Source organism: Ischnura elegans, chromosome 12 (genome assembly GCF_921293095.1).
Source record: "Ischnura elegans chromosome 12, ioIscEleg1.1, whole genome shotgun sequence".
Lineage (NCBI taxonomy): Eukaryota > Metazoa > Arthropoda > Insecta > Odonata > Coenagrionidae > Ischnura > Ischnura elegans.
In genome coordinates, this window is record NC_060257.1 from 15,486,158 (window position 1) to 15,558,246 (window position 72,089).

The 72,089-nt window shown below is 37.5% G+C and overlaps 1 non-coding gene across 1 annotated transcript; it reads left to right on the top strand.

Moving 5' to 3' along the window:
- Positions 1-24,466: 24,466 nt before the first annotated feature.
- Trnas-gga lies at positions 24,467-24,539 on the top strand. The gene has a single exon. It is a non-coding gene; the product is annotated as a tRNA-Ser (tRNA).
- The last annotated feature ends 47,550 nt before the right edge of the window (positions 24,540-72,089 follow it).

Genomic DNA, 72,089 nt, shown 5'->3' on the forward strand with positions numbered 1-72,089 from the left:
CTTCAGCCAGCTTACGTTATTTTTACGACGCATCTTATAATGTTAAACATTGTAAACAACACTTAAAATGGTGAACATTAATTAATTAACTAGTTGAAAAAAACTTCTCCAATAAATCTCGTAGCAAATAAGATAATAATGATTATCGGGGGTCATTCAAAATCTCTTGCGTGGCTGATGCGCAGTTTTGAGCTAATATTATGTTTTTAAAAACATAATTGCCTTTATTTTCATGTACAACATGGTCCTTCTCAGCCTTAAGGCTTTTCAGAAGGTTCCATTCGTATTAAATGGCGGCATACTACAAGCATATTTAATATTCTGAACAAAAATTACGCAAATACGATGTAATTGATGGACTAAGATTATATTGATGGAACTTTTTTGCAGGATCATACGGTCAACATACTCCAAGTTATGCTGATATAAACGGGTCTGAAGGATTTGAAAATTAATTCATGAGAGGGGGCGATGAATCTTTATCAGGCATCCGATCGCATTAGGCTCGCCATTTCTGCCGACGTTTCAATGGAACAATGTCCCATCATCTTCAGGGCTGGTCTAGGAATCTATTGATTGAATTTGTATTCAATGGAAATATTTCATTGAAACATAGGCAGAAATTGATGACAATTCTCGAAAAATTTGACTAAATCAGTTCACAGGAAAAAAGATCAAATCCTTCTTGACGTAAAAGAGGAATAGGAATTTAGGAATGACATTTTATAATATTTCCTAGAGTTTAGGTCATCGTATTTTATGAAAACAAGTTATAACCAACGTTTCGATTTATTTAAATCATCATCAGGGCTATGAAAGAAAAAACATAAGAACATATTAAAACAAAGAAAACAACGATTAAACGAGGTCAAGATAAGAAGAGAAAAAAATAATAATTATCTAATCAACCATTTAGGAATGACGTAATTTAGTAAAAGAGGCTTTACATTGAGATGTGAGTACATACAGAAATTGTACTCAAGATTCATTCGAGATTATGGCTTAAGAAACTGGTAGTATCTTGGTTTTAATTTGTGACGAAATGTCTGAGGATAATAAGCGTTAATTATGATCCTCTAATTCATTTTCTAATCATCATAAAATGTGGTACTAATCCTTTTATCACCAAAATATTCAACGAGTGATAGCGCAAGCCCATAGAAAAAGGGTTGGAAGTGATGAGTTAGCATCAACCTGCTGTAAAATAATTTGATCTGCTCAAAGCATCGTCAGCCTTATCTCAATCCTCTTTAAGTCGTGATCTTCCGTTTTTATTCTATTTTCAGGGGTTTCCCCGTTTCCCTCTGTCCAACCTTGAAGAGATTACCCTTCCGAGGGCTTATTCCCTTAAATCTGAACCCTCAATATCGTTCTTTTTTCACCTACACCGTCCGTATCCTTTCCCACGCAACCTTTCCCATTTTTTTAATATATTCGCACAGGTTCTCTGTTTCGCTGACTCAGTCTAGTCTACTCGCGGAATCTGCTAGATCAGAAAGGAAGCGAAGTATCTCTTTTTTTAAAAAAAAAAACGTTCCTATTTCTCGCTAAAATCACCTAATTCAGATTTTTAGGGGCACATAAAATTTTTAAAAAATTGAAAGAATAAAAGTAGTACTATTTTGATTTTTTTCTCACATCTCTCAAGCAACGAAGGAATTAATAAAGCCGCTATCGCATATGTGACTTTATGGAATCGATTTAAAAAACCGATTCCATGAAGCCACACAAGAGAATCGATTGAAATGTGGAGAACCTTGCAATTCCACATAATTTTAACACTCTAACACCTAAGTTTCAGCGCAATATCAGATAATGACGTTCCGCTTCGAAGCCTAGGTCGTGCAGTATTAAATGTATGTGTAACTAGCAGGCCACCCTTCGTTGCACGGGAAGGATAATACCCAGAGAAATGGGAAACTTGGAACTTGGACTTGATAATCACATGAAAGGATTTTTAGGTGAAGGAAAAAATTACGTATGACGATGGTATACATACGTGACAAAAAACAACTGAAAAAATTTCTGATTTAAATTATTAACTATTACTGAAAAGATTACTGACTAATGGGGGATTACTGTTGGTACTTCACCGAGAAGTTCAGCAAGCGATTCATCGCAGAAAAAGCTACACAAGAAGCTTCAAGGAAAAAAGGGAAAGAAAATAAAGACCAATTCCAGATGACAATTGAACCCTGTATTATCATGCTACATTACTATTGTAAGTAATTTAGCCGTAAATACAAACAATTTTATGATGTAACACAGTGTTACATTGATTTCCCTATATACCGTATAGGGGTATTAGACTAAATATTAAAATACATTTTGCTTGGAAACTATGAGTGATACAAAAAACTAAGGCCAGGTTTGGCTTCGGGATATAAACATCTATGAAGATCAGCTATTAAAATAAAAAAAGTGTTCAAACAAATTTTTTGTTGGCCTGTTATTAGTTGAGTGTAGCTTCCTTTGAGTTATGGTATCCTCCTGATGGCATATACTCCTCGCCTGAGGATGAAGCGGAGCATCGAAACCATGGTAGTGTACTAATAGAAATATTCTGTGGAAAAGCAAAGTTTAATTTTTCATTCACTACGGTATTCTTTTAAGCATGTCAAGAGGTGTGCATAACCGGCAGGATGTCCAACCGCAAACGTTGTACGATGCGTCACACAACTTCTGCGGTTTGTTCTACCGTTTGTTACGTCACGTCATGTGATCATTATGGGTGAGTGTTTGTTATGTGATGTCATGACGTTACGTAACAAACGGTGATGAGGAAACAACGCTAAGGACGCGTAGGGCACTACTAGAAGTAGCACTTAGGGCGACCTTGGGAGCATGAGATGTAACGTTTAACTGCAGTTCTGTATTAAATATGTAGATTTTTCCGCGTACAATAAGGAATCAAAACCTGTGACAGTTTTCCTTTATGATAGCTTCACTCGGACTGGGTAAAAAAGGCTCTGCATGTGTAGTTAATAGCTTACTATATTTTCAAGTCCTAGCTATCTGCATGCATTTCTTTGCATGTTATAAACTCATGCATGGATCACTTTCTATAACTTTACAGTTTATACTACTACTACCTAATAGTTTTTCTTGCATAGTAGCATCTTCGTGTCCTTAGCACTCTCCTAGTTTCTGGTCTGACCGAATTTCGCTGTACTGAGTGTACTTGGTCTGTAGCTACTGAACTACATGGCCTGTGTGTGGCAAGTGAGCGCGTGTCTGATTAAGGCTAAGATGAGTGCTGCATTAAGCCGGAGCTTATTTTTTCAAAATTATCCGATTTAAGAATTCGTTGTCTAAAAATGTGCGAAATTGTGAGAAAAGATCATTAAAAAGTCTCATATTCTTGTATAGCCGTCCATGAGGCTTAAAGGCGCTTATAGGGTGATTTTGCATGATTACAATATTGCAGTAATTTTGAATGATGAGTTTTTCGACCCGAATAAAACGTTTTTTTTTTTAAACATGATATTACAGCAGGGGTGCAGCTTATAAAAATTCTATAAGATCAATTTTTGTACTACAGAAAAGGCTTATTAGAGTAATTTTAAAAAATTGCCGTCTTGAAAGTTCCTTTCCTTTATTTTGTAGTATAGGTTTGCTTCCTTTAAGACATCTTTTTATTTACAAGGTTTTACGTCTATTTTCCATGAGAAGTGGAAATACGGGGTTATTATTATACAACCGTCCTTCCTTCACCCTACGAAGATCACGTATTACTTTACCAAGACCTAACCTTACGCTGTATAAACGTTGTTTCTTGTTTATAGGCCCAAAAGTGTATACCTGATTCATGTCTGAAAGCAAAAAATAACAACGCAATTATGAAAAATATACAGTCTTGGTTGTTTAGAATGCAAAGTATGGAGGATATTTTTCTGTGATAAAATACCATGTAATACATGTACTTACTTACTTCAATTCAAATACTGTGCCTAAAATATTTATATGTCAGCATGACCCTATGTAAATGATGGTAGCCATAAAACAGGTTGTCCTTAATGGCTACCTAGAGTTAGTCCTTTTTATGTATTTTATTCTAATCTGTACTTTTTATTTATTTATTTTTTGGAGTAATAAAATAATTTATTTATTTATTTATTAAATAGGCTTTTGGACAAATATTTCAATCGTTTTGTCGTATCTCGATTCCTTCATGCCGAAACGCTGCCTCAAAGGTGCCCACTGCTCGTCCCCCGCCTCCCTGCCACCAGCCGAGCCGGGCGTTTCACCCTGGTGGTAGACTACACGGTATCTCGTCGATGTGGATATAGCTTAAACCTGTGTCTCTGATTAAAAGTAGAACATCGTGTTAGGAGAAAAGGCGATGGGAGAATTCAGAGGAGAGCTGTGTAACCAATTTTTCGATTTAAAATTTTAGGTTTTCCCGGCGTATAGATTGATGAAAAATTTCTCGTCTGACGGAGCATGAAAGATGCATACGCTTGTTTCATCCCCTAAAGTCGGCGGTAGCGGAACATTGCTTGGACCTCGGTCATAGAATAGACTTCAAAAATACGAAGGTTTAGCGCCGCACTAATATCTATTGGGATAGAATTGTAAAGGAGGCAATTGCTATTAGCCTTGAGGAGAAGAGCTTAAACAAAGATAAAGGCTTCCAACTGAGCAGTGCCTGGAATGCCATAACTAATCGCTGCATCCGCACACAACAATAACGGCAACCAGGGATATGAATAAATAAATAAGTACCGTAAAAAGTACCATTAAGAGTAAACCCCTGAAGACGATGGCAGACTCAGCCATTGAAACGTTGGGAGAATTAACCCAATACCACACCCGGTGGGAATCCCGAGGAATTGTTCATCAATCTTTCGATTGTTGACCAGTGATGGCTGACGATTTATTTTTCGATTGATTTCCGGCGGCTATGATGATTTTTTCCTGATGACAAACTCTTTCAAAAACACGGTCAGTGCTGCACATAAATATTGGAGAGCAGGAACTGGATGTTTGACAACCTCGCCTGCAGCTGACATTCACGATAAAACGTTTCGACGCATTTCGATTGAGCAATTCAGGTGTGCTTCGAAAAGCCTCTTTCGATTCAAATTGCAAGTGAGTGCGTCCGAAATCCACGTGATGCAAAAATACCTTTCGTGAATGTTTTTTTCGGGTCGAGAGCTCACAAAGAAAGCGACTTTTTTTATGTCAACAGCGACACCAAAAATGTGAGCGTCTCCAATCAAATCGTGGCGAAAATGCTTTGGATTTCCAGCTGCCTCCGGCAGGTTAGGATGGGTATGTGGAATTTTACAGGAAGGAACGTAGGTTATAGGTAGATTGCTCCGGTAGTCTATTTTATCCCTATTTTTCGGTTTGGCGTCGCTACTGAACGGAAAATTCTTGATTCCACTACCCTGTGGAATCAAGAATTTTCCGTTCCGTTTCCGTTTCAAGAAGAAATCAAGAATGTGGTAACCGCTTTAAAACGTGTCGTACTCGAGATAGAGAGAAAGGGCCTAGCAGGTTAAGATGGTGAAAAGTGCCCCCAGATATTTTGAAAAATAAAAAAATACACTTAAGTGCATCCAAAATTATGAGTTTCCTCAAATTTTCAGGCCTCAACAATGGATAATAACCCAAAAAAAAATTGAAACACGATTTTTAGTTTTTTAACCATATCTCCAGTTTTTATTTTTGTAAAATCGTTTTCTTAATTTTAAAATGTAAAATACTTTTACGTTCTACCATTCCAATTTTTTTTAATTTTTTGACCGAAAACTAACCTTTTATACAAGTTTGAAAATTTCAAAATTAAATTAAAAATTTTATGTAACAATAGACAAGCCGAAAAAAATATGTTGTTAACCCCTACATTTAATTTAATTTATATTTCTAATTTTTTTAAGATTTTTAAATTGGTGGAACACGGTCAAAAATACTAATAACTGCTTTGCGCCATTTGCATCTATGTATTCCTGGAGGATATTTGATTTGATTGTTGAGAGCAACTATTGTTGATCAGTTTCTAATATTATTGAATAACAATAAACATCAACATAAACATTGCCTATCACACTTAGATTAAACGTAATTATTAATTTGTCATAGTATAGTAATAATTATTTTTCAAAATATCTGGGGGCACTTTTCGCCATCTTAACCTGCTAGACCTTGTGTGGTCTAAGGTCAATCAGTGCATAATATGGAATGCTATCAAAACTTACTCTTTTATACACTACGGATGTGTGATATTTCAAATCCTGAAACGTGAACGGCAGTTAAAAATTCATGAATTGCCATGAGACTAAATTCCCCCGGACCGGGAATCGAACCACGGACCTTCGACTTTCCGGACCAATTCGCAGACCACTACGCTATCCAGGTTCATTAATTCCCGATGCGATTGTACCGAGGCTCATGGTACTAGATTTTATAACCATCCCCCTTCTTGGAAGTCCTTTCTCCCTCTCGTTGCCATCCTAGGTGGACTGCGAGGGCCTAAAATTCACCGATTTTACCGTTCATTTACATTTTTTAAGCTTTTACGGGCTAAACAAGTGGTCTCGTTATGTTTTTCACCCAATTTGATTACTGTTAACATGCCTAGTAAAGTGAAAAAAAATGCCACCATAGATGTGCAGTCATGAATTAAGGTACGTTTCCGCATGATCTATTTTAGCCTTCTATTTTATGAGTTAATTATGATTTTGTACCGTATCGGTCACAAATAAAAGAAGTTGCGAACGTTCATGACAATTGACAACAGAAAACTGCTCAATAACATTGTGTTACTTTTTGTCGCAGTACATTACTACTAAAGGTGTAAAATTAGTTTTAGTATGCTGAACTTCACAAAAATTGTCCGTATTGAATTTTTTGTAGGGTTAATTAACTAGTTACCTAAGGTAAAATCGGTGAAATGTCTAAATTTTGGTGGATTCTTCATAAGTCAGTACATATGTTAAGACCCACCATGCGTTTTGCATTATACTGTAAACGGTAAGTAGGTACTTAAAATCGATTCATAACAAATATTTCTCACTTCGTTGTCAAGTACCTCTATTAAACCTACAACTCACTTATTCCTCATTGTTTAGAGGAAAGGAACACCTAAGAGAGAATTTAGATATAACAGGTAGAAGACCTCCAGAAGAGAGTGGATAAGGATTTATTTTTCTCTCCGTACAACCTACGGGCGACCGTCATGTCACCTTCTCAGCTTCACCCTTTACCCTTTCTCAAGAAAAGCCTTATTTGCCCTCTTCCCTCGCGTGTGGATCGTCTTTTCCCGTACCCCTGAAGCACTGCAGGCTCTTCTTTAAGCCAGGACGGTCGTAGGAATCCAGCCAAGGAGTCTAGCAAAAGATGACTTCTCGCAAAATGTCACTTGAATAATGGCGAAAAAAATATATTATTTTTTGGGATAAAACGTACTGAAAATAAATATCATTGTCTTAGGTCAATAATGTAACCAGGATCACAACACCATTTACATAGTACTAACTTCTCTACGTAAAAGTGGTAATTGGACGGTCCTCTTTATTTTAAACAAATTTTGGTGAATTTTTCATCCAAATATAATACTTTGATTCGAGTCTCAACTTCTATCTGCGAGTAAATAAAGATAAGATCATTGAAATGTCAACATTTTGGCCCCTTTATCGTAACCAGTATGTTAATACCATCGCATGTATTATTTTACTGTGAACGGTACTCATAATCCATCCTTATGAAATATTTTATCACTTCGTTATCAATCATCACCATAGGTGTCTTTAAAAATTAAGGTGTGTTATTTGGAGGAGGCGAAGGACAGCTGAAGTCATGTGCGCCATGAGGGAAGGGGTAGGTAAGGAAGGGTGGAGAGAAACCCGGCATCGGCATTAGCCTGCTCTCAACGAAAGTCGCCAAGGGTACCACGGCTTTACGTCCTATCCGACGGAAGGAGTGTTGTACTTGGAGTGTTCTCCGCACGACATTCAAGCTGGGATCGGGCAGTCTCTGAAAATTCTCTGTCACCGCCGGGATTTGAACTTGTAGAAATAAATATGCAGTTATGTATAACATACAACTAACTAGGTCACTTATTTGTGATAAAGATTGCCACCAACCCTACATACTTTCAATAGTACAACGTCCCATTCGAGTTCTGGTACATTCTACTCGTTCAAGGAGAAACTTTCATCCTACTCGAGTGAGTGTAAAAAAGTGAGAATTACGCCAAGTCCATTCACTAGGCCGAAGACTCACTCAGACGAGTTGAGGCGTTCGGTATGAGCTCCTGATGTCATCGGCTAAAATGCGGCAAATTTTTCGGCGTGAATATCTCAAGAAGTGCGTATACATATTAGCCTGGAAGCCGCCTAAATAATAATATTAATAATAATAAACGTCTTCATTGGGCGATATTGGGACTAGAAAGTCCCATCTTCCATCTAACCCCTCATCAAACATGAAATATATGCAGTTAAATACATTGTCAAATTGCTCATGAAATTACATGCAGAGAAATTACATTAAAATAAATAGAAGTTCCATTTTCAATCAACAAATAAAATTATTGGTTAACATATTAATTATTGGCTAAGTGTAAAAAGATGTTAGTGAACGTGGGAAAAACCTAAGGATATTGACTGTCGTCCTTATTGGAAAAAAGTCACTCCAGGAAAACGCCCACACAAGAAGGGGGGCGTGAAAAACCTGCGAAAACCTACTGAGAGAGCTAATGTAAACCTGAGTATCTACAATTACAATGAATTACATGGAAAATGTCACCCAGTACCTGTGAGGAAGAAGAAATGAGTGAGGAATCAAAAGGAGTGAGCAGGGGGTTGCTGGGATACCAGCCTTTAACAAATAGAAAGGAAATGCTCTATCGAAGTGCCGCCCAGCATTTGTAAAAGTCCATTATTGTTCGGGGGAAAAACGAAATCCAATACCGATCCGTTCGGCAGAATATCTCCCTTAATTTATCGAATCGCGCAGCATTCTATTAAGTTCACGGATTAAGTCTCTCTTTACAGGATCCCATATACGTGGACCGTTTTTTTTCAACCTTCCTCCGATAGCTCAGCAAAAACCAGGGATGGCAAGTGAAACGAAACAAAAATGCATCGTTTCGACCCGGAGGAAAACGAAGATACGAGGCCTGGGTATAGTTTCGACCCGGGACGAAATTCGCTCCCAAGAATGAAACGAAATTAATCGAAACTTCCCTGCCCATAGTCATGTTTCAATCCTAGAAGTTGAGCGGAGGGGAATAGTTTCGACGTTTGACATACGTGTAGAAAGGTTGAAACATTACGCTAAAATCGAATGGCCAGTTAGCGTTCACGTTCTCCTGTTAGTGGTAAAGATATGAGTGCTCCATGCATCTAATGGCGGTAGGCCGAATATCTACTTCATTCAACCATACTTCGTATACTCGATTTGAGGGTCGAAACTATACAGTTCGAATGTGAATAACGTGGTCCCTCCGGTGCGAAATATTATCTGCGTTTATTTTCGTCCTAGGGTTTTCAATACAGTTTCCACCCGAAGTATTTTTCACTACGATTTCTTTTCGACTCTGAATTTAGCTCCCCGGGTTTAAATCCATTTCGTTTCGTTTCTATATTACGCTCCCAGGAACGAAAGTATAATAATATAATAATATAACTTTATTCCATTTACATTCAAATATATTACATTAGAAAACGCTTAAATAATTATGGAATATATAGGTACCCCTTATTGAATACTTATGGGGATGCCATCTTACACTTTTTGCACAGGTCTGGTGCTAACATACATGAGAAGTAAATTTATTTCTTTGCATTCAGTTATTTGTTACCTTACCGATTGCATTCATTATTATAATCACGCATATTATAGAACCTTTTTTACTTTTTCAATTTAAAATCTTTCCACAACCCGCTTTACGAATTCATGCACCTTTATCAATAGCTATGCCATTAATATAGTTTACTTTTGTTTCTGGAAACAGGTCGAAATTTAAAAATTATATGTTCCCTTATTTTTTAAACTATGCCAAAAATCGATGGATGAAAAATTTGTCAAACGAGCCTGCATGGAAAACACGGAATGAGTTTTCACTCAATTCAAACCATTAATTCTGGTTGAATATCGCCCAATGGCGGATTCAAACAAATTTAACGCCATAATTTCAAAGTTAGGAGAAACATTTGTTCTCTGGGACATTGCAAGAGATCACGAGTAGCTATCCGAGTCAGACTTTGTTTAGGATTAAGGAAGTTCAGTACATTTCCCACCACCATTGCGATTGTAAATAACAATTTCTTCTGTAGAGATAGAACTTCATTTTCTCCAAAAGTACCTTCTACTTCCAATTTGCTGTCTTTCGCTCCAAAAAAAATCCTGGGTTCCAGATAAAAACGCGTATTAAAGGAAAGAGGTCGAGTTTTTGGAAAGGATACGGGCTGGCCCACACATATTTCTTCAAGTGTCCCTTCACTATAATCCTCAGCACAACTCCCCGGCTATTTATCGTCCGGCCGGTCCCCAAGAGAAGGCCTCCAAAGGGTTGAAAAAAACGTACAATAATCACGAAGATAAACGGCTTCAATTCAAGAAGTTGCGCCGTAAAAATGAAAGCCATGTGTTGTCTTTGTTTGCGGTAGGCCAACATGACGAGTGTCGTTTCAATTTATGGCAACACACAGCTCTTCTCCAATACAATACGTTGATCAGGAAAAGAACAGAAAGTTGAGATGAAATTTATTTAAATTGAAGAATCATTCAAAACATCAGGTCATTCAATTAACGCATCAATTTTATGGCAGCCGTATACAGGTAAAAAGAAAATAAATTTTAAACGTAAGAATTTTATTAATTGATTCGAACCGAAAGGAGTTAAACCATCACTTCACAGTGGAGAAGTACGCAGATTATAAAAGTTCAAATATTTAGACGCACAGCCATAATTTATCCAATCGTTACAATTTTACCTTGTGACAAATGGAGATGCTGTGTTCCCAGACATATCGGCATCTAAGTCCTACAGATCACGAATAGGCAAAAGCTGAAAAGAGAAGTGGGAGCTAGTACCTTACCCTCGCTGTCAGCTCAATAGACACACCGTATACGCGCTGAGCGACACTTGGAGTCAAAAGCTGAGAACTATAAAGTCATTGAAATAATTAGTTTTATTACTACTTTTCCTCTTCTATTCTTGACCTTGTTTAATAACTTTTTATGATATTTCTTGGAGTTTTAGGTCAATTGAAACCAAGTTATAGCCAACGTTTCGATTTATTTAAAATCATCCTCATTTGAGGATGTTGGCTATAACTTGGTTTCAATTGACCTAAAACTCCAAAAAATATCATAAAAAGTCATTGAAATACAAAAATCCAGCAATGTGAAAAGACCACCACTGCGATACAAGCATAGATAAAGGCCACGGTCATGGCTCCAGCATCATCTGGCAGTCTGAGTTTATGACCTCATTAAATATCTATTAGGTGATTATTTGATAAGTAAGCAAAAGATTTAATCGTGTTCAGTCCATAGCACGTATATCATCATTGTCTCATCAATAAATTCCCTCCCCTTACAAAAAGTTAACTATGGATGTAAAAATGTTAATTATTGCTAATAATAGTATTGGTTGTTGCCTAGCCTTCATAATTTTTAAAGATTTCAGGTTTTAAAAACTCGAATAGCTCAAAATATTGCAACTCAGGTAAATATATTGGGTCATTCCAAAGGTTCGAATACGCGGTGTACACGCCCAGGTGTTATTCATAGAGCTGTGCATTTGTTTATCAACAAGAAATGAAGTTTTTTCGACCATTTTCACACAATCTATTCCGGTTGCCACGGTGAGTTGATTGTTAAGCGAGGCGTGCGGAGGGCGGCCGTTCTTTTTTTTATTTCGTCTGTCGCATTAGACCTCTCGATCGGTCAGCCAGACGCCCTTCCACGGCGAAGAAAGCAGACAACCGTGTTTTCACATCGATTTATCTCCAATGCCCATCTCAACCCTTCTCTTAATCTGTCCCTTACTTTACTTATTACTTTTCCATACCTTACCATTTGCTTTTTTACTCCTCAAGTTTAATATAAAACTACCAAGAATGAAAATTTGAGAGCCATTTTATAGCCTTTAAAATAGTATTCGTACTAGAGATAGGTATTTGGGATCAACATGGGATGAAACATGTAGACAAAAAATACAATTTATCAAAAGAAGTTGGCCAAAATAATATTATATGTATAAAATATCTTTACTCGAACGATCACGAACAAGAATTTCATGCGGAAGACTTGCTATCAAAGAGTTTCTCCAAACATTGGGGAACTATCAGTACGCACTACATGCAAAATTGAAGAGTGTGCTTCTTCATCGTATTACGGCTTTGACGATGAGGCCGCGGAAAAATTGAGGTTGGAGGTAGGGGCGATCTGGCCAGGGCGGTCGGTTGGCGATCGCAGAGGGCCCAGAGCTTAGGGGGTCCCCAAGAACGCTTACCTCTATCGTGAAGCGTATATGAAATGTGTGATAAGAAAAGACTCAGGTTAGTTGAATAAAAGTTTATTTTGCGATTATAAAATTCGACGTTTTCATTAAATACTTTATTTAAAAAATGTTCAGTGTCAAAATAAGATCATAAAAAATAAACAAAATAAAGGTGTCAGAAGAATAAAGATAACTCTGATGCTATTTTGAAAGGGTTATTCGAAAATGTTATTTTCGATGTTTTTTAAAAATCAGGGGAGTTTCAAGGAACAAATTCATTAAATAGAATCATTATAAGCAATTAAATTTTGCTGTAAAATTCCCCTTTTCCATTGTATTTTTCTTACAAAATTGATAATTTCATAAACTTTTATCTAGTCTTAAGGGCAAGAATAGCGTCGCAAATCCATTTCCAAGCATGCAATTTCCTAAATTTTCCGGGGAAGGACCCCCCCCCGAATCCGCAGCCAAGGAGAGCCCAAGTCGAGGGCGGCCGCCACTGATTCTAAGCTATCAAAATGCGCTTTTGGGGAAAAATGAAGAAGATCAAATGGACGTAACGTATGAGTGATGTTGAAGTCTAAAAAAGAGACTTTTGAAAACCTTGAGAATGATACGAGACAATTTATTCAGTCACATCAAGTCGATGGGTGAAGAAAGAATTAGGCACTATCGTTTTCAAAAGTATGTAGATACCCAGGAGTCCCTCTTAACTGATGGGGCCGGGTCGTTGAAAACTTGTGAGGCTGGCACATAAAGCGACCTGCATCCCTCACTCGTATCCACGTAAGGTCCGAAGAGGACGGAGGTGGAACCGACCTAGCCATCGAAGCTGGAGTCGAACTCCAGGAGTGTAAGCCCAATTGGAATTAAGATTTGCGGATGGAATGTACTGAGGTAACTCACTTCCATGGTCACGTTGGGTCGTCGAGCGTTTTCTTTCGGGCTCCTTGGCGAGGTTTTTCCTATCTTTAGATTCATAATTCGACTCACCGTATATATTTCCATAATACGTGACTCCTTGGCCGAGTAGATCTGTACTGTACTCGGTAGTTGCGGTAAAACTCGGGGAGGGTTCGAATACCAGATTATCATACTTTTTTTCACTTTTTAAAAAAGACAATCGGAACATCAACAGAGTCTTACAGACAGAAAAAACAGAATCTCTGCAGATCACTCAAGAAAAAGTCAGTACCTACTGAATTTTTTAAAGTGCACCATATTGGATAACGAGGAAATGAGAAAATCATTCTCCTACAATTATAGCCTCGGCGGAGGCAAAAAACAATAAAATATTAGGAAAGGCAACATTCGCTGAGTGGTATGATACCGAGCGGACGGCGAGGAATGAAATAATTCAATAGGGTAGTTTTCTTCATCAAAATAAAACGAAAGGCATTAATTGCCATTCGTTACCCACCATTAGTGTATTCATAATATAAAAATTATTTGGTTTTAGAAATACCGGTTTAGACGAATGGCAAGGGTCAATTTTATCCTCATTTGAAAAAGGCCAGATTGGCGCCCATGCGATACCACTCCACGTGACGTCACAGGGACCTAGTTTCTATACGAGTAGATAGGAGTTTTACATTGTCTGAGATTACCAATGCATGCATGAGGCACAGAGTTCAGGGAACATGTCTTAATAATCACCTATTAAAACTGCCTAAGGTCGTAAAGTTTCCTTCGTTTGATAAGGTATTAATAATCCTTATTTAAGCCAAGCACTATCAGTATGGAACTCAGCTACCTGCTAGCATCCTGCGTCGTATCAGCGCTCAAGCCTCGCCCCAAGGTCACCTCACAAGGCGGGAGGGGGAACCAAAAATGCGTCACACGGACTTTTTCCCATAATTTCTACTTAGCCGTCGCGTTTTCGCGCGCTTGAAATTTTCCATTTTTCGTTTAATCGCGAAAAATAGATATCGTCATTAAAAAATCTAAAAGCGTGAAATACGTACTCCAGGAGTAATAATCTTTCCATTCAGGCAATAAAAAAATAATAGGAAAACACTCTATTGGCTAATATAAGTTTATTAACTGCGCCGTAGCTTCGACAAAATACAGACTAATTAAAATTCACTCAATTGGATTAAGCTTACGGAAAGCTAACAACCTTTCTTAGTCTGATTGACCTACCACTAATACATATTTCGAAAATACACAACACGGTTAGAGTTAACTCAAATGGCTTAAAAGAGAAACAGAACAAAATAAGAGGAAATAATAAAATTTAACTAACAGGTCTACAACAATGATGAAAGAACACAAATGGTAATTTCCATTTTTAATACCAAAACTCAACAACCCAACATGGTTTCAACACATTGTATGATTTCCAAGTTATTGATCAAATCAAGGCAGAAACGAATTCATAAGCTCTATAAATATTTAGTATCAAAACCGTGCCATCGTATATAGTCCAAAAAACAATACCACACTGCTTTTGTAGCCGAGAGACGGTAAACTTAGAATTTCAGTCATTTAGGTGGAAGTCATCATAGCTATTGAACCAAATAGCTTGGACTAACAATTCTTTTACATCACGCATAGCACTATTCAGAGTTAGTTAAAATGACCTTAGAGCGCAATGTATGAGAAAAATATTCCATGTTTATCTAATTATTATGGCAACCGTTATAACAACGGAGAGAAACTGACACAAACATATTTAACAAATGTTTCCAGGGTATGAAAAAAAATGCTGAAAAATTCGGAACATATTCCATCATTAGTTCTGTTAGTTAGTAATATTTGAGGGAACAACAAATTGCATGAAAAAATGTGGTTTCAATAATACGCTGTGGGTACAATCCCGAACGACAATATTTTTGACCATATTTACACCATATGTTAAAAGATTTTATACACAATAGTATCTAGCCAAGATTCACTCAATTGGTCAGATTTTACTGAAGTCAAATATTTATTATATATTTTCAACAATAAATGACGAATTTATCAACGAATAAATGGCAATGGAAGCAATTTTCCCGTATTTTTCGCTTCTGCTAAAGAGGCAGGGACGATAAAATGTTGGGAAAGGCACCGTTCGCTGAGTGATATGCGAGCGAACGTATGCCTTGGAATGGAGAGAATTCAATTAGGAAATGGGTGAGAAATAAGTGATAGACTCAGGCAAGCACTCACCTGCGGTTATAATCTCCAACGGATTGAGAAGGCGCTCTTGTTCCGATGAGAAAAGCAACCGGTGAACTCCTCTGCTGCAATCAATTACAGCGTCGGAAGGAAACAGACCACTTGAGATAATGGAGAAGGCATGGACGGCATGAACACCACACTGCAGCGATGACGCATTTCCTTGAAAGAATTTCCTGAGGAAAGGAAAAAAATCCTATCAACAATAGCACATGATTCGAAAAACAACCTCTTTTATTGTTCGAGGTTTTCGCGCCGATTAAATGCACAATGTGCATTCAAAGTCACGTGACAATCATATTTCCATGGAACTTATTTTCGCAGGAATCGATTCGTTGAATAAAAAAAACGTGTCGTGTAATAATAAATTCATTGGAAATATTGCAATATCTTATCCATGCGCATTGCACATGATGTACATTTGTGATAGGTTGAAACTTCTTCTCGGAGGAAAAATTAGTCTAGTTCATTTCTTTTCACTCACTAGAAAGGTTAATTTCTGTATGATCTTAGGTTTTCCCGGCGTATCAGGTGCAGAAAGGTTTCTCGGGTTTTCCACCGGTTGATGTCGTTCATGTCTCCCGACGTTTCGAGGAGTGACTTGCTGATCATCCTCAGGGGATCTTCCGAATGCCATTCTTCGAAATCAGCAATACTCGGAGACCAATAATGAAGTCCCTTATGTACAACAAAAAATGGCGGGAAAAAGCATAGCAACGCGTGAACCAATCAGGCTACACCTGACCACGGATGGGGTGTATATGTGTGTACTGGACAAATTTCGAAGTACGACATTCGGAAGACCCCATGAAGATGATCAGCAAGTCGCTGATTGAAACGTCTTGAGACATGGACGACATCAACCGGTGGAAAATCCGAGAACATTTTCTAGGTTAATTTATATTTACACATACTAAAACTAGAAGAACTAGAAGCGTAATGAAAAATCTAACGAACTACATAATTACAGCATTCCTTTCTTCGAACAATGATGCAGATTTACAACGATTACCTTGAGTTAAAAGTAATTTTTAAAAACAAAACAAAAAGAACAGCGCGAAATTCAGTACTATTCCCATGGGAGTCAAAATGGGAGTTAGCATCAATGGGAGAACTGCCCTTAAAGTTATTTATCGCAAGAATCTTCTCTCATTGCACCTATTCATAACACAAGGAATATATCCCAAACTTTCTGGCTATATCTTCAGTAGGTAATTAGAGCTATGCGCTGGTGACGGAGTGAATCCGAATCGAGGAAGTTCTATCGAAAAAGGAAAAATATATGTTTCTAAGACCGAAAGCATTTTCTTATCCCTGGTTGTATTCTCTGGAATTCCCTGTACTTATCTATAAAAAAAACCCTCTCCTTTGCCTATTTTCGAAGAAAAACTATTCATTCCTCACCTCAGTAGCCAAAGAAAACAATTATCTAAAAGGAACAACAAACATAACATGTTTACAATGTTACGGACGGAGGCTAATAGAATTGAATATAAATGTTTAATATGCTCTCACCATCCCCTTTGGAGAAAAACAGAGTACACTAAAAATTTACAAAAAATGTTATTAGGAATATGCTAAATAAAATAATAAATTGCAGACGATACACAATATAAATGCATATTGAGTTAAATAAATGGATGTAGCATTGTGATGCAAAAATATTAACATTTTTAAACAGGAAATCTAGAAAAATAGTTTTACAAAATTGGTTAAGTGTAGACTGCGATACATTCAGGACAGTCAGTTTAATTTTCCTCGGAATTGAGTAGAGCCATGTGTGCCTGAATGGATCCCCGCTGTTGAAACTAGCGCTGGGACTTACTTGGGACTATTGAGGCGAGGAAATCCAATATTTCCAATCTTTTCATAACCCGCATGACATTTCTGGAACTTTTTCTGCTTCCATTTGATGCTTTGCCCTCGGTCAAGACCAAAGTAAATACGGCAATGAATCTAACCTCAGTTTCAACTTCGCACTGTGTTCTGTGAAGCATTTGTTTCCTCCGATCGTCATCGATGGTCGGGTTCTCCTTTTATCGACTAAATCCCCTCTCTTCATCGAAGCGTGTCGTCCATTTCTCTCGCAAGAAAGAAATTCCACTTTCTCTCAAGACGACCTCAGTTCTCTCACAGCATTAATATATAATATTAATTTTTTTAAATAATAACAAGTTTAATGAAAAGTTTAAGAACAAGTATACAAAATAAACATTCTTGTATTTTTAATACTTATTTAGTTAACACGGACCATGCATCAATATCTCCTATTGAGAAAAACATCAGGTACATATTCGTAGCATATCATAAATGAAATACCATCTCTGCACGGAAAGGTTATTTACACATTATCATAAATATTATATTTCGCTAGACAAACGTATATATGCAAAATTCGGATTAACATGCATGGTAAAAATGATAGGGTCCCGCTATGCCATAAAAGGCTTGCCAGCAGGTGCCACTTTTAACATAAAGATCGGACTTTTTACATAAAAAGTCAACAAGTATTAGGTGAACGGAAAATTTTACCAGTGAATAAAATTGTTTTTATAGAAAAAAGAATACAAAGTTACATCAAATATTTTTCGTAATTCCACTCCCACAAGAAAACTCAAAAAGTAAATGAAAAGGAATCTGTGACATACACGGATACATTCACTCAAGAGCCCAAATATGCACATCACATACAATTTTGTGTATGAATACATATGTACATAGATATACATCATCCCGATTATGTCCAAAGTACATGTTAGAGCAAATAATTCTCATACAACCAATTTCTTAATTCTTCTTTCAATATTGACATTTTTTCTAAAGACTCGATATAATTAGGTATTAGATTATTAGTTAGGTGTTAGGCAGTGGCGGCTGGTGGTAATTGATCTAGGGTGTTCATTAGAGCAGATATAGGATGATTTAATTATATTATGTTAATACTAATCCATGAGCATTATATTTCGTCGATATAGAATACATAGCAAGCAAAACCACTGGTATTTTCTACCCTTAAAATTGCATGAACAGAAAAAATATTAGCATGCATGAAAATAATTATTATAAACACACCTTTACAAGTGACGGTGGGTGAAATTCATTCTCCCTTCCTTACACCCTATGAGGAAGTAGTGTAGAAAACGGCCATACAGATGACTCTGTACACGGACTAGGATCCTGGGCGCAGGTAGTGTAGGTGGCGGCTACACCACTACACTACCTGCGAGTCACTCACCAAAAATATGCGCGTGCGCACTCGCATCGTTTTGAGTCTGCTCCCATCACCCATTTGAACTGTACATACCCCCCCGCATACTTCGTCCCGCCAGAGCACCCTTAAGCGATCGCATAAACCGAAAATGCGCCCGGCGCGATGCCACGGGATCGCACACTTGTAGAGCGGTGAATTCGAAAAGGAGATAGCTGTAGCGTTCGGAGCTTTGTGTTTCTTGCATATGCAGACAGGATTTTTATCCTTCTCATTGCAAAATAATAGTTTTCTTTTATAATTCATTCATCTTTGGGTGTGCACTTGCTAACATGCGTATACGCACGCGCCGCCACTGGTGTTAGGTTAATAATAATAATAATACATATTTATTCCACATTATGGTACATGAAATTATAACAGCTTACTCAAGCATGATTTTTTACAAGGTGAAATATAGGCACCCCTGTGGTAAGAACCAGTGTTGGGGTTGCCTCCTCTTAAACTAGCAAACTGACAGCTGGCTGGCGCGGCCAAAAACAAAAGAATATACCATAAGTAATGAGCCAAAGTACGCTTTTCTTTAACGTGTGTTCCTTTGAGAATATTATGAAAGATTGAAACATAAAAATAAATGAAAACAAATACATTAATTACCCAGACACATAGAAATATTCCATACACTGTACAGAAATCAGACTAATAGCATAATAATTAGCATTAGCATTAACTATCTCAAACTCATTTGGTTAATATTATTTTAGTGAAACATTGCAATCCTTTAACATTTTTAAAATTTTAACAAATGTTAATACTAATATAATCCTTTAAAACTTTTTAATAATAAAATAATTCTTGGAGTATAGGTCAAATGTAGGTATATGATACAAAAAAGTTGTTAGCCAACGTTTCATTTTATTTAAAACTATAATCAGGGCTATGAATGAAAAGATGAGAACATTATGAAATATAATGATATGCAATATTTTTGTACAAATAAATGTTACGAAAGAGTTTTTTTTACAATATTATAATTTAAAAAATATAAGAAGATGATTAAGTGATTCCTAATCGAGGAAGTCCTATTAAAGAATAAAAAAACAGAAATTTGGATTTGAACAGGCGCAGCCCATAAAATATCCACAATTTTAACTATCGCTACAATCAAAATATTTTAATAAATATAAAAAAAACTAAAGAGAACATAAACATATCGATGTATAAAAGTTTATTCTGAACTCCACTTTATTTATTATGGGCGTCGCTACGATATTTATTCAAAGTCACGTCACAATCATATTTCAATTGAACTTATTTTCGCACGACTCCTTTCGCTGAATCAACAAAACACTTCGTGTAATAATAAATTCAGAGGAAATATTGCAATATCTTATTTAACTAATAATAATAAATTTTATCCAAATCGTGCCACATATCATACAATTTACTTAGTTAAGCTCCTATTTATGTGCTTAACATACATTGTTACCGGTGGGATACCGCTTACAGCCCGGTCAAAATAGACATTCATCCTTGCATAAATTGCCAACGAGCTGAAATTTTCCAGGAGAGTTAGGGATACCACTCTAATGAAATCCTGAAAATTCCCCATTGATCCCGTGTGTGCAAAAATTTTTATTCAAGGTCAAAGGTCACAAAAATGGGTTTTTTGGATTTTTCGGTCAAACGGTTGGTTTTACGATAAAAATTGGTCAGTTCAAAATTGTAGAGCGGTTATTTTCTACAAAATTGTCAACATTTTTTTTTCTCTTAGATTTATCATTTCTGAGATAGAGCCATTCGAGCAATACGCGTGTTGTGTGTCCAATAATGTTCAGAGAGCGCAATAATATAGTTATGCATATTACTGAGAATACAGTTACGAGTAATTTCGAATGGCTCTATCTCAGAAATGAAAAATCTTAGAGAAAAAGTATAGCAACAATTTTGAAGATAATTAACTGCTCTACAATTTTGAACCAGCAATTTTTATCTTAAAACTAACCGTTTGGCCGAAAAATCAAAAAAAAACCATTTTTGTGACCTTTGACCTTGAATAAACATTTTTGCGCACACGGGATCGATGGGAAATTTTCAGGATTTCATTAGAGTGGTATTCCTAACGTTCCTGGAAATTTTCAGATTGTTGGCAATTTATGCCTAATTTGACCGGGTTATTAGCGGTAGCATGAAAATGAATGTTTAGTACCGACCTAAATATGAGCTAAGATAAGGGCAAAAAATACTCACAAGGACCTAAAGCTATTTACAAATTAAATTTGAAGCAAATCAATCGAAATTCTTAATTTCCTATACTGCCTAAATAGCAAAGATGAAATAAAAAAATAATTGAGGAAAACTTATTCTCAAATATATTATAACTCCTCACACATACGAGGATGCATACCTTCGTTCGACTGGTTTACTTTGGGGTCGAATTTCTCGTTTGAAACTTATGCTATCATCTGGAAATGGTCAGGGTTAGCAGAGTAGATGGTATTCAGCATTTTCTTGTAGCTTTAACGATGGAAATTTATGTATGAGAAAATAATTTAAGGCTCAAAAAAAATGTGGTACAGACATATACTGGCAATGGCCTCAATTACATGCCCCAAAAGTTGAAAATGATAGCTTATGTGTTATGCGAGAAATTCGACACAAAAAGCTGGCTGGGAAGGCTGTATGCTTCCTCTTATTCATTCAAATATTGCAACACGTCGGCTATCACCTGGTGGCAACATGAGAATTGAATGGGTTAGGAGTCATGGGGTACAAGTGTTTAATTCTCAACGGCGGTGGGGTAAAGTCCTCGCCTGCCAATCCGTAGGTCGCGGGTTCGAATCCCGCCTGGGTAGGTGGTCCCCATCCAGGGCATGGATGTTTGTCATGTCCTATTGTTAATGTTGCAACCCACGCTGTAAAGGCCATTCTGTGCTGTTTATTAACAGTTAGATTGATAGAATAGATATGCAAAAACTTGGTGGCCAAGAGATACGACTAATTGTAAGTGTCTGTTCTTAAGTCCAGTGGTGGTTAACAAAAGAAATAATATTCAAATAACACTATTAGTAAATTTACTGCCACAAAGTTACTATCTAACGATTTGATCGTTGGATCCTTCTTCCTCATAGAATGGTCCTCCAAGATCGTTAAAACAATAAATGCGTATGCTTGGTTTCGCTAATAGTAGGACCCGCCCGCCTTGTGACGGTGCGGGATTCCTCGTCCCCTTCCTTCCTTCCCTATCCCCTCCCAGGAGGCGTCGTCGGGCTCCAATCGCGGCGGCGCCTCCTTCCTTTCTCCTTCCCGTCCTTCCCCCTTCTGGGTGCAGAGGAGAAAAGCTCGCGCTTACAGTCCCTGCCCCAGGAGTGTAACCTTGCGAGCCCGCCCTGGAGTCTCGTTTCAACTGCCACAAAGTTACTAATATATACATTCGTAACAAAAACGTAAAATACAAATAATAACTTGTAATTAAAAGGAAACACAGAGTAATATTTCACTTCTAAAAAAGTTAAGAAAAACGCATTCTTGCACTGCTAATTTTGCCATGACCTCACTGCTTAAATCGTATGGAAAATCAAATGCTCTACTAAATATTTGTTTGATCTCGTTTATTTTTCTTTACCTAATTGCTGTGCCTAACTCTGTTTACAAAATAAAATCACCCTTGCTCCTTGGCTTCTCAACCCATCCATTGAAATAAGTGAATGCCTCCCCCACTTGCTTAAATGTCATTCCATTCGAGTTCAACACACAATTCATCGCAGCCTTCTTCGAATACATGGTGTTCTACCAATCAAAGCAGAAAAATGCATGGATGATTCCCAGTTTTTCAAGGGTATTTCACAAATTAATGTTCCGTGATTACTACGATAGATAAGAATTTTAAAACACCAAAAATTACTTAACAATACTTTTAAAAAATGTTTATGCAATATTTTTTGTTCCTAATACTTAGAAATTAAATTTATATTTATTCAATGCAAGTCAAGAAGCTGCTCCGAAATCATAAGATTTAGTAACACATTTTAGGCCAGAAAATGGGAGTTTAACTGGCAAACTTTTATGTAAATTTTATATAAATTTGAAATAAGAAAATTTTGAAACTACAGGTACGAGAAAAAATTCATAAATAATTTATGCATAATTCTAGGAACTAAAAATTCACGCATGAATCCCAATTCTCCAGGCTTTCCCGGGCGCTGGAATCCCTGGACTTTTCTGTTTTTCCACATAGTAACCCTTTATATTAATTTACTTTAATTGATTACAAATGTTGCCCAACATCAAAGTTGGGAATAATTGAATAAATTTGACAAATTTCAGAGATGAAGGAGTATAACTCTGTCTGCAATATGGAAATTTCTTATAAAAATTTTGCATCACGAGAAATCACGAGGAAAAAGGACAGATAGTTCCGACGAAAACCACGACGCTTCAAAGTGACTGCCGGCTAAGTTTAAACTCGAGAGACTATGTCCCATAATGCGTCTGTTTCCTCGAATCGCAATCGATGAAATCGCTTATACATCGAAGCGTGTCGTCCATTTCTCCCTCGAGAAGAAAATCCAATTTTCCCCGGAGACACCCAGAGGGCAGCATATTTCCTTTTCCAGAGGGACCGACTGTATACTATGTTTGCGATGTTCTTTTTTTTGGGGGGGGGTTGGTCGTGGCACGCCGGTTTATCCATGCGAGCATTCTGCCCTTGACGTCCGTTTGATTCGAATAACCAGAGGAGCGATCCCCACTTTCGGAGGAAAGGGACCCAAAATACCCGTACTTTGTCCATCTCTTAATATCAACTTTACTCGGCGACCCGTGAAATTCGATTTGAGTGTATAGTCTGTAGTTTGGTACACATCCCTGCTCTTTTCCTTGGCTAGAGAGCCTTCCAATCCTATTCCTATTTTATCAGTTATATCCACAATGGGATTCAATAAACTTGTCAAAGATGTATGCATTTTATCATTCTTTTCTATAATAATAAAATTTCATTTATACCGTCTGTTCATGAAAAATTAAATAACATTAGGGATGTGGGAGTAGTACTGTTTGACCTCGAGTCGAGTTGAAAACTATTCGCGAGTATCGAGTCGAGTATGGTAATTATTGAACTAGGCAATACAGGCTCCAACATATTCTCCTTTTTTTATCAATCCCATTGTGAGTTTTCTATTTTTAATGCTTAGCATGATGTAATAGGGAAAATATAACGAAGAAAGTTGATGATAATTGTGTCACAATTAGGAGATGAATGAAAATTAATGCCTTAAACAGTTCCATAAGCGCAGTTGACCAGTTCCACCAACAAGCCATTTTATCGGAGCGAACTTCGAGATGGGATTAACAGAACAAGATGTTGACGTCACAAGTCCACGCTGTGTCACATGTGACGAGAGTATTGCTTACTAAGTCACTGTCGGGGTGAAAAACCCTTATTTTGTCGCTGGTCTGCGACTACGAATTTCAAAGCACTGCAGGAACAAGTGACTTTGTACGCAGTCACGCGTATGGGTGCAAAGTGAAATACACCAACGGATGAAGTGCGCCATGAAAAATTGTGCCACAGTGTGGACTTATGACGTCAACATCATGTTCGGTAAAACCCATCCCGAAGTTCGCTCTGAGAAAATGGCTTGGTGGTGGAACTGGTTAACACGCCTGACCGGAAATTGGGAAATCCGGGTTCGAATCCCGGCTAAGTCAAATTTTTTCGTGGCGAACTTCATTCGTTGGTGTATTTAAAATTCTTAAGATTGGCTGTCGCAGGTCTCCATTTTACTCTCCTCTCTTCCACTGTATTCGCACTTACGTAATCTTCTCTTTTACATATTTAACAGCTTTTCCTGTGAAACTCTCAGAGAATTGTATCTCGTTAGACATGGCATAAATAGCAAAATTATTTTATCCGTGATATAACGACTATAGACAGCCCAATTAGGGTAAAAAATGCTATTTTCGCGAAAATTTAAAAATTTCAAAAGTAAAAGTAGGGAATTTATCCGGAGAGCGATGGAAATCCTAAATATTAATTTCTCTCTCAATACAATAATTCTTTATTTTTTTAAGCAAAACGTTCAGAAAAAAGTGGAGAATTCTATCTTTATCAGAGCTAAAATCACTGTTCATTAGAGGAATAAGGTAAGTGGGCGGAAAAAATAAATTACGAAGAAATAATATACTACTATATATATATATGAGTACGTTTAAAATAAACCGATCGATAAAAAATAAAATATTGTATATTCGTCGCTCGCTTTTCACGAGTTTTTGACGTCATTCTACTCTTTTCAGGGTGAACTTTTCAATGAGGTACGAAATCGCTCACAGTGTCAGCAACCACGAACTACGTGAAGACCGCACCTGACAGCCGATGAAACATTCAGCATTTGCCCGATACGTCATGACCTTATCTGCGTAAGGAACAAATTAGTTGACCACATTATGAAGCATGATAGCCTGATGAAAACAATCGAAAAAGAACTTATTGTTAGTGAAGCCAAAATTGAAATGTTATGCTACCCTTTGCAGTCATAAATAAATATGAAATTAATAGCGAAGATGGTGAATGACCAATGCTGTCATAGCACCAGAATACCAAACGCTACTTCCTAATAACTGAGCACGGGTTTAAACTTCTATTGTGACCTTGAATGCAGGGAGAGTTTGATACATAAGTCACATTTGCTTGAAGCTAAAATATTCACTAAAATCATCGTTGAACGCCATCTAACGAAACAGTTACATTTCGAAATCTGATCGATAAATTGTAAAATGCTGTCTCTTTAAATTTCAACCTCGTAATTGATAGTACATTTTAAAATTGGTTAACCAGCCTATTTGTGAATTTTTTTATTAAAATACAATTGAAGAATGACTTGCTTCATTTATCGCCTCGAAAACATCAAGAAGTTGGATAAAGATCAAAATTGATAAAAATGTGTCTCGTTTATGTACGAAACCGAGCAAAATCGGCTTTCAGAAAAAAATTAATTCAACAAAGTAAATTCCAAGATGGTGACTTATTATATTATTGCCATCATTTCTGGTCAACAATCCTATAGGTTTGACACAGCCATCAATTTTCCAATCGGCTACTCTCTACAAACATACGTATTTCTTCTCTTTCACATTCTCCTTAACCTGTTCCATGCATTTTATTCGAGGTCTTCCTTTTCCGTTCTTGCCATCCACTTGTCCCTCGACGATTGTATTCATCAGGCCATCGGGTCTCAAGATATATTACCCATAAGATTGTTATCTCTTCTTATTAAGGTTTTGATGAGGGTTCTCTTCTCTCCTACACTTAGGAATTAATCATCACTAACTTGGTCAATCTATTTGATCCCCATCATTCTTCTGTATACAAATATAAAAAGCTTACGTGAATAATTTCCAAGAAACTCAATTTCCTACAAACATACGAACGTTTTTCAAATTGAAGCAGCTTATTTTCACCTGTCTCCGTCTTGATTCCCAGCCATTTACGATTACTATCGCTGCGACGTCGGACGGGGCAAAACACTCGCAAGGCAACGGAGGTAATCCCAAATAGAGCTTTCACAGTTGACGTAAAAAAAAAACAAAAAAATAATGCAAAAATATTTCAAATTGAGCATGAATTTCGGGGGAAAAAATGAGAGTAAATGGGAGTAGGTAGTTGCAGTAATCCGCAGTTTCGGGGAATATTTATGGGAATGAGGAGAGAGGGAGAGAGGCATTTGGGCTCGCCGGTCGCTTGATTTATGATGACTCGACGAAAAGCTCTTTAGTGCGAGGGGAGAAGAGAATATTGCAACACAAAGAAGAGGAAGAAAAAAAATAAACTACGTGGCCGCCGCGTGTATGTGTACGTGCATATATATATATTTATGTATATCTGATGGCTAGTCCGCTTGGGCCGCGGGACTCGTTATAATACGCGGTCGTCATGGCGACGCGTGAAGCGACGTCGCTGCGATGACGCGGCAAATTTTTCGCAACCAATCATCGCTCGTAACACACGCAGAAGAAGTAGGGTGTGGGGAAAATGGGGAAAGTTTGAAGGGGTTTTTGGGTGGAGGAAGGTTAATCGCGGTCCCTGTTGTGTACCCTCGTGACATCTTCCTCATCTGACACGCTAATTGGACGTCGCGTGATCGCGAAGAGAAATATGGCGAAAGGAAGGGAAGTCGATGCGTGCTATTAATGCTAAAGAACCTTTTTTCGTAGAGTTTTCCTTTAACTAAATACCAAAGCATGATAACTAAATATTGCGACCCTGTGAAATACTTCGCATTGAAAATTCAGTGCACTCAATTTCCTATACAGATTAAGCTGCTTATTAATTCGGTCGTTCTTCACAGAATAATAATTTTAATAAGTACCTGCCCGCCGTTGTATACATATTAACTTAATTAATTGAAGAAAATAGCAGAAGGCTACTCGATGTTTTGTAAGACAGCCAATATAACAATAAGAACTTTAGTGCTACAACGCAAAAATTATATGAATAAAAATGGAATTATTAAAAAGTGACATACATATTATTAGAAATTCCCGGATACAAAACGTATTTGATGGGGCGATTTTGCTTGAATCCCTGTTGTATCATGGTATCTCCCTCATCTGACATGCTAATTTGACGTCAAGTGATCACGAAGAGAAATATGGCGAAAGGAAGGGAAGTCGATGCGTGCTATCAATGCAAACGAACCTTTTTTTCGCAGAGTTTTCCTTTGACTAAATGCCATAACATGATAACTAAATACTGCAACCCTGTGGAATACTTCGTATTGAAAATTCAGTGCACTCAAGATGTTTTGTAAGACTGACAAAATAACAGTCAGAACTTTAATGCTAGCACGCAAAATTATATAAATAAAATGGAATAATCAAAAGCGACATACGTATAATTATAAATTCCCAGATTAAAAACGTGGGTTTATTTTGCACGAATCCCTGTTGTATCATGCCATCGCTCTCATCTGATACGGTAATTGGACGTCAAGTGATCACAAAGAGAAAAATTCCGAAGGAAGCGAAGTGCGTGATATCAATGCATTATGAACTTTTAACACAATTTTCATTTTATCAAATCCCATAACTTGCCAACTAAATACTGCAGCCTATTCATATATTCAAATTTAGTGCACTTACCTACCTATAAAGATAAAACTCCCACTTTATTTGGCCGTTCAACAGAGAATAAAACTTTTAATATGTAAATCCCCGCCGTGGTATTCATGCAAACCGAATTTAATTGCAGAAAGCATCCGAAGGCAATTCAGTGTATTTTGAGAGAGCCAAAAGAACAATCAGAACTTCAGAGGTACCACGCACAATTTTTTGGGCAGAGTTTTAATTATAATAAATTATAAAGCGTAATCTACAAATTATTAGAAGTTTCCAGATCAAAAACCCGGTGGAGGGGGAAATTTTACACGAATACCGGTTGTATTCAAGACATCATCTACATTTGGCACGCTAACTGAAAGTCACGTATTCACGAAGAGAAAAATAGAGAAAGGAAAAGAAGTCGGTGTAAAAATAATCAAGTGAACGCAGTGAACACCTAGGGTTATAATTTGCAATTAACTCGCTCATCAACATTTCGTTACAGGATTTATTGAGAACAGAAATAATGAATATCCTTGAGGCCTGCCTTTAAATATTATATCTTTGCAGCACCAAAGTTAACTAAATAAAGAGTGTATTTTTACGCTAAAATTTCGTTACTTTATAATAACGTTAATGCATGCCCCAATGCCTCTGAATATCTAAGATCTTATTTGAATTTCATGAGACTGAAGAAACTCTATCCCGATATAAAATATGACATCAGTCCTTAGGAGCCAAAATTTTGAAATGAAAATACACAAGCCTGGTAAAAATTTCATTTCAACATGGATTTTCACAAAGTAAAAGTCGAATCGATTGAATTCAGCCAAAATGTTGTTTGTTTCGACGTATACCTAAGCTTAAATAAGATATATTTGTTCACAATATATTACAAATTCCATACAGCCGGGCTATTGCTGAATAGAGGAGTAGAAATCCCTAATGCAGTACTCCTCATTGAGCTAGTTAAATAAGGAAGAAAAGTTTAACTGGGTTAGCGAAGCTCTTTTCTACGTAAAACCTCCGTTTACATACTCACTGTTCGTTTCTTCATTGCATATCTTGGGTAATCCGACAATTGGACAACATAGTTGGCCACATCATGGCCTGATAAAAACAATCGTCAAAGGCTGGGTGGAAGTGACGAAAGGCAAGAAAGGGCTCCAAATTTCTGGCGGTACATAATTAAACATAATTGAAAAAATGCTGAAAATTTCAATTTTTGGTGGGGTTAGGGGTTTTGGAAGGTTAATGAGTAATAAGGGTTATGAAAGGGTTAGAAGTAAGGAAAGATTGCATGGTTGGAAGGTTTCCATCAAGTGTAATCTCCCGAATTTTCAGTGCAAACCTCCTTACCCCTACAACTTCTTTCCCCGTTAAATTATCCTTCAACGATTATAAATTCAGTGGCTCTTCCAGATGGGGTGACTTAAATCTGACGCTATGATGATCATCTTAAATAAATGAAGGCCTACTGATAATTGGCAAAGCTCTTTTAGTTTAATAAAGACAAGCATTGTCGTCAGCAATTTGAATCTTTTACTAAAGATATCGCAGTGATTTTCTTGTTCCACGATGCCACTACAACTAAACTGGATCGCTTCTAATGCCACGGCGTCCACATAGATATTCATATTGATGCAAAATAATAATAATAACAATAATTCATTCTTCCATGCATACATATTTTTTACAGACTATTACATCCATTCAAGGAAGTAAGGTAGCCCTTAAGGCAATAAGCCTGTGTTTAGGCTAACTTCAAATTTCATAAATTGCGGAAATGATAACACACGCAACCAAAATACACAATACCTTGAGAAAAAAAACATGTGCGTAAAAATATAATAACAGAGCTGACCTTAAGATGAGATACAACTTATAATGTACTGCACATATGATGCCTAGGGTATTTTCTGCAATATACCGACCCTTTACCATAGCTTTTCGATGTCTTCAAAAGTCATTACCCATTTCTGTATCAACCTTTTGTATTTACCAAAACAATTTGTCTCTTTAATTGTATTTGGTAGCATATTATACAATTTTGGTCCCATATACAAAAAACTCCTTTCATACATCGTTAAATTAGGCTTGTGCATAGGGATCGAGAAACCTCTGCGAGAATTAAACAGCACATTGCTCCCAAAAATTTTTGGGCTGTATCCACTACGCAAAAAAAAAACATTTTTAACACTTTATAACAATACATATATCTTAGTGGGAGTATGTTAAGTTCAATGAATAAAGGACGGGAATGTTCGTAACGCTTTTTAAGTAATAATAGTCTAACAATTTTTTCTGCACGATGTAGGCTGATTTTAAGGTGTTAAAATATGCTCCACCCCAACAAGTAAGCCCATAATATTTAATATTTAAGAATCATGCATAAACTTAAATAACTGCTCGTGTAATGCTTTTATAAGTACCTAAATTAGAGCAAATTAAACAATACTTTTAACTAAAATTCTATCGCTTGATAATATTTTGTATCTCCCAACGAAAGGTCGCTTGCCACGTGAACTGTTATTGCGTCAAAAAGCAAGAAATTTTTAATGGATTTTTTCCTGAACCTTTTCGTGAACTACCTTTATGCTAATTCGTAGCACGTTCCACGCATCCAATTTACACTGCGTTCCGTGACCCAACACTCTAATTTTCAATGCACTGCACACCATTTAATATACGTTTTAATCAACGCTTTGCATGCAAAACCTTAAATAACATGAATGCTAATTCGCGTGACTAGTTTACGAATTTTAATCAATTATTTTCGACAATAGACCATTTATCTCAACGATCTTTCCTAATATTAACGGCGAATAAATGTTTTAAGGCCTGGTTACACGGCACATGAGAATGTACAAGAAAATGAGAGGATGTCTGAATCTCAGAATGAACGCGAAAATGCACCGTGTAACCACGCAAAATGTAAGAATGTATGAATTTCTGAACGCCTGCTCTAATTTCGTTCAGACAATCATACAATTTGAACTCAGAGTCACCTGGTGGCAGACTACGAAAACGACACATTCATTTCATCTGGCTGGTATAAACGACTTTGTTTACGTACGGCCCCGATAGTTATTTGGATTTGATATGATCTTACTTGACATGGATATCTCACTGATTGGATATGGGTAGCGAAAGAATGGAACACAAGAAAAGGGGATGGGTAAAAGGAAGGATCAGATGGAAGGATGGCCATTAATGTATGAACCGCGAGAATTGTCCAAGAATGAGATCCAAATGATCGTTAAGAGGTCATAAAAAGTATGTGATAGGCAAAGAAATAAGTTTCAAGTACTATTTAGGCTGTATTTACTCGTGTTCCTGTTTTTGAATCAAGACCGACTGAAACGAGTCGAAATTTTAGGTGTTGCGTTGACATGCAGCGAACGCTATGGGCATCGCAGTAATAAATATTGAATTTACCTTGACAAAAGTCTCATATTTCTAGTATATTCCTGTAGCGTGCGCCGATTCACAGGAGAAGGATGGAGGGAAATCACGACACACTCGCTTTCAAGACTAAAATTCAACTGCCTTTATTATGTCCTATTTTTTTATCACAAGGCTTAAGGGCACGAGAAATTTTCAAAATATGCTTTTATTATGGAACGCTACTATCCAACAAAATTTGAACGATATCGGCGAAAGACACTTCGTGAATATTCCTTGTTAGGGGCTCCTTTCGATGAGAGGCCGGCTGCCCATTACATTCCTTATTTTTCTCCGTGGTTTAAACGTAATCAGTATTTATTCTCGTAAACAGCCACTTTCCTTATAATTCGATCCTACAATGGGGAGAATGATAGGTACATTTATAGAGTTGTTTACAAAGTGAAATAAGTAACTTGATAAAATCCTGCGGTAACCATGATTTAAGAGTGTACTTACGTTGAGGATATCCCGTTCACAATATAGGTATGTATTTTACTCCATTCTGTGAATCATTATCCGCTTATTCCTCTTATTTTTGTCCTTTCGAACACAAGTAAAAAACTTCTCCGGCGAGTAAATAGAGGTAGATACTAGACGACGGAGCACTTTATATGGTTTTATGGGATACACGATTTATATGGTTTTCACACGTTTTTCTATTGAAGGTCCATGCTGCAATACACTTACTGCATTAAGCAAATGATGTAGGTGTGTAAAGTAGATCACAATCTGCAATCAACTTAATTGGTCAATCTTTCTAAAGCTCCCCAAACAATCGCCTTTATTTATTTCAACAACGCCTTGGCAACCCAAAATATTCACAATCCGAAGTTTGACGTTAAAACAGCAATTATATTCGCCAAATATGCGTTTGAGGCCCCACATAGACAATTTTTCTATCCACTTCCTAGGCCTGTCATCAGTGGATACCGTGCCGTGATGTAACGTGCGCACGCTCTGTCACGTGTTTTCAAACAGTCGATGAAGATTATTTTTAATGACTCATATCTCAGCTATAAAATATTATTCATCCGCGAAATCTTCGGCAAGTACATTTGAGGTAAGTATCTTATTGTTCTAGTACTTTTAAAAAAGTTTGCATGTTCCCCATTGGTTTATATTTGAAGTTGAAATAATTTGTTGCGCATTTAAAATGTACGAAAAAATGTACCGTGTAACCACCTACTCGTGGATCTTGTCCATGAGAATGTACAAGAATCTGTTCAGAAAACCATTCAGAAAAATGTACAGAATCTTGTACATTCTAATGTACCGTGTAACCAGGCCTTTAAACCTTTCTCCGCGTCGCAACCTAAAATTTCTATGTATATGTGTGTATGCTAGAGCTCATCAAAATTCCTTTCAACTATTTATTAATTCTTTTTCCAAGGTTTATTTATCCACCGTCTTCTTTCAGGACAACGAAAATATTTATTTGAGAGGTTTCCATTACACACACAAATTTCACTTCAATTTTTATTTATAGTATTCTACGGATTAAAGTAGGTTTCCATGGAGAACTAAATAAGTAATCTGGGAGCCTCCCTTTCTTTCCAGCACTGCCTTCTTTAATTCACTGTAAGGCCTACTCTCTTTCAATCTATCTAAAAATCCTATTCGTTTACGTCCCCTCCCTCGTTTCCCTAACATTCTACCCTCTAACACCTTTTTCAACATCCCCTCTCCGCTGAGTACTCCCTCCATCCATACCTTCTGTCTCCTCCGTATCTCATCCAAAAGCTGCCTCTCCTCTCCCACCATATCCAGCACTTCGTCGTTCCTTTTCCTCTCCGTCCATTTCAACCTCTCCATTCATTAATAAAGGAATTACAGTTAGGTTATAAATAGGTTAGTTCTACTTAAGGCCTCCCGCGCACTGGCAACTTTTACAAAGCAACTATTTATTTCCTTAGTGGATGTTCAAAAGAAACACACGGCATTGCCTGTGGCCCCGCGCACGGGCGACTTTTTAGTTGCGGCTACTGTACTACTAAGGCTAATGTAGTGATAGTAGGCAAGAAGTTTGGAAAAAATCGGAAAGATAACTACTCCGAAAACAATGAAGATGTAGGATATTGTAGGATATAGTAGGCAATGTAGGATACTAGATCCAACAAACCTAAGAATTTGTTTTCAGACCTGAGCTATAGATGCTTGGCATTTGTAAGTTCCTAAATTACAGTATTGATGACAGTGTAGTTTTAATAAATAATGATGATTTTCCCAAGATTTTGGATGTTGCAATTACAATATTTAATACATTTTCCCACTTTTTTTGTTTATTTTCCTGGTTAAAATGATTTGCCTCTACAAAACAATTAAAAACACGTTGAAATAAGTGAAATAAGGGACGAGGTGAAGAGTATAAGATCTAGTATTCTGATAAACGTATAACTTAGAAACTGTTTTGCTAACACACACCACCTTCTAATGACATGAGTGATGCGATTACAATTGGTCATAACAGAAAGAAATATATTTAATAATTTAAATGATTTTAACTGAACACGAAAAAGAGGAAAAAGATACTTTAAAGCATAACAAAGGAGAAAATATTGTTCCTGAAGATAAAAAGAATCAAAGACAGCAAACATTAATTATTACATTTATGAAATGACTGGTTGAGGCGAGTCATTGGACAGCAATCGTATACTCGCCTGCCATCGAATCGTGGTTGCGTAAAAATGGAAGTTTCGCCAATGCCTGAAATATTACGCTACAGCTATATTTGCAACAGGAATATAATCATTTGCACTCATGCCATAACTCACTCACAAGGTCTTGAACACATAATCACAAGGGAAAATAATCTAGTGTCCTGAGATCAAAGACTAAGTATGAATTAAGATATGGGTCTGGAAAAAACAGGAGAAAAGGGGCACCAACAATTTCGTTAATTAAATTTTCATGGTGAATAATTTGCTTGATTAATGAGATTATTTTGGACATCGCTCCGGGGAAATATCTTACGTTTAACTGATTTCGTTGCGAAATGTACACCCTCCATCCGTTTTCTTGACCATCTTAGTAAATTGATGAACGTATCAAATATCTGAAACGCTCACCATTTCCCGTCAATTTTGTAGATTTATGAAATATGATTTGATGCTTTCCCGGCGAATTATGTGGGTAAAGTGTTTTCGGGACTTCCACCGGGTTAATCCTTTCATAACGACGAACGTTTCAAGCTCCGTCTTGGCGATCATCATCAGGGCTGAATGTTGATTAATTTATTTTTTGGTTACTGTTGCACTGAATTTAGTTAATTAAAAATTATTTTAAAAAATATGATAAAATAAAAAGAATGATGCCAGTTCTTTCATCGCACCTAAATAAAAGAGTCTATTTCCTAATGTGATCTTTTTTTATAAATAATATTCTCCAACTGTAAATGCGAGATGATTTGGTCAACTGCATCATGATTTGCTATGTTTGACTCTAGATGGCGTTAGTTTCGGATTAATGTAGTATGGTATGATATTTGGAGGAGGCGACCGACAGCTGAGGTCATTCGCGCCATGAGGGAAGGGTATGGAAGGAAGGGTGGAGAGAAACACGGCGTCGGCATTAGCCTGCTCTTAACGAAAGGCGCCAAGGGGACCACGGCTCCCATGGGTCCCATTCGACGGCTCCCATGGGTCCCACACGTATCCCATTCGACGGACGGAGTGTTGCGCTTCATATGTCCTCCAAACAACAATCAAGCTACGGTCTCTGAAAATTCTCTGCCACTGCAGGGATTTGAACCCGAGCCCGCCGGGTGGGAAACCAACACTCGGGCCACCGCACCAACCCGATCCCCTCAGATAGACGTATTCGCGAACTTTCTTCACTAATAATACCTTCTGCAGAGCGGGTCTCCAGTTGTTGCTGATGGAGTACCCACAGTCTCGATATCTGCATTTCTTCAGGGTTTTCTTCCGCGTCAGCTTATTTGTGGACAACAGTTTCGCTGGCTATCCTGCCAGCGTCTTCAGGTCGAAGGAAGGATGGGTGGGTTCACCTTCAACCTGAAGACGCTAGCAGGAAAGCCAGCGAAACTGTTATCCACAAACAAGCTGACGCGGAATAAAACCCTGAAGAAATGCGGAGATCAAACCATCGCCACGGAAACCTACGTTCTACCCGGAGTCTCTATCGAAGTTTTTCCCCCAGCTTCATTTCAACAGCTTCCTTCGTGAGGCGATCCCGAAAACTTTGGCTTGGCAGAGTATTTTTGCCTCATCAAATTTAATGGTGTGGTCTTGGCGCGCACAATGCTCAGCAATGGCAGATTTCTCCAGCTGTCTCAAGTACCTCTTTTGCTACTTGAGCCTAGTCTTGGTAGATTTAAGTCTGCACTTTCACACAAACCACGATTAACGCCGCTAACGCGAGAAATTGCTCCAAAACTTCATCGCGAATGTAAATTGGTGGTTGGGTGAGTCACTGAACTCAACCGGATGCCAATAGCCAACTGCACGGTCACAGAATTGTGAGTTAGTTCTAACACTAATCCGTGACCCCTCATTTTCAAATGGTTATTATTTATTATTATTATTACATACTGCTGCAAGTACGCAATTTCCTAGTGCCAGCATTAGATTTACACACATGAATAACAAAGGTACCAGTGTAATAACTTAGTAAGAGAGAAAAAAGACACCTATGGCAAAAATAATACATTAATTCTAATATCATACAACTAACAATTGAACATTGATCCAAATAACCTAATTTCAAACACTCCATAAAATGCATCAATTCTAATATCATACAACTAACAAATGAACATTGACCCAATTATCCCCATTTCACGCAGTCCATAATAAACCACCATGCAATCAACCTATAAATTATGAACAATATTCCCATATATTTTCGCATTTATGGGAAAGATCTTAAAAATAACTTCAGTTAGGTCGTTCCACTCCTTCATTGCTCTATGTAGGAAGGATTTATTCAAAATTACTTTTTCCTGTTTTTTTTTAACTTAATATTGAATTTATGAACTTTCCTTCCTATGTAGCAGGGTGGGTCCAGCTTTCGACCAATTTCTTTCCAACCCCGTCCTTTAGTGAAGGCTTTGTACACCCCACATAACCTATTTATTTTTGTCTTGCATCATAGCAATGAATAGTTTACTGTAGAGCTCATTCAAACCAGTAAACAGAGGATAAACTGAGTGAATACTGCAAAAAACGTTTAATGCATCCTTTTAGGGATGTATGGACTATTTAGATTTTCAGGGTGGCATTGGTACGTACATTTATCTTGAGTGAGAGAATAGAAATAATCATTCACGGACGTCTTTGATGTACCATTAAGTTAGCTTACTAAATTATCAATACATGGAAAAGAACTGCCCCTGATGACTTTTACACCAATCCGTAGCCCTTGATAAAGTCTTTATCTTGCATTATATCAATAATTATTTCGTTCGTTCACTACAATCTTTTTCAGCGTCCTCAAGTGTACTATTCATATTTTTACCAGGATCTGGAACATAAATTTATGCTGAGTGAGGGAATACATATGATCATTCATGGACTTCTAACTTGTAGCACAAATCACGCTTATTAAATTGAAATCTATACAGAATATCTGGCAAAAGTTTGGGCCGAAAGGTTAGGTAACCATGTTTTTCATTTAGATTTCCTGACCGGCAATTGGGAGATCCGGGTTCATATCCGGGCTATGTCAAATATTATTTCATGGCGAACTTCATCCGTCGCTGTATTTAAAGGCTGGGACACAATCAACGCAAACGTGAGACGGTCTACGGGATCCGGGAGAACGTGAGACGGGGAACGCCACCGTGCGGTCACAATTGACGTTCCCGTGGCCGGAAAGAAAATTGACTAACGCCCGCGCAGTGGTTTTGTTTGTGGTCTTCAGTCTTTTCGTTTGTGTGTAGGAAGAGTTTTGAAGAATGTTCGAAATCGACGAGGATAGTGTGCACGTCAATTAAATTAAGTAATGGCTTACCTTAACTGAATTCTCTTCAGCTCACGTTGCACGACAACAAAAACTGCTATATTCAGCAATGGGCGCCAACAATGCTGTATCATTGTGATTGGCTTTCCGTGTTGGGGCCACGGGAGGAGATGAAAGTTGCCCATCTCTCGCGTGTACGTACTCTCCGTAAACGGTGGTTGTGTCCCTTCCATAAGCTTACCCTTCCGCCATATTTTTACCGATTCCCGTTAACGGCTCGCGTCTCACGTTAGCGTTCATTGTGTCCCGGCCTTAACTTTTCACCCGTGCGCGTGACTGCGTACAAAGTCACTTGTTCCTGCAGTGCTTTCAACTTTTTAAGTGTAAAATACAAAAAAAATATATTATGCACCCAGACACATTCAGAACGTTGTTTTGCATCGGTTTACTGCTATTTTTGTTTTTTTTTAATTATGGATATTACCAGAAATTTCAAAAAGCTAACATAATAATGGAAAAAGTGTCAGTTCTTTCCACAAACTGTAACCTGGATAGTTTGTAAAATCTTAATCTTGAAAATCTGAGTTTACAAGCATCGAATTCATTTTTCGTTCCCTATAATGCACCCCATAAAAACAGTTGGACGTACCCAGTTTAATGCCGAAAAATTAATATGAAGTTTAATATAAAAATAATTTTTTATAAGTAATTTAAGCCAAAAATGTAACCCCGACATTTTGTTGAATCTTAACCTTGAAAACCTGGGTTTACCAGTAGCGGAATCGTTTCTCGCTCCCAATAATGCACCACATAAACACATCTCCAATACCTGGAGCTGCGTCCTATTTTCGCTGCATACAATAGTCATGTGTAATGCATATCCGTAATGCACCGGTCGACCTACCTCCCGAGTTCCGAGCAGAATAGCGACGTAAATGAGAGAATTCTCCGCTGGTTAAGTTTTCCTCGCATTTCCACGAAAAAAAACTAATTCCATTATATCCCAAAAATTAGGAAGTGAGAAAAGAGACAAAGAAGTCCTTTGCAAAAGCCGCGTGAGCCGGAGAGAGGGCGCTTTTCGTTTTTCTTCTGTTTTTTTTTTATTTTTAAAGCAGGATATTACCCTGGCCTACATCCGCTCCTGTCATATGAACCAGATCCACCCCCTCCTCTTCTCCTTTCACCCTTTCCCGCCCCTTTTGACTGCGAATTCGCAAATAAGGCAAAGATTGGGAGGCAAGCCTTTTTGAGACTTTAGCACGGTATCCAAAAAACAAAAAACAAATATTTTAAATTCAAGCATAAACCTCAGGTAATCAAGGATAAGATTTCGCAAATTTTTCAGTTTACATTATTAGCATTCCAAGCTAACAAATCCCATTTTTACAAATTTAATGTGCATTAAGATTTATACTAAAAGTTTTTCTCTTGTTGGTAGCCTAGTGAATATGAATTCCCCAGGTTTTTAAAAATAAAATTTCACAATTTCCCAGGTGACACTTTTGGCATTAATTTTTAAAAAACCGAGGTATTTTAAATTATTATACAAGTAGGATTTGTTTAACGTATACTGTGAAAAATGCATTTTAACTAGAGAATTTAAAAGCAATAAAAAAGAAAAACACGTTTTCCAAGGCTTTCGGTCAGTCAATCCAAACTTAAACAATAATTCCAAAACAAATAATTCAAGAAAAATTCCATGTTTTACAAAATTTACGAATTAGTCCCAGATATAAGGGTTTTCAATTGTCTGTACATACCCTTTCAAAACATTCATCATCGCCCATATTGACAGCGAATTCGCATAGCAAGGTTAAGCTTGGGAGCAAAAGCTGTTTAGGACTTCAGCACGGTATTCGCAGAACAAAAATATATTTAAAATCAACCATAAACTCTGGTTTTCAAGACTTTCGAAAACGAAATTTTCAAGTTACAATGTCGATATGCTCACCAATGGGAATTTTTACGAGGTTGATGTAGATTATGATGTATACCAAATATTTTTCCCTTTCTGATAGCGACGTGCATGTGAAATACAATTTTAAAAACCAGGTACACAAGGACTAGATTTTACGACTTTCCAAGATAAAAATGTCGGTATTATCCCGCAAAAAAACGGATAATTTTATAATATTATTAGGGATATAGTTATTTTCTTCGCATGTTCCAGATTTTTCTAATAATTTATTTAACACAAATAATTTAAAAGCAATAAAAAAGGTAAATGTGGTTATCTAACCTTTTGGTCGGATGTGCTGTCCATACTAGCACGAGAAAATCACATATAATAATTAATTCGTCAAAAAGTACAGGTTTCCAAAATTTTTTGAATAATTTCAGAATTTTAGTTCGTGGTTTACAGGTGTACTTTGCGAAATCTGCTGAACATTTTGGATGAATGAATTTAAACTTTTGTTTTCCAAAGATTATTTTAATAAAACACGACCATTGATTATTGACATTCTGAAGATGGCGTTAACTGCGGAAATCATGGCCACGATTTAATAAAAACATTCTTTGGAAGAACGAAGAACACATAACTTCACCATTCTGCTGATCTCTTACACCACTTTCTAATTTCAAAGGCATTAAATTAGTTTGCGCTCTAAAATGAAATTAATTCGTTTTATTGTCCAAAGGATTGAAAGATCGTTATTTTCCTAGTGAAATTAAAAATTTTAAATTAAAGGTGTCAGTAACAATCATAATACACCGAAAATTTTCGGTTTAACCCTTTTTGGCCAATGGACCTTGTGTAATAAAACATTACCCTTGGCTACCGTAAGAGATCTCCACGTATTTCTTTGCACTTCGGGCGATATATCTCTGAAGAAATGCATGTTATTAATGCATAGTAAACTACTGCCTCCTCCGACCTATGTTCATTTTTCATGAATTTTAACATAGCAGGGAAAAGATCACTGCCTCGTGAAACACTGGTAAGTTCTGATTGAGTTAACTAAGACACATGTCTTATGTTTATTATGGAGTCCCTTTGCAATTACTTCTCCGGCAATGTAAATTAATTATTTAGGCAAAACAGGGAATGCACTTCGATTTTTTTCTCCGTGTTTTCGAATTCATTTTCATTTCTCCATGCCACAAGGCATAGATTGGCTGTTTCTTTTGACATTCTCTATTAATCCTTTTGCTTTTCGCATTTATTCCGACAGATCAGTGGCGGATTCTACAGCATAATACATCAAAATAATAGCACAATAAAGCGATATAAAAGGATTATTAGTTTAATAAGTTAGCACAATAATAAACAGTGATTTTATTGAATTCACATGCTAAAATACATTGTATATAATAATACTTGATAGCCTTAAGATCACGTTAAATCGCACCTTGCTGGATCGAACCGGTATGACTGTGTGTAGAGGGGTGAATACGTAGCAAATAAGACATCTCATAAGTGTTCGTTTACACTAATAATGGTCCTTTAAACTTTAAAGTTGAACCACTGAGCTTTTGCTAAGAGTTAATAATGTTTTTCTCATCTGTGCCTGTCAGGAACATTGCGCCTGACGAAAGGTTAAGAAAAAGGAAAACATTTTGGTGAATGAGGTGAAAATAATTCAAGTAAGCTAAAATTTCACCACAATGAGTTAAGGTACCCTCGCAACAATAACAATTCAAGAGTAGCAGTTCCTACCACAGCCAGATTGACTCTGTTGCGCTACCTGTCGTTTCCTTGTCGACTATTATTGTGGCGCTACTAACTGTATTAGTGTTCCAACTGTTGCTGTTCACTAGAGTTTTGCAAAGGAAAACCACAGCTATGGGGAGACAGGAATTAATTGTGGCTTGCCACTGTTTGCCTCCCTTTATGTGGGCAGGCTTTTCTTGATCCGCTTTTGCAAGTTTTTTGCCCGCAACTTTACGCAACGTTGAGCAACAGCGCTGAGACCAAGTTTACAACGTTCTACGTTGAACGCACTAGACCTCGTCCCTGTAGCGCTTGGTACGTCTAAGATAGACCCTAAAGTGTGGATGCGCAATATTCGTATCACTGGTTTCCTAAATTGGACCTCGCATAAACTCTAGTTCATTTAGTGGCTAAAGTTAAAAAAAAATCCATTGCAGATTCGTATCATATTCATCCAATAGCGATTTGATCGTTGGATTATTCTTCCTCATAGAATAATCCTCTAAAATCGCTGGCACAGAAATGGTTTTCCAGGTTTCACTTATGGTGGGACCCGCAAGCCTTTGTGACGGCGCGGGATTCCTCGTCCCATCCCTTCCTTCCCTATCCCATCCCAGGAGGCGTCGTCGGGCTCCTATCGCGGCGGCGCCTCCTTTTGTCCTTCCTGTCCTCCCCCTTCTGCGGTGCAGAGGTGATAAGCTAACGCTTCCAGACCTAGGCCCAGGAGTGTAACCAGCGAGCCCGCCCTAGGGTTTCGTATTCACTGCAGATACATATTTATATAAGCATTTTACTGTACCTTTCTAGTCAATACACCTATTTAAAGACATCACAAAAAAAAACTTTTTCGCTTCTTTTGCCACCTACGCGCTTTGAGCATGAATCCATATCTTCCACCTTTTCATATCTTTTAGCATGAATCCATATCTAGCACCTTATCATCTCTTCCATATTACCTTACTCGCACAGTTCACAATATCATTCTACCGCAGCTCCATCCCTTTGTTTCTTTATTGATTCCAATGCAGTGTCACAAAAAAATTTCCTTTTTACGGGTAATTTTGCTGGTTTGTCTTTCCCCTCCTTCGCTTATCTGAGGTATTCCTTGATCAGGTGGTAGGGAAGTCATTTAAAACTCTGCATTGGGTCATGCGGAATATGAAAGAGAGCAAAAAGGAAACCAAAAAAATAGCCTACATGACCATGGTTCGACCTGTACTTGAATATGCAACTTACGTGTGGGATCCCTACTGTAAAAGTGAATCTTCAAAGATTGTAAAAGTTCAGCGAAAGGTAGCCAGGTATACTCTAGGAAAACATAGAAGGGGGAAAGTTTATCAGCTATGCTAGGGAGCTTAGGATGGAAACCCCTAAAAGTGAGAAGAACTATAATTAGGCTATGCGGGGTGTACAAAGCCTTTACAAATGAGCGGGGTTGGGAAGAAATAGGTCTGAAGCTGGACTCACCCTGCTACGTAGGAAGGAAAGACCATAAATTGAAAATTAAGTTATAAAAACAGAAAACAGACATTTTGAAAAAATTCCTTCCTACATACAGGAATAAAGGAGTGGAACGACCTACATGAATTTATTTTTAAGACCTTCCCTGCAAATACGAAAATTTTTAGGGAGAAGCGCTTATCGCTCATTGGTTAATTGCATAGTGGTTTAAAAGAGAGAGTGTGAAATTGGGTCAATGTTAATTTTTTAGTTGTATTATATCAGAATTAATGTATTTAATGGATAGTTTGAAATTGGTTTATTGGGAAAATGTTAAATTCTTGGTATTATGAGATTAGAATTAATGTATTATTTTTTACCGTGGGTGTCTTTTCTGTTACTAAAATTTGTATTAGGTACATTTGTTATTCATGTGTATACATCTAATGCTGCCACCAGGCAATAGTCTACTTGCAGCAATGTGTAATAATAAATAAATATGGACTACTCGTCAACTCACAGGCCTCCTGTCGATGTGATGGAGCTGTAGTAGAAGCTACTCTTGCTTTTACCTTGGAAATTAGAGATATCCCCATGTAAACATGCTGGAACTTCTAAATTTTGTTCATCTACGCTCCACCATCCATATTTCCCTTTGGGACCTATACTGTGATTAAAATTATTTACTCACGATAAGTAACAAATTATCTATGAATAACATTAACAATAGCGCATAAGCTAAAAATATCTTCACGTGTAAGGAACAGCTAAATCATCATTGAATATCCCTATGGTGTCCAAAATTGTACCGGTACAACATAGAAAACTACTAGTGGTACATCATAGGCAACTCCGCCTTTTTTTCTTCGTTACTTCCTTCCAAACTAACCATAAGATTTACCGAATCATATTTTCGTGAAAACTGAGGCACATTTATATGAATTTTTAGCTAATAACAGGTTGGTTCCACTTAGCTAATTATTGTTATTCTCTTAGCTACGTAGAGAATAAATTGCTTTAAAACTGCAAAATATTTTACTCTCTCACATCACAGACAGTTCTCAATCGCTCTAAGCTGGCGACTGATATTTTGGCGTCTAGTACGACTTAATCGAAGCTGCACACGACTGAAGTCTCAATATTCCACGTTCTTCCGTTTTACCGAGGTGGTAGAAATTAGGAGCCGGCACTATATCGGCAACTCTCCCCTACATAGAAACCTCTACATTTGGGAGAAAATATCATCGTGATAGAAAGGCTAAATCCCCTATTCCTCTCCGACACTCTCGTCACATTTTGAAACGTCATTTGTTGCGCTGCGTCTCACAGACACCATTTAGTAATGGTTAAAGAAAATACATATCACTAGATATAACTGATTTTTTATTATTTTTATTACAGTATTCTACCGATTAAGGTAGGTTTCCATGGAGAACTAAAGAAGTGATCTGGGAGCCTCCCTTTCCTTCCAGCGCTACCTTCTTCAATTCACTGTAAGGTCCACTCCCTTTCAATCTACCTAAAAATCCTATTCTTTTCCTTCCCCTCCCTCCTTTCCCTAACATTCTACCCTCTAACACCATTTTGAATATCCCCTCCCCGCTAAGCACTAACTCCATCCATACCTTCTGTCTCCTCCGTATCTCATCTAAACGCTGCCTCTCCTCACCCACCAGGTCCAGGACTTCGTCGTTCCTTTTCCTTTCCGTCCATTTCACCCTCTCCATTCTTCTCCACACCCACATCTCGAATGCCTCCAATCTTCTCTCGTCTTCTTTCCTCAATATCCATGTTTCCGCACCGTAGAGAGCTACACTCCAAATCAAACTCTTCACTAACCTTTTCTTTAAATATATATGTAATTTAAAGCATGGGCATCAAATAAATGGATAATAATGATGGAGATATTCATCGTATTTAAATACTTGTAACACTTAATTTTGAGTTATTTTGGGTTGAATGTTATGTGACAATCGATGGGAGAAATACAATGAAGCGAAAATAGAATGGATCAATTGTTGTTGACGGCGCAGGAGAGAGAATATGGTAGTATGGTAGTAAAAGTTGTGGCTTGCGGGTGTGTCTTTGCTCCCGAGCTTTTCGCTGAGAGGTACGTTACCTTCAACTTATAAAAGAGTTTATAAAGTGTATTAACCATATTTATGAAGTTTGCGAGGAAATTAAAAAAAACTTTACATGCCTAATACACGTTTTTTACAGCAATAATAGTTTCATTCATGTTATATACATTGATTACAATCGTAAATGCGTTACAAAAAGTTGCGTCACCAAAATGTAATGCTTTTAAAAGTTGTTAATGATGTGTGTGTAAATAATTAAACTCATTTAAAAACTTTGCAATGAATGTCGCGAAGTAATTAGCACATTACGTATTGTACCTCAAGTAGTCACGTGGCGTTTATCAGACGCCAAAAGCAACAAAATATTCGTATTAATTCCAGAAATGCGACGAAACGTAAAATCGTATTGGTTACCAATTAAGAAGCATAAAATAATAAGATGCAAGCAAACAGTTTCCTAACTATGAAAAATTTTTTTGGGTAAAGGAAATAAAAGGGCGTGTCGTGTGATAGACGCCACGAAACCAACGGAGGGTTAATAAAATAAAATAAATGAGCAGAATGGCAGTGTTCGTCATTGGTGTTGTGGGAAGTTTTTAGATGACAAATTGAAAGAGAGGTGAAATTTCGCAGTCGTCATACTGCACCTTAAGGAGCGAATTAAAAGCGTAACGAAGCTTTAACACGAATTTGGGTTGGAACCGCTGGTTAATCGGAGGCTACAAGCTTAGATTGATATCATTCTAAGCGAAGCGGAGAATATCACCTCAGAATGTGTTTCTTGTCTTGACAGAAACGGTATAATGAGAAAGATAATCTGCCCAATGAACAAGTGTAGCAATTCGCTTTCCCCCGAAGGATGAACGACTTTATTAATGCTAGGCTGAACTCAGTAAAATAGGTGCTAGTGTTATGCCAACCTCAACCCTTAATCAGGGTTCAGTAACATCTTCTTAACATAGAGGGATGAGACGCAATAAGCATTTCACGTTTATATGAACGGTTACAGTCGCAGGACATGGAATTGTATAAGGCTTTGAACTGTTATGCTGGTCATATCATGCGCCAATAACGCACCACACTGAAAAATATCAAATGTGCGAAATGAAAAACATTCATTCATTTCTGCTTCTGATATAATCTGAGGCCTCCGACCAACTTCATTGAGTTTGTATGATGATGTGTAACAAAGTCTAAACACGCACCGCTGCGGAAAACATTAGTGCAATCGCAATATCTTCCTTTCTCTACAAAACGATACATTTCAGCCATATTATTCTGCTGCTATTAAGCTGGTTCTGTTGTTACGTGACTTGAATATTAATTTAATCTATATTCCGAATACACAAAGAAAATATCTCCAAAGAAATTCCACCAGTTAGCGGGGAAGGAATATCAGACATTTAAATAAAATATTTTACGCGAATTGTAATCACATGTTATTAGAGAGAAATGTGAGTAAAAATAAATACTTAAATATGCACAAAAACGCCATTTCCATTTACGTCTATTCCAGTGAACAGCATGTGGAGAAAAACCTTTGGCAGCCGAGCAACATTTTTATGGTCTTAGAAAATGCACTCCTCATTCGAAATCAAAACTTCTCGATTTATTAAAAAAATCGAAAAGTCGATGAAAGCAATGTCAAATGCATACACCACAATTTGATATTTTCTGTTTATTTAGAACCTCACATTCAGAAGGAAGCTTTTGGATAATTTTGGAATTATCAAAGATTAGGATAACGTTAACATACTCGTTGCTCTCGGAAATTGAAGTATTTGCCTCAGTTAATATTTAACGGTGAATCAAAAGCAGCACATAAAAGTGCCAAAAAACAAGTTATGTCACGCATAAAATAAACCTACGTTTATAATTCAAATGTTCGATCAAATTTTGCTAGATGATAGGAAATGGATATCCAAGAGGTGCAGTCTTGTATCAGCTGCCAACGCTCAATACTCTTCGAGACATTAGCGACGCGAAGAAAAGTATCAGCAAAACTCCAACATTTAGGCATCCCACTTCTCAACAGTAGCCCCTTATGCTCCGTTGCTAGGATAAAAAGTGCTGACGGTATTGTCGTGCTGTGAGTAATAATGTTACCCAGAAGATCGGAAAGTCGTCGGACACTAATGTTCCTCTGTTTTAAATATTTCAAAACCTAAGGAGAATAAATCATTAAGTCCAAATGATATCCCGTTTCGGCAAAAACAGCGATAAATATAGCATTAAAGGTTATAATGACGAATATTAAAGTTTATCTAAAGAATTTTAGGGTTTTACGATGAGTGAGAATGATCAACAAATGTTGAGCGTATGCAACCCGCGTGTCACCAAAACTGTCTGCCTAGGGTGAGGCGCGCTTACTCTTGGGGCCGTATCTCGGGAACTACCAGTCACAATTTGAAAATATTTTAGGAGCAGCATGCCAAATGTCCACTGTATCGTTAGTTACTATAGAAAATCAGTTGAAAAATACCAGCGCCTTCTTATCGCCATTCATATCCGATCATATCCGATCCGATCCGATTCATATCCATATTCATAGAGACGAAAATACCAAAATTTCTCAAGTTTGAGTGCGATGCGGCACGTTTTCCCGTTATCCAATTGCAGTAATATTTCACAGGATATGTTTTAACACCATTTCGCATAAAATGAGGGGGTGTCCCGAAACCAAATCGAAAAATAAGGACCACCCTAGGGTAACATGAATTTAGGCGTTTTCCTGGAACGAACTTTCCGTCGCTATTATCTCGTAAAGTTAAGCTTTGGCGGCTGAAACAAAAACTACGTCTCATTGGTATCCATTTCCTATCACCTAGCAAATTTTGAACGGATCTGGCGGTGACATTTAAGGGACTTCCATGTAAGATATGATATTCACAAAGGACCACACCCGTAGGAAAATCTTGATCAAACTGAATGAAGTTCTCGAGCTAGCGGGGAATTCGGAGAAATTAATTAAGCCCAAGAGAAGTCCCTTCACCGTATTCGCCGAGAAAGAGCAGCATTCGATCACACTGGTTTTAAAAGGAGATTTTCTCTAGGAAACAAGCTGAGCGTCTATTTTGGTCCTTTGAGCAACGATAATATAATGAGCTATACAGGGATCACGTTGAATGATTCACTAAGATAATTAATTCACTAAGTATTCAACATACAATAACTAAGTATTCAACATATAGATTCACTAAGTATTCAAGATAAAATTTCAGGTGATAAAATTACGCTGAATTACGAGGCCACATCTCTTAATTTGCAATAACTCACCGGTCCCAGGTAAGTTATGCTGAGATTTTGCCGATAAATACCTACTTCCTGTTAATTGCCGAATTCATGTGCAGCCATTGGTTGATTTAATCGTAAAGTCACCATTAGTTACAATGATGAAATTATTGTCAAAGCACAAAACATTTATGGAATCAAATTATTCGTTAGTGCCTAAATATTGATATCTTAAGCTGAAACTGAGTTGATTAAATAAAGGAGGCCAGATGATTATTGAATTTTTTAAGTTTTAAATATCAATTCCTTTGGAGCGAATTAAGCGATTCAATAATTATTAATGAAAGCAGAATTAAGGTAATGTCGCTGACAAGAGAGAGTGTTTCTCAAATTTCCTTTCATTATCATAATATAATGCATACATTTCCTTCATCCCTTGGGCTGAGATGATGTAAGAAGAGTATTCTCGGAATCCCCTTTGAGACTCAGGGGAGCAGAAGGCGAAAATTTAAAATTTCCAGGCCGACGGAATGAGAGAAGTTGGAGGGAAGTGAGAAAAATATATTCATTCAGCCTGACATATTCCATCCGAGAAGCGAAGCAAGCTTTGGAGAGTGCTGAAGCCTGCGTTTCCATGGAGAAAAAGCACTGGATTGCCCTAAACCTAACTTTAAAGGGATTCGTTACCATAGAATATGCCACTAGGGCAGCTATCCAAAATATTCTGTACACTTTGTTTTTAAATTTATCTCAAAATTGAGGGATACATTAATTTCGTCAAAAATTGCTAATGCAATAATTCACGCACACTAAATTTTCATCTACATTCTACCTCGCAAGACATCTTAATAGACGAGTATCGGATGGTGCTGGGAAACCAGACGTTTACAAGCAAAAAGGAAATGATAGAAAAGTTCAGCAAGACAAATTCCTAGGCATGTCCGTTTTGCAAAATACATCTCTTAACTTATCGTTTTCGTTAAAAAAAAACTTAAAGGAAATAATCCTGACTTCATCAGTGCCAGAAGCTAAAAGTTAACTTTGTATAAACCAGGGTACAGCTCAACTCCAGACTAAGTGGTAAGAGTGTAAATTCAAAGCATCCAAAGCTGGAAGGCCATTTTCTTTCCAAGGGATAGATCTCATGGCGAAAACCTTTTGGACTGGTGAAAAGACTTTACCCGCAATATGAACCCGACACTTCTCCAGCGAAAACAAATCTCACCACTCGCCTTGTGATGGAAAAATTTCGGAGGAAATCGATTTTTCGAGTAATCAATTTTTCATAGTAACGAGAAGCTCGAATTTTCGACATATAAAAAACTTTTAGGAATAAAATCGATTGATAGAAAAAAATCGACGTTTTTTTAAATAATTCGTACAATAACGTGTTAATTAGTCATTCGATAAACACTCAATAAACACATTTGAGTAGTTGAAAAATCTAACGAAAATGAATTCTTGAATTATTAGAAGTGAAAATTTAAAATGAACGCACTGAAAAGTATTTCACATGAACGGATGATGTTATCATAGGCTGGTAGTGTCGCTCATAATATCAAAAGATATGGTCAAGATTGAAGCTGAAAAATCGAGTTTGGATCAAAACTCGAAGATCATGTTTCGATAACCTCAATCTTTGACGGTTAAAACTCGATTTTAATCTATATTGATTTTTCCATCACCAGACCCGCCAAACAAATCAATCTGATCCTAGTTACATTGCCTCGGAAGGTGTCACCTAATTCGACCACAGCCAATATTGTCTGAAATATTTTGCATCTTTTGTATTCCCATTTGACTCATTGCGAAAATCAATTGCAGTAATACGTACTTCATTGGTTATAAAATTATTTCATTATCATATAAAAATATGCAGCCGTATATTCAGGGATGGTAGCCTCACCATAGACTTTTCTTAGAGGATACCTAGAGCTTCGTATTCATGCATGATATCATTTTAATTTTCTTGTGAATATCTGGGAAGTATTAAAACTTAAAAATATTACTACCGTAGCACCAGTTTTTGAAATATCAAATAGTAACCGTATCTAAGCTCCGTCAAATTTTATAGGTAGGTACTTCACTCATCCCGGCGCTAAGGCCATATTTAATGCCCCATCTAGCATTTTATCCGGGTCACAAACACTCATAATCCATCTGGTCTGTGTATATATATGCGGGACGGATAGATATTTGGCATTTGAAATAGCTTCCCCGGGGAATCATCTGGCGGTCGCACCACAGCTAGTAATGAAATTGTCACCGGAAGCTATAAACACCGGCGCGGGAGGGTATTTGCCTAATGGCTTCATTAAAAAATGAAACATCCAATGCGACGTAGGCGCCATTAAACGCCATGATTCATAAGCGGAGGAGAGAGCCTGTCTTTTTTTTAAATTGAAGAGTCGCCGAATTTATCGCTTTTTCCCAACGGAAAGAAATTTTGCGCTCCGCGTTGACTAATAATCGCGATCAATAATCGGGGTAGTATAGAAAGAGTTGATGTTGATTAGTTGGCGCGGCGGCCGCAGGGCGTGTGGGAGGCGCTGACGGAAAACGAACCGGAATTAATTAATCGTGGGCATTAGAGCTACCGCCGTGGAGTCAGACGAGGGTGGAATGGTTGAGGGGGACGGCGAGAGATGGCAGTGCTGACGTCGTCAACAAATAGGAAGCCATCTATCGCTACTCCGATTGCTTAGCCAGCAGTCACTCCCCTGGCCGGGAGAGAAAGGTAATCCAGGACGCAAAAAAGGGAACAAAATGTCGAACTAATTACGCGAAGAATCTAATTTTAGCAATTAAAAAATGAACAGCAGATCTCTCATGATATTTATAACTTTATAAACTACAGTTATATATGCTTATGTATGCATTACCGGAGGATTGTCCAAAAAGTTGACAGTTCTTTTAAAAATGAAATCGCCAAGTATCAACTAAACGCGATTACGTTACACCGGATCACACTTAAAGGGTAGTGTTTGGAAAAATATGATTTTGAACAAAAATCGAAGTCTTCTCCATAAAAGGAATACTATTTACAAAGCAAACATACCTATGACGTCATCATTACGTCGCCATTTTATTGTCTTATATTTCTAAGCTGTAAACATTTTCGATAAAATTGGAAAAAAACGCATTAAATAGCATTAGCCAGTTTTTACCGTCCAAGATGACTTAAAATACTTGAACAAAAATCCTTTCTAAATGATAAACGATTTTAATTTTTCCTGGTGAATACTTCTGACGAATATTTCTCGGGTTCTCAGCCAGGTTAATGCTTTTATACAAGCCGACGTTTCGGGAGACGACTTGTCTCCCATCCTCAAGGCTGCGTTACTTTATGGACTTCCCTTGCTGGACTTCCATAAAGTAACACAGCCTTGAGGATGGGAGACAAGTCGTCTCCCGAAACGTCGAATTGTATAAAACCTTTATAAATGCTTTAACAAGTCGTTTATAGATTTTTTCCCTTTATGTAATTCAATACATAAGAAGAAGTTGGAAAATGGGTGTTTTAAAATATTTTGCGAATTATTAATTTTGAATTTTTCTGCAGTATTTATGTTTTATACGGTCGGCCAGTCCATATTCCCGCTACAGATACGTTGACGGGCTAATCGGACAGTAAATCCACCTTCGTACCTCGCAATACATTGAACATGAAACCATATAATATACAAAAATAGCCGCAAGGCAGCACCAGCCTGTTTATATTTATTTAAAAAGTAGGAGAGTACAAATATGATGATTTCACTACCAGCAAACTCTTATTTCAGTTTTGCATTAATAGTGGGAAAAACGAATTCCCACTGCTATCATTCCGTTAAAGAACCTCTCATTCATTATGTTGACTCTGGGATCAGAAAATGCAGCCCAATCAACGATCCATTACCCGTAATTCAAAATTATCCATTCATTTTAAATGCTGCGCATGTTATAAAAAATGTATGTGATTCATTTATTCATGTTTATCTTACTTATTTTTCATGTAAACATGCGATATCATAGAAACATTGAATTTTAATTTAAAAAAACATCGCCTGAAGCTGGTTCGAGTATCTTGTTTACTCGTCGCCAGGTAAACAATTCGCGAAAACACGAGTGTTTGCATTCGGATTTAATATAATCACTTCAAAATGTTCAGTGAAACATTAAATTCACTAAGAGGCAAAATATTTTTTAATAATTTGTAGCTTCCATATAATGAAATACTCCGATGGTAAATAAGTTTGGGAGTATCTATTCCAATACTATTATTCCAAAAATACGTTGAGCATGGGCTGTTTGTTTTTCCATTATTAATAATGATGCTAAAATCTCCATGAAAGAAAATCTCCATGAGATGAAGACTTATATCCATTTATTTACAAAAGAGGACTAATATAAAATACCTGAAATTTATGTCAAAGAACCTGATGATTTCTCCACATGAAAATGGCAGAAAAGAGCGTCACTAACCGAACGGGATCGATTTTGTTTTAAATTAAGAGATAACTGTGCAAACATTCCGATGGTTTCTTGCCACAAACGCCAATTATTACACCCTTATGGAACACTCACTAATAGCAAGTTCGTTCTGTTAGACACCAAACCGATTTAAAATTTAAGGCAGCCGACCAAAAAGAAGGGACTAAAAATACTGAAAATTCTTCCATGGGTAACCAGGACCACTGCATCACCAGCCTAGCATGTATTTCATAATCTCTCTCACGTAAGTCATTCCACAAAGGCGAAGTAGATACTTTGAAAAATAACAACTGTTCAGTGTACTTTGCATTATTTCGCCGGAAGATAACACATTTTATATTCGGTGTTAGAAAAGAATAATGACTATATAATGACTAGATCAAGTGAGTTATGCGGAATTTCTAAGAAAAGTATGAGAAAAGTATTTTGAAAACGTAAGGTAAAAAACTATGCGATTTATTCGGCCAAATCATGAAACTCGATGGAATATTTAAAATCATCGCCGAAGGACAGGTCAGAGGAAAAAACGGCAGGGGTAGGCTAAGGATGAAATAGATGGAGAAAATGATGAATTATGTAAAGCAAATGAAAAATGTAGATTTTAAAATACACGGTTGTCACAAGCGAAAGGTGCAGTTTTGAACATGGCTTTAAAGAAAATAGAATTACATACAGCTCGTTTTTTTATTGTTCGAAATTGTCGCTTCAAACAGTTCTTTACACAATTTAAAAATTTCAGTACATGCGTCCTTATTCCCTCAAAAAGGGAGAAACCTAGGCCCGTATCATAAAAGTCCCCTCGAAGTTTGAGTCGAGGATGGCCTCGTTTGAAGCCGGCCTAGCTCGACGAGGAGATCCCTCGATCGCATCATATCATAAAAGTCTCCTCCAGCTCGGCTCATAGGAGGAGGGGTTTGAGCCAGCGGAAATGACGCATTGTTGAGGACGATGTTTCTGGTTTCAGAGTTGACAGTCTTCCAGCATTGTTCCATGTTCATTTTTTCGAATCGTATTTGCGCAGACATGCGCAGTAGCGATATACCGAATGCGGCCGGGGATATACCCGCCAATATCAACAATAGAAACAGAAATGGCTAACAAGGGGAATACACGACCTGACGACTGGGGTGGCCGATTGAGCTCAAATTTTCTGATTCGGTAGATCACGGCTATCAACTAAATATGCCGAAGCAAGGCGACGCACTTCTCAAAACTTTTCGAGAAAAAAGCAATTAAAAATCGTAAAAAACGGGTCTACGGTATATATCCGGTATTTCCTTACAGTTACTTAAAGACAGCGGTGGCCCAGTGGTAACGGTGGTTGACTGTGGATGTAATAGGATGGCGAATTCGATCCTCACTCACGGTCCTTTTTTTATTTTATTATTCAAGGATTTTATTGTTTGCATTTTTAAAGATTGTTTTCTTATCTTCGTTAGCTCAATGAAAATATTTTTAATTCATTTTTTTAAACAATAATAAGTGCTGAAAGGGGTAGGAAATGAAGCAAGGGCTATATAATAGCCTTTCCAAGGGCGATTTTGTCTTTATTTGTTCTCTCTAGGTATATTAGGGTATTGCGAGTGTAAATTGTCTTCTGTAGGGGTGGGGTCAGAATAATGACATTTAAATTATTAATTGGGAGGGAAATCTACCCTATCGACGGATTATGCTTTCATTGGGATTTTAATTGAGAAAATTATTCGTAAGCATGAATGACACGTGTATGCCGTCAAAAATACAGGGCAGTCGATGCGGCGGAGGAAAGAACACGTTCTCCGTTTGTTCGAGTAGTATCCCGAAACTTGCAAACGAAGAATTTAGTAAAATAAAAGAAGTACCGTGAGTGAGGATCGAACTCCCAGTCCTTACATCCACAGTCAACTACCGTTACCACTGGGCAACCGCTGTGTTGAAGTAAATGTAAGGAAATACCGGATATATACCTTAGACCCGTTTTTTAAGATTTTAATTGCTTTTTTCTCGAAAAGTTTTGAGAAGTGCGTCGTCTTGCTTCGGCATATTTAATTGATAGCCGTGATCTGCCGAATCAGAAAATTTGAGCTCAATCGGCCACCCGAAGGTCGTGTATTCCCCTTGTAAGTCGGAGCGCATGGCCAGGCAGGAGCAGGAAATTTTGTGCAATTTGGTGGTCAAGTACAAGGACGTAATTGAGTGTAAGCGCACGGATGCGGAGTCCGTTTTAAGCAAGGCAAGATGCTGGCACAAAATAACGGAAGAGTTTAATAATCATGGATGAATAATCATCATCTTCTCGCAATGGCGGAAGTCACCTCAAACGCTTTGAGCCGACAATAATCTAACCTCAAAGTTTGAGCTGAGGCTGGCCTCAAAATTCGACGTTTTTGAGGTTGAGGTCGGTTTTATGATATCGTATCTCCTCCTCCTGACGACAATGAGGTGGAGGCCGGCTTCGAGGGGACTTTTATGATACGGGCCCTAGAATCGATATTAGCCTACTCCTAACTTCGAAAGGCGTCAAATGGACCACGATTTAACGTCCCATCCGACGGGCGGAGTGCTGCCCTTGAGGTTCACTCCTCACGGCATTCAAGCAGGGATCGGGCAGCCTCCGAAATATCCTCCTATAAATTACGGAAACAGAACCATTCTTTTATTATGACCCTTGAAAAGCCTATTGGAGAAAAAAGCGAAGAGTTCCGTCAAACTCATCCATTTTTAATGAAAAAAACATTGTACTAATGCGGTGAGTCACTCAAATTCAAAAGTACATATTTTTCTTATCATTTAAGAAAAGTCGGAGAGCTTTCTCAAGTTTCTCAAGAGCTGAAAAGCATTGTTAACAATCTTCCACATAGACGTGAAGATCCCGGAACACTCAAGAATAAACAATGGAAATAAAAAATAGGATCACATGACTTACTTAGTACAAAGGACTGGGGATATTTCACCCTTGCAAGGAAGGTATCGAGGGGAATTTAAAGCGAGCATTTGGGGCCACGCGAATTGAGATGACATTCGCCAACTCGAATAAGAGCAAAAAGGAAATCCAAGCGATATGTTCTAGAAAAAATACTCCGTCTACACAAAGGACTTTATAACAAGGCCAATAGCAAAACAGTGAGCCGACATGAGACTCTGGGATACGATATTCACAAAGGAAGAGACGCCTAGGAAAATTTTGATCACACTAGTTTAAAAAAGAAACAGCAAAACATCGAGATGCGAACTTCAAGGAAAGCAACGGATCAGCGCCTATTTTAGTCCTCTGAACAACATAACTATACGGCACAGGTAATGCGGAGATCATGTTGAATCATCCACCGAGGAGAGGCCTTTAAAATGGTTTTGTCGACTCTGGTCAACGAAAACACATGAGTTTTTCTCTTCAAAGCACCAAAGAAAACATACGCTAAAATAGACGTCGACTAAGTTCTCGGTGTTAATTTTGGTTGTTTCGTTGCCAAGGGACACCTAGAACAATTATTGCCCTAGCTATCTCTTTCCGATACTTTAACCCACGTCACTCAAAATATGGACATTCATTCAATCATATTTTGTCAAAAAAACTAATGGAAACTCTGATTCAAACACCTCTATCACCGAAGTAGCCTCTACTCCACTATGTGATACGCTTTTGTTTTCAAATTTGATAGCGACAGTTTTTGCGCGTCTTTTTAGGACGAGATATTACGTCCGAATCAGGGAAGGGGTTACGTATTAAAATATTCTGCCTGTTAAGATAGGTTTACATGGAGCAGACTTTGCAGATTACCGTAGCATGTCTTTCCTACCCACCTAGACTTAGCTCTTGAGTTTTAAATAACGCTAACTCCCTTTCTACCTATGCGTTTTTTTCAATTCCTTCCACTCGCTTTGCTTTTTAATTATTACCTCAGAGAGAACTTACTTTAGTAAATTACATCTATTTTTATGGTGTCAACTATATTTTCATGGTGTAATTAATATTTACGACAGTTTTCATTTATTTTTATGGAGTCATATCGCAATTTATTTAAGTTTTTTTTTAATTTCTCCCTCCACGTTGTTCGACTCTGTTTGTTCTCATTGTTTACCTGAGGTTTTTTAGTTTTAGATGCTATTGCTTTTTCACTTTGCTGCAAATAGAAATGTGCCAGGTGTATTCTTTATTTTTGTTGTCTGAGCAGAAATTTTTTATGTGGGTAAACTGTTCTCGGGATTCCCACCGGGTAAATTCTTTCATAACGGCCAATGTTTCAAGCTCCGTCTCGACGTTCATCATCAGGGCAGAATGTTGATTTATTCAAATTTTTGGCTGCTAAGTCTCATTGTTGTAATATATTTAGTTAACTAAAAAATATTTTTTTTTAATATAATAAAATAAAAAGATTGATGTGTGTGATTGATGTGAGTGTGTTCTTCAACTGTTTAATATAGGTGCGATAAAAGAACTGGCATCATTCTTTTTATTTTTTTAAATATTTTTCTAAACTAAATTTATTGCAACAATGAGACTTATCACCAAAAATTTAAGTAAATCAACATTCTGCCCTGATGATGAACGCCGAGACGGAGCTTGAAACGTTGGCCGTTACGAAAAAATAGGGTGGTTTCCTATTATTTTTTTATTGCCTAAATCGAAAGATTTTTACTCCTGGAGTACGTATTTCACGCTTTTACATTTTTTTAGTGACAACATCTATTATCCGCGATTAAATGATAAGTGAAAATTTTCAAGAGCGCAAAAACGCTACGGCTAACAATAAGTATGAATGCTGGGAAAACCCCGTGTGACGCCATTCTGGTTCCCGCTGTCGTCGTGTGTGGTGACCTTGGGGCGAGGCTTTGAGTGCTAATACGATGCAGGCTTCTAGCAGGTAGCAGAGTACCCTGCTATCAGGTTGCGCTTGGCTCAAATAAGGATTATTATTACCCTATCAAACGAAGAAAACTTTCCGACCTTAGGCAGTTTTAATAGGTGATTATTAAGACATGTTACCCTGATCTCTGTGCCTCATGCATGCATTGGTAACCTCAGACGATGTAAAACTCCTATCTACTCGTGTAGAATCTAGGTCCCTGTGACGTCACGCGGAGTGGCATCGCATAGGCGGCAAAATATGGCCATTTTTAAATGCGGTTAAAATTAACCATTGCCATTCGTCTAAACGGGTATTTGTTAAACCAAATAATTTGTATATTATGAATACACTAATGGTGGGTAACGAGTCGCAATCAATGCCTTTCGTTTTCCTTGATGAAGGAAACTACCCTATTAACCCGGTGGGAATGCCGAGAACAGTTTATCGACAGGAAAGCATCAAATCATACTACAGAAATTGTTTAGTTTTGTATTCGCTCTTATGGGGAAATCCAGAGCATATATAAACTATCGTTCATTCATGCTTACCGAACATTCTTTCCACTGGCGCTGCTTTTATGAGCATTTGAGCGCAGAGCTCAGTACTCGCTCATCCAACCCTTATGCCTCCTCCGTTTCTCATCCATAATCATACTCTCATCGCCCACCATATCCAGCACTGCTGCTTTCATCTTCCTCTACGTCCGCTTCACCTTCTCCACTCTACTCTACGCCCACCTCTCTAACTTCCTCATCTCTTCTCGTCCTATTTCCTCAACAACCACGTTTCCGCCCCGCAAAGCACTCTGTGCTCCACATTAGGCTTTTCACTCTCCTTCTCTTTTTAGCCTTTTACTGCCACCGGGCCGATATATCGGCCCTCGCTGGTTGTGCGAAAACTGCCATGGGCCGATTTATCAGCCCGACCTATTTGACTTTTCTTAATTTCGTGATTAATAATAATCTTCTATATTATTTCTACTGTCTAATTACCTTTTTCTCAACTTATACGCAACCAAACTCCACAAATGAGGTACCAAAATGCACAGAATTTATCAGATAACATGCGACGGTATATCTTACTTTATAAATATTGCTATTATTACCTAAAATTGGTTTTTAAAAATAAAAAAATCGATTGAAAAAAATAAATCGATTCTGGCATGATTGTCCTCATCCCAAGAATACAGTTAACGCCGTCGGATCCCACATGCCTTTTAATTTGACTTGCAGACAATTTCCCATTAAGGTTTCCTATGCGATGACTATTAACAAGGCTTACTTCCTAAATATTGCTTTTGTTTTTTAAAATTGGTTTTAAATAATTTTAAAAAAAGTAAATATTTCTGACGCTAACGGCGCACAAACTGATACATTTGTTCATTTGCAACAATATCTCGCATTCTTTAAATAACTTTTATCAAAATGCGGCTGATTCCAGATTTAAGTCTCCTGTTGATACATAAGTATGAGTCATCATGTGCGTTTCACAGAGGATAATGTAATTATTTCCAATATTGTGTTTAAAGAGGTCCTCTGACCTCAATTTTTACATGAAAATTCCAATTAAATTTGTACACAAGACCCTGCCTTTTTTCCACATTTTAAAATTAGAAACGCGCCTATCCCTCTGTGGACCTGCATTGCAAAGAGCGGGAGAAGCCCGCTGGGAGCGGGCGCCACACGCACCTAATGTCTTTATTTCTCAAGTGACTTTAGGTCTAGATAGTCCTCTCTTACAATTAACTTGTTTGGCAATCACATACATCCATGCCCCGGATGGTGGTCAAACCACCCAGATGGGATTCCAACCCGCGACCTTTAGGTTAGCAGTCGGGACTTTACCTCAGCGTCACCGAGGCCGACAACGATTATGGCCTTTTCAACGGCTGCCTTCTCATTATACACGTGTGCTTTAACTCTGCTGCTTACTGAGATAGTTTCACCGTAAATAATATAATCAAGTAACTGAAATAATTCAAAATATGAAATCTTGAGAATACTGGGAAATAGCCTTGGCAGTCTCCGCACATCCCACCCGAGATGGACTGGAAGTAAAAGGGTTAAATTCTTTCGTAACGATCCTTTATCAGCACTTTTCCAGTTCATGAACGAACGCCATCTTTGCAAACCAACTTCCCTTCCTGATATTGTTACTCCTGTATCCGTTTTTCTCCACTGTGCTGCCCAAATTGTTCAACACAAGGACGAGGTTGTATTGCGACCTAGAAGGACCATTACCTTGCAACTGAGAAATATTTACAGAGAATGTCACGATAAAAAACTTAATAATGAATGATGGCCATGTCGCTCCAGCTTCCAAATTCCACACGATATACTGCTTATTTCCATTCAAAATGTAATAAGGAATGTTAAATGCATAAATAAGCTAATTAAAACATCAAAATCTCCAGACGTAGGTAATATAATGAAGTTATTTCCTAAATAAAACCTGCGTTACCGTAGCAAAAGAAATAGCAACGCTTAACCCGTCGTTAATGACGGATTTTGGTCTTTTTAGGTAGACAGGTGTTTTAATTCCATTTCTGTGAGAAAAAAATCAAATTATATTTTAATAGAATACGTGCATCAAAAATAAACAATAGACAGAAAAATTTAAGAAGACAGATAAAATATTCTCTCGGTGGCGGTGGGGTAACGTCCTCGCCTGCCAAACAAGAGGTCGCGGGTTCGAGTCCCGCCTAGTTAAGTTAACAGTATCAAGGGCATTGTTGTTCGAGAACGTTTACATGTTAAATTTGTTGAATATCCCGATGTAAAATGGCCAATATGAGTAGTATTCAGTAGTGCGAAAAATCCACAGAGAAAATATCATTCGCCTTGACCAGGATTCGAACCCGGATCCCTCGATTTCCGGCCGAGTGCTTTAGCCAGTTAAGCTACCGAGGCGTCATTCTTCTCTGTGGAAAAAGCACTCGGCCGGAAATCGAGGGATCCGGGTTCGAATCCCGGTCAAGGCGAATGATTTTTTCTCTGTGGATTTTTCGCACAATTGTGCATTGCGGGTGACTCCCGTAAAGTTATCACCGTGGCTAGTCCCGGTATACTTAAATTAGTATTCAGTAGTTTGAGAATAAAATTTTTTTAATAAAATTAAAAAATATGATAAATAGGTATATCTGACCCGTAAAAAACGTTGTGTCTGGTCCTCCTGGTGTTAAATGTTCTGTCAGCTCATGTTTTTGAACACCTACTTTTATCATGTGGCACACATTACTTGTTCGTAATGCTGTACGAAACCGCATAACATCGGTCTTTGTGCGATAACCTAATCTCGCTGATTTTTTTACGTAATTGAGTTCACGTGAACACATGCATTATTCCTGATTATATACTAGAGTAGATATGAAGGCACGAGTCTCTGTATTCGCCCGAGTGCATCTCCGCGTATATTCCGTATGTGCAGGCTTGCTCTGGCTTCCGCTTTGTTCTTTCCTCGCCGGAGTCTAAGAGAATTAGGGAATACAGGGGGACCGTCGTATTTAATGCCCCGAAACGCTCGCCCGCGTTGAATATTCATCGAGGGGGTGCAAGGCGAAAAAGCATCGAATTGTTGGAAGGGCGAGTACGAGAGGGTGTAGCTCTGTCGCAGTATACGTGAGAGTTTCATGCCAATCCTATTCCAAATTTAAAATCAACCCCCTCTTTGTCAATTCTTTTCTCGCAATATATTCTCACATTTTCCTCTTTTTTTAAGATAATGATTAATAATAATAATAAACTCATTTATTGCTCCAGGAGTTTTAACTCCTTTGGAACATAGAAATTTTTAAAGTGGTGAGCAGTACAATTAACATAGTAAACTGGAATTAACATAGTAAAACTGGAAAAGAATAATTTCTTTTCCTAACAGAAAAACGAACATTAAACATAACAAGAAATAAATAACACCACCTTAAAAAAGAATATTTAGCTTAACAAATGAAACAAGAACTAGATTACTACTTCTAACACAACAATAGGTATTAATCACATCAATGAGGAGGTAAATGAATTATAATATAAGAAGGTAATAGGTACGTTTTGAGAGTTACATGTATTTTTGAAACATAAATCGAATGAAAAGGATCCACAATATTAAGATGGGATAAACAAATGTTTTTTATATTACACTTATGTGGAATAAATACGGAAAAAAGGCACTTAAGTATACTTAAGTAACCAAGGTGGTGACATTTTAATTTTAATTTATTTAAGTTCATTATTTATTTAGTTTTTAATTCAATTTATTTTTTTAATTCCCTTTTTATTGTCAAATTTAAAATCGTCATCCTAAGTTTAATTCCTTTCTCGCAATGCATCCGAACTTTTTAGAAATTTTTATAACATTTGATTTCAGAGAAATACCTCTAAAATCAATTGTTAATTACGAGATTCCGGTGATTTTTGTTTCATGACGATGATTATTTCTGTTTACTGCTGTTAAAAGTAAAATAAAGGGTTATTATTACTTTTATGTAAGTTCACATTATGGCAAAAAGAGTTTTGAAATTCGTGATTAAAATTATCCATCCTACTTTGCAATCACCGCAAAAGAAAAAAATTTACTCAATTACTCCTGAAACCGTAAAATTTGATCCGCAAAAATTGCTTTACCATTCAAAATAAACGCCACCAGCAGGCATTGGAGCAGAGGAGTTTATTTCACGGTCATCGCGATATCCGTGAACTGAAGAGTGCGCTTCTCTGGTCAATAATAATTTGCGAAATCGATTTTTGCTGGTGGCAGAGTGTACATCGGGCAAATGACCGCGTTGCAGTCGATTCGAGGTCTTCCGATTGCGGTCATAACGTGTATCGGGCGCATATTCACAATCCATGCGAGCTGAAGCGTGGTGGATTCGCTAATTACTGCACGTATGTCCTATAAAAAATCGTAGGCTCATTTGGTGTTATGAAATCAATGGTTTACGCTTTTACTTTGTGGAATCTTGACATAGAAGATTAAAGGATAAACGTTACTCAATTCCACACAGTATTTATAAAAGACTCGGACCTTGTACAACAATCACAGGTCATTATCAATGAGTTCACTTCTTATCAATAACTTCGCGTAATAATTACTGTGTGAAATATAACATAGTTAATTCTTTTATTTATCTTGTTCGATGTTATCTTCGCAATCGGACCTCCATATGTCCTAATAATATTTGAGGACGTACATTTATCCACATGTACATGTTTTGTTTGGTATGAACATTAAAAAATTGACTGATACAGTGTGGAGAAAAAATTGTGTCACGAAATTTCAATGCTTGATAGCTGATGCGAGTAGCACCAAAATTACTGATGATGTTTACGTGGAAAATACACCATCTTTTTAACTACAGAAACTTTAAGGCAAGCGCTCCGACTGGCCGCGAGTTTATCCCGTTGCCGAATGCCCTATTTTAGATGTCATCGCGATCTCCGACAAAGCGTTTGAAGTTATGGGTTTTCCAGAGCATTCGGGAGTAGAGCAAACTCGCGGCCAATCGGAGCGCTTGGCTCAAAGTTTATATAATTAATAAAATAGTGCGTTTTCGACCTTAGCATCATTAGTAATTCTAGTTCCTATTGGCATCAGCTACCCAAGGTTGAGATTTCGTGATATGACTCTGTATATCGATGGTTAAGTTCTAACAACACATATCTCAAAAATAGGGTAGTTTCCTTCATCAAAGAAAACGAAAGGCATTGATTGCGATTCGTTACCCACCATTAGTGTATTCATAATACACAAATTATTTTGTTTTTGAAATACCGGTTTAGACGAATGGCAAGGGTCAAATATTATCCTCATTTGAAAAAGGCCAGATTGGCGCCCATACGATTCCACTCCACGTGACGTCACAGGGACCTAGTTTCTACACGAGAGGATAGGAGTTATACATCGTCTGAGGTTACCAATGCATTCATGAGGCACAGAGCTCAGGGAAACATGTCTTAATAATCACCTATTAAAACTGTCTAAGGTCAGAAAGTTTTCTTCGTTTGATAAGGTATTAATAAACCTTCTTTAGCCAAGCGCTACCAGCCAGCAAGGTACTCAGCTACCCGCTAGCATCCTGCGTCCTATCAGCGCTCAGAGCCTCGATCAAGGTCACCTCACAAGGCGGGAGGGGAACCAGAAATGCGTTGCACGGACTTTTTCCCATCATTCCTACTTACGCGTCGTGTTTTCGCGCGCTTGAAATTTTTCACTTTTCATTTAATCGCGAAAAATAGATATCGTCATTAAAAAATCTAAAAGCGTGAAATGTGTACTCCAGGAGTAATAATCTTCCGATTTAGGCAATAAAAAAATAATAGGAAACCACCCTATTGCAACTTTCCAGGAGAGCGAAAGAAACGATTTATATTTTTAATTGTACACTGAAATTTAAAATAAAAAATTCATATAACTGAAAAAGAAGCATACATTTGCAAACAAATACTTGTTTTTTGCCCGAATTCCATTTTTTAAATGTTATTACACTTTGTTTAAGATACCTGTCTCAAACCGGCCAAATTTTGGGATAAGTGTTGTTAAAACTTAGCCATCAATATGCTAACGTGAACGGCTAATTTCTTCGGCTTGTAGAAAAGCATTAGCCTGGCATCAAACCAGAGAAATATTCGCCAGAAGTATTCACCAGGAAAAATTAAAATCTGTTAATAACATGTTTGGTTTTCCGATTCGTGCGAATGAAAAGCAAAATATCAAAATAAGCAAAATGCATACCACCCTGGCTCATCCATAAGCGAATTCCTGGCTGCATGCCTCGTGTGGACGGTGTTCAGGCACAATCGACCCAGATAAAAGAAGAGTCCACGATATTCGCGTGCGCAAACATGAATGCGAACACATTTACGCACGGATTCAACGCGGGGATAATGAAAAACCTTTTCGCGATTCCTTCAGAGAGAGAGATGGTGAACAATGGCCATCGTGGCATCCAATGAAACGTAATCCGCTCGAGAGAGGGCAGAGTTGTTAGTTCGAGTAGACACGTGGCTGCTCACCTAATTTCCCCATGAAGCCCACTAACACTTGCTAGGCTCAAATGAAATGCAATTTAGTGATTGCCCGCAGCGAAAAAAATGTAATTCCATTACCCCCCTACATTTCGAAGCCTTGAGAACGAATTTTCGTCGATAAACCTTTCTTTTATGGTTAATAAGCATTTTTAAGCACACTCTCCTCATCGCGGCCACTTTCATTTGTTCTTTCGGGCAGCAATCTTCTACATTATTTCTACTGTACCTTTTTCTACCTTTTTCTCAACTTATACGCAACCAAACTCAACAAATGAGGTACCAAAATTAACGGAATTTATCAGAGAACATGCGACAGCATATCTTAATTCCTAAATATTGCTATTGTTTCCTAAAATTGGTTTTTAAATAATTAAAAAAAAACCTGTAAATATTCCTGACGTAAACGGCGCACAAACTGATACATTTGTTCATTTGTAACAACATCTCGCATTCTTTAAATAACTTTTATCAAAATGCGGCTGATTCCACACTCAAGTCTCCTGTTGATACGTAAGTATGAGTCATCATGTGCGTTTAACAGAGGATAGTGTAATTACTTCCAATGCTGTGTTTAAAGAGGTTCTCTGACCTCAATTTGTACATGAACATTCCAATTAAATTTGTAAATAAGACTGCCTTTTTTCTACATTTTAATATTAGAAACGCGGCTATCCCTCTGTGGACCTGCATTGAAAAGATCGGGGGAAGCCCGCTGGGAGCGGGCGCATCACGCTCGTAATGTCTTTATTTCACAAGCGACTTTAGGACTGGATAGTCCTCTCTTACAATTAACTTGACAATCACATACATCCATGCCTTGGATGGTGGTCAAACCACCAAGGTAGGATTCGAACCCGCGACCTCTAGGTTAGCAGTCGGGGACTTTACCTCAGCGCCACCGAGGCCGACAACGATTATGGCCTTTTCAACGGCTGCCTTCTCATTATACACGTGCGCTATATCTCTGATGCTTACTGAGATGGTTTCACCGTAAATAATATGTTTAAGTAGCTGAAATAAATTTAAAAATGAAATCTTGAGAATTCTGGGAAATAGCCTTGGCAGTCTTCGCACATCCGTGGCGCAGCACGCTCGTGTTGATTATTTTTCTACTTTCAATTAATAGATTATGTCTTGTAACTTTTATAACGAATCAGTATTTTTTATCAACCAATCGTTTTAACAGCGTTTCGCCAAGTTTCAACATAAAACAGACATATTGAAGTCGGGGGTTCGGGTTGGGGTGGTGGCTAGAGTGTTGGCTTCCCACCCGGCGGGCTCGGGTTCAAATCCCGGCAGTGGCGGAGAATTTACAGGGACTTCCCGATCCCTGCTTGAATGTTGTGTGGAGGACATTTCAAGCGCAACACACCGTCTTTCGGACGAGACGTTAAGCCGTGGTCCCCTCGGCGCCTTTCGGCAGGTTAATGCCAACGCCGGGTTTCTCTCCACCCTCCCTTCCATACCCTTCCCTCATGGTGCAAATGACCTCAGCTGTCGGTCGCCTCCTCCAAATACCATGCCATACCATAGTGAAGTCTTTAAAGATTACCTGATCGGAAAAATTCAACGAGAGCCGCGTCCAAGCAATCTTCAGAATCTTTTCCGATGATGATGATGCTATATTGAGTAATTCAATTGAGTGAAGAAATTCAATAAATGCTAGATGGAACTCCGTGGTTAAAACACAAATCAAAGTTTTCACATCATGATCCAGGTTGGTCTGATGCAGTGGCGCAGCGAGGGGGGGTTTTGGAGGATAAAACCCCCCCAGAGCTCAGAAATTTTAAAAAGTGAAATCTATTTTACTTAATTGGATTAATATTACTTACAGAATAGTGTAAATATTAATACAATATCCCTCCAAAAGCCGTAAAACTCACCATTTTGAACACTTTATCTTGAAAATTTTCAAAAGTAGAGCCCCCGCACCTCCCGCTTACCCTGGCGGGTATTCCACACCCTCAGTCACCCTAGTATTAATTGTGCCTAAATCCCCTTTATCCTTAATTCCTAGCTTCGCCCCTGGTCTGATGTAAACAATCGTTGAAGGATACGTGGAAGGGAGAGAATGGTAGAGGTATATAATGGATGCAAGGTCGGAGATGTTTAAAGATGTGCTTAAGGAGAATATAGTGGGGAGCTGCGTCAAACTAATCATAGGATTGAGGAGTGTTGAGGGCGATGATGATTAAGTACGCCCAAGTCAACATTCGTATAACGATATAATTAGCAATTAACATATTATATTCAGTGGAATTAAAATGGGGCGATTCATTTCGAATTTTTTCCTCTTAATGAAGAATTTTCCCAGATGCAAATCATTTATATTTGAGAACCACACGAAAGTTATCATCGGGCTACCCATTATGCAAGGAAAGTTCAATAAGACAGCATCAGTTTTAAGTTCGAGTTTCAAGGATAATTAACGCGTCGTAAACAGATGAAACTTCTTGGAAAAGACCCTTAGTGTTTCATGTAGAGCAAAAATTCAATTGAAAAAAAAATTCAAATATAACTAATCATCCTGTCAAATTTAAGACAGATTTGACGTCCATTCTTGATTCAAGCAATGAGAAAAAGCGAGGCTGAGGTCGGGGTTCCATCCTTTTGTGTTTCTTAGCGTAAAATGTGGGGGACATTCCGCATAATAGTAAGACGGCTCACCACTCGAAAGAAACGGAGAAGTATAGCAGAAGAAGAATGGACAGAAGAAAACATTTCTCCCCAGCAAACCATGTCCTTGCGTCTTTCTCGCTAGCTTATGGAAGAAGAATAGTCTCCACACGTCGGCGGGTCGCTATTCGCCAACGGTCGCATGGCAACAAATCGAGGTTAATAACAGTCACCACATAAAACAGTTCCCACGGACAGAGAGAGCAATGCATGCAATGCGTTTTGTCTCCTTGATGAAAATTTTGAGGAAAAAAATGCTCCACCATCCCTGTGGTATCTACTAAATTCACTCTGATGAGCTAAGATGGAGAGATTGCATAATAAGGTCCTTTGCGGGAATCAGAAATCTTTTGGAGGCAAAAAAGGTCTTCTAAGGAGAAAAAAAATAAACATCCCGTGGAGAAACAAGGTGAATCGTGACTTGAGGACTAGACAAAGAAAAATAAATATCCTAAGATATCCAAGTAAGATATCACCTGCCATCCAATTTTATTTATCAACGCAGCCGTCTTGAGAATAGTAAGGAGAGCGACTTCAAAGAAACAGGCGCATTCATTTCGAGGAAAATAAACGAGATATGCTCTACCACGTATTTTTTATCGAAGTAGCTGACTCTAAAACAAAGCGAAATATGACTAAAAATAAACAGTTGCATTCACCTCAAAAGAAAATCCAAGAAGAGGGGCAAACAGCTACCTAGCAAGAAGTATTGGAGCGTCATAGACTGAGGTAACGAAGGAGCTGTTTTACAAGTACTCCATTTGATATTCGAGGATAATACCAAAAGTGGTGACTTTAACAATATCCCACATCTTGCAATGCACAGAAAGAAGGCGGATATTTTCCACATTTTAGTTAACGATAAAAATAAATCACCTACCCCGCATTCCAATAATCTATAGGTAAAGGATTGTTATCCTAACGGATTGGTACATAAAATGCGATTTCTCCAGAATAATAACGGACTTGTATAAATTCTGTGAGGAACTTCATAGACGTATTTATTTTGTGTTTGTTAACGGTAAATTTGTAAACTTGTAAACATAACACCCCTTATGGACTAAAAAATGGCTTTATTGAAGTATTGATTCTCGGCGAATATCTGGTTTTAGTAACAGCAGTTTTGCCTCAGTATATAGTTGAATATGTTTTACACTTGGCCGCTACGGTCAATATCTAAAGTTGAAATGGAAGAAAATTGAAAAATTAAGATATAAAAATAAGTTATCAGGAGAGAAAGAAGCGTGCTGAAAATTTTAAAGGTAATTTTTGCTGTTAAGCATAATCAATTCACCACAGCTTGCAAACCTAGACTATTACAACTACCACAAGCAGACTACAACTATGAATAAATTCAACTTCAATATTAAACTATTCAAATTAAATCTAACTTAAAAATATGAACAATCTATCCACTTTCTTACACTATTAATATGGATAAATGGTATTTCACCTTACCGTGGTGCCATGAAGCGCAAAAAATACAATACAGGTACCACATATTCCAAGCAGTATGCATTTTATTTAGCCAATAAATGTATTTGGGCGCTCTATTGTTGAAGTCATGCCGGACCTGATTGGAGGACCGGTCCGAGCCCTTTTACGTAAGTACGACTTTTACATACTGAATGACTTGATCTAAGGTGATATGAATGTCTTTAGGTGATAATGCACTTAAAGACAAAAATATACCTACTCGTATATGATCCGAGCAAAATATATTTAAAGTCGCGATTTCCCACGTGCTTTAATGTAGCGAAATTCTCGATTTTCTTCTCAACATGGCCAGATGCGCAATTTCTTGGATTCACTCTGTAAGGGGATGTCAGCTTTCCATTGTTTTTTGGGCGTAATTTTTTAGTGACTTGATTTATAATGATGGCGTATTCTTGGTATCACTTTACCTACTCAATAGCACACACAAATCTTATTTCGGAAAATAAATGAGGACTTACAGCAAAAATTCAAGAGATTCTCATATTTCCTCTCCTCGAAGTTCAAACACACGAATGCCGTCAAATTACTTTATGCTCCATCTTTTGCAGATGCGGTTTCCGGCTTGATGTCAGGACATTCATTCCTTCTGCTAAGGCTTCTCTTCCGTGAACATTCCTGAAAAAGAGAAATAATTATTTTACCCATAGAACCACCTTGGCATTCAACAGATCCCATGTTCAGGGCATATACGAGTGTCTTAAGTCTGCCATGCATCGACAAGACTGTACGGCCGAGCGAAAAATATTTTAAAGCCACCAATTCATTCAGACTTACAGGATAAGCATTAATTTTTATGCTTCGTTATATAAGTTAGTAGTCGTATGGCAACAAGCACGTGCCTCCAGAGTGAATAGGTCATGATTGTAAAACTAACACTAACGTCACAATTTAAAAGGTTGAATTTACGGTCATTTGACCAAGTAGTCAAACTCCCATTATTATAGTTACTTATGTATCAAGAAATATACAAAGAGTTTAGGCAAACAATTATATTTATTCACTAATAGTTTTATATGTTTTAACGGTGTTTTAATGACAGAATAAGAAAAATAATTATGTAATTATTAGTATATTATGGTATGTATATTTTCACGCGCTACATGTACGTATATTTCAATGCTCCGTTGAGCCATTTATGGCTAAGAGGGACTCTTTAAGTGTAGAGGAAATTATGACGTGCTCACATTTATGTTTTCTTACATTCAAAGTAAAACTTTTTGCAATATGGATACGTACCAGTGACAATATTAATGTATAATACTTTTAAAACCGTAATTAAGTTCGTTATTTAAAAAAACATGACGGCTAAAACTCGCAAATAATTGACGGTGCGCATAAATTTATTTATGCTTCTCTGTAAATCTGAATAAATTGATGCCTTTCAAATATTTTCGCTCATTTGTGCAGAATGGAGAAAGAGAAAGACGTAATCGATTCCTCCACTGCATGAACGCTCAACAATCGCCCACCGAATCAAATCCGCTCATCTAGATAGCACTTATAGTAGGGTATAGCCAGAGAGTATAGCTCATCTAGATGAGCGGATTTGATTCGGTGGGCGATAGTTTATTATTGGTTAAGTACTAATAAAAATAATTTGGATCCGATTTACGAAACAATGGGTACCTCACGATCCATAATTCATACGTATTTGCAAGACAAGACTGAATAGGGTAGAAAATATTAGCCCACCACAAGTGCGCGGCGAAACTAAATGAAAATCCTGTAGAAACCCGTAGATTACACACTTTCTGTAATAGGTAGAGTGGATCCACAATTGAAAGGCTGGTGAGTACACGAGAATACACGACTACAGAAAAAAGACACCATGAACAAAACCATACGTTACATTAATTTTCCGCAGGATGCATGCATGAAACGAACGTAATTAAATAACATCCGACTAAGAATTGAAAAAACCCTATCAACCACGCAGTCCGTGGGCAATTAGATGAGCGATTTTCCATTAAAAAAAAGTTACAATTCTTATTCAAAATGGAATGAACACGCCACAACAGTAGGAGGGCATCTCTTATTCCTCATCGAACAGAGATTTCGGACACGGTACCCATTGCTCTTATTACGCTTAATATAACAACTTTATTTCAAAATACATAAAGACAGAAGGAGCGCAGAGGAAGATAGCGGGCTGTTAAATTATCTGGCACATTTATTTCTTAAGACGTAAGTCTACAAATAATAAATACCTTAGTTACCTATTTCGAATATGAAATATAAAGAAGAGTAAATCGATCATAATGACTGTCCGTTTTATTGCCCGAATGAATTTCATTACGATGCATTGAAGCTCTGAGGAAGAACATTACTTAATAAGACAGATTTAATCCGTTAGCTTAATTAAAGACAATGAAGAGTTGCGCGACTCATCAGAAACTGTTACGGGCGAGCAGGAAGCGTTACACAGATGTTAAATGAATTAGGCTGGGCACCGCTAGAGGCTCGGATTGATCGATCAATTGAGAATGGACATCTTTAACAGTAACATGTAGAGTTTCATATTAGAACCCAAATGCTTTTCCGGGTCCGATAGAAGCGATAGATTAAGAACGATATATTGCCGAACAGATAGATACAGGAATTCGTTTTTCCCCCGTACGATGAAGGACTTCAACAAACGTTATGCATAATATCGATAGAGAACTTTCTTTTTATGTGCAAGCCACAGGATTTCTAACACCTCCCACCACACGCTAGCTGAAGTGGCTTGCGCGGAGGTAAGTAAAAGTACAGGTAAGTAAAAGTACCTGTAGATTAGATGTTCGATATGTCGGCGAAATGAAGATTTATATTTGTAGACCTACACCTCAAGAAATATAAATGCCATTAAATATATAGTGGTCGAGAAGACTTCATCTGCATAAAACCTTGCGAGCCACCTCTATGGTGTTTGGCAGGGGGTGATCAATCACCAGCATTCAGCATGCCAGGCGATTTCCACATGCACCACGAACAAACATGAAAATGTTACGCATACTATCAAATTATACTTCCACATTCAAGAAAAGGCAAAACGTGCCAGCTGATCAAAAATAAAACGTGCCAATAAAGCTAGAACGCACGGAACATGCCGATAGAATTACTTAAAATATTCAGAAACATGCATTAAAGAATGCTTAGGTCAATAGGCTTACACTGCGAGTCGTCTAATCAATTAGTGAGTTCTAACGCTGCCGTTGTACTCTCTTATAGATCGTGGAAAAAACGACACTTTGAATAGATCTTTTCTTTACATTTTGAATAGATCTCTCCCATTATGTTTATATGATCTGATTCGCCGTAGTATGTTGGCGTTTGTAAGATATGGCTAACTTTGTAGGAAAATACACTTCTCTTGAATGTATATTATAGGTTTAGTATATTTTTCAGTCTACAGGGATTTCCATCCGAGTTTATCTAAGAGATTTTTTTTATCATATCGCCACTAGTCTACGCTTAAATAAAAAATAAATATCAATATAAATTATACCTTGAATCAACCCATAATGTACCGCTAGCGCCACTTGACCACATATAGGGAAGAACATTTGGAAAGAGATAAATGGAGACCGGAAAAATGCAGACTCCTACACCGGTAGCCAAAACTTTGCATGCAAAACGTTGAATTTACATTATAAGTTTAATCTATTTTTCAGTCTACAGGGATTCCCATCCAAGTTTATCTAAGAGGTATTTTTTTTAAATTATGTCGCCACTAGCCTACGCTTAAATAAAAAATGAATATCAATATAAATTATACCCTGAAGCAACCCATAATGCACCACTAGACCACCTTTACGAAAGAACAGCTGGAAAGAGATAAAATGGAAAGAGAGGAAAAATGTATACTCCAACCCCGGTAGCCAAAATGTTGCACGCTCCCACTGATTTCATGCATCAGACGA